Source organism: Aulonocara stuartgranti (assembly GCF_965226115.1).
Source record: "Aulonocara stuartgranti genome assembly, chromosome: 23".
NCBI lineage: Eukaryota > Metazoa > Chordata > Actinopteri > Cichliformes > Cichlidae > Aulonocara > Aulonocara stuartgranti.
In genome coordinates, this window is record NC_138958.1 from 39,950,323 (window position 1) to 40,022,411 (window position 72,089).

At 45.6% G+C, this 72,089-nt stretch overlaps 1 protein-coding gene across 2 annotated transcripts; it reads left to right on the forward strand.

Annotated features, from left to right (window-relative positions):
- The first annotated feature begins 828 nt into the window (after positions 1–828).
- Positions 829–60,340, forward strand: nrp2a (neuropilin 2a). 2 transcript variants are annotated; one of them, XM_082525118.1, is made up of 18 exons: positions 830–1,784; positions 10,860–11,037; positions 21,001–21,182; positions 27,664–27,894; positions 29,282–29,437; positions 29,978–30,147; positions 31,109–31,264; positions 37,604–37,748; positions 39,528–39,703; positions 40,053–40,232; positions 40,327–40,471; positions 46,532–46,612; positions 46,842–46,946; positions 50,121–50,386; positions 51,847–51,943; positions 53,557–53,589; positions 58,540–58,590; positions 59,248–60,340. In XM_082525118.1, the coding sequence occupies exons 1-18, from the start codon at positions 1,709–1,711 to the stop codon at positions 59,550–59,552; spliced, it is 2,733 nt and encodes a 910-aa protein (XP_082381244.1). In that variant the 5' UTR covers positions 830–1,708; the 3' UTR covers positions 59,553–60,340. The 2 variants fall into 2 exon arrangements, with proteins under 2 accessions (XP_082381245.1, XP_082381244.1); XM_082525119.1 differs by lacking the exons at positions 58,540–58,590; positions 59,248–60,340 and adding an exon at positions 55,524–56,387 and having other exon boundaries at positions 829–1,784.
- Positions 60,341–72,089: the final 11,749 nt, after the last annotated feature.

Genomic DNA, 72,089 nt, shown 5'->3' on the forward strand with positions numbered 1-72,089 from the left:
TATTCTCCACACAACTTTCAGGTTGTGTGGAGAATAAAGAAAGAAGACGATGCTTAACGTTATAAAAGTGCACACTCAGAGGTAAAAGCTCCTACAGAGAAGCAGTACAGTATCTTACATTGCCTCAGAGAGTTTGCTGTGACCTTTAGGAATGCACATTTCCAAAGAAAGATGCCAGCAAGGCTACATACTGTACCTCATTACACAGCCAGGCCTCAACCAGTCCATTACATTACACGGTAATACAAGCCATAGGCAGGGCACATGGGCTGGACGCTGGAGAGGCCTTTCTCAGCAGATTATTTTGGGCTCGGTACTGTGTCATTACACGGCCTCCCGCTCTGTATTTAGCCCTGTTGATTGCAGGGCTGAAATTGGGCAGGGCTGAGGTGGGTTCTCCCTCCACTCAGTCGAGGGCTTTGACATATATTATCGGTCGTTCTTGTGCGTGTGTGTATTTTGTGGCAAAAGTCGGCTGTGCAGCCACCCGCCTCACTAATCAGACACTCCCTTCTTTCTCACTCTCTGTGATATATTTTTGATCTTCATCTGCACCCCCGCCTATTTTTTAAACAGCCCCAGGAGAAGCTGTGATCCCCTGGTTTACCATGAGAATGTTTTGTTTTGTTTTGTTTTTTAATCTCGGTCTCATCTGTGGAAGAGTTAATATCTGTGGTGTCTTTTGAAATAGGATGCATCTGTTTATGTGTGTGTGAGTGAGCGAGTGAGGGAGAGCGTGCCCCCCCCCCCCCCACACACACACACACACACACACATCCTATAACCGGCGATCGACGGGAGGGGGCGGAGCCGAGGCGCCGTGACTGTAACGCGATAGCTGCTCAGCTCAAAAGCGCGATCACTCACACACACAGTGCACACACCTCACAGGCTGGACCCACGCTGCTGTCGGGGCAGAGCGCAGGCTTCACGGAGCCGTTACCAGAGAGAGGAGCGAAGACAGCAGAGAGGAGAGGTGCTGCAGGAGGAGGCACGGCATGTTCGTTGTTTCTGAGGATCCAGAGCGCGCTGCTTTTCATTTATTTCATTACTTTTGTGCCTCGCTGGGAAGCAGCTTCGGACTGGGGTTTACGTGGCTTTGAGAGCTGTTACCGTTGGACTTTTTTTTTCTTCGGGTTTCTTATAACGCTCCTACCGGAGAACCAGCCAAACCCTCGTGTGCGTAAAATCCGCGAGCGGGAGGACGCAGAGTTATAGGGAGATACCGGGACAGGGAGAGTCCCCCTCATCGGTCAGACGTTGGCGCACCCCGGAGCCTGCTGTCCTGTCCGGACTCTGCGAGGCGCAGATATCCCCTGAAGCCTCCCAGCTGCGGAGCGCACGCAGCACTGATCAAGGAGTTTGTTGATTCACTGTGGGTTTTTTCTTCTTCTTCTTCTTTTGGATGCGGTTTGGTGGCATCGCTCCGCTAAATGGACAGAGTCAAAAGGACAGCGCTTACAAAATATTCAGATTTTTCTCAGTGACAAGTAGTTGGCACACACTTTTCTCCACCAATGGTTTAATAAACACCGTGGGCTTTTTACTACAGCGGTTTAGTTTTCACTGCTGGTCCCAAACGGCTGTGGATTTTTCTTTTTTTTTTTTTGGAGGAACGGAAGCATTTCAGTCCTGCGAGGTGGAAACATTAGATACTTGAAACTATCTACAAGTTTTTTTTGGTTTTTGGTTTTGTGTGTGATTCAACATGGATTTTGTGTTCTCGTTGGTTGGATTCTTAATGGCAGTGTGCCATGTGTCGTTAAGAGTCAGAGGACAAAACGGTGAGTTTTTTTGGTTACTTCTTGATTTTGACGCACTCGTGATCTGAGTCAGCCAAAACAGCCTAATTGACACTAAACGTTGCTCTAAATCACGGGAACGTGTTTTTACTATAAGCACCACATTTAAGTATCATCTTCTCTTGGTCATTGTAATTGCTTTTATCCTTCAAATTCATTTCCAGGTCTCCAAGTCATATGTTTCAAATTATTTCAACACACAAACGCTCCCATGATAAAGCTGTTGATGTTTTATTCCTGCTAAATATGGCAAATACAGCAGCCTGCGGAGGAAAGGCTCTTTATTTGTTTTGTTTTTAAATGTTTAGATCTTATGCACTTGTTTCATCAAAATCATACTAAACATTAAAAACTGAAAGACATGGATGCGTTCATTAAATATTTAGAAAAACGGAAAGTGGAAATTGTTACGCTTAGAATAGTTTGCCGTGAAGCGTGAATGTTAAATTTAAACACGATGTTTATCCAACCCGTTCTCATCAGTTGTTTTCCTTTGATTAATCATCTCTGGGTATAAACTAACCCCACGCCTGATTAAAATGCTTTTGCGCACATCGTGATGAAAACGGCTAAAGCTGGGTGAAGAGCCTGCGTCTCACAGAGCCCGTGCGTAAAAGCGTACGAGCTTCAGTTGTGTTGACTAATAGGATCACTATCTTCATCAGCCACCACGAGTCTCTCCTTCAGTATCTCCTCGTGCTCCTCCGGGTTGTCTGGGCAGGGTGAAGCCAAGGCTGAGAGCTCCAGGCGGCGTAGTGGCACACCGCCACCTCTGCGCTCTTAGCCGTCTAAAAGAAAAGAAAAAACCGCAACTAGGAAGATAAGGAGCAGCATAATAGGAGCCAGTTGGTATGGATTTAGAGCCTTGTTTTAAGATACTTAAGTAGTTTACTGTTCAAACAGAAACGGCACTGTGGTATAGCTTAACCACATGAGTCCTTTGTATTCTTCAAAAAAAAAAAAAAAAGGGGGGGGGGGGGATAAATTTCAGGTTTCACCATGTGGCATAAAAATCAGGGTGATCGCGATGCGTTCGATCGCCGGCAAATAAATGAGTGGATTACAAATTCACGCGTGCCGTTTCTTTACGCGGACAGAAATTGTGACAGATTTGAAGCTGCTGCCGGTGGTTGTTGTTGGTGGTGAGCAAGGCTTGTCTTACCATACAGAGAAGTGACGCCACTGGTGGGATGACACATGGCCTCACGCTCGGCTCACTCGTTCCTGTCTCGGATTGTTGACGCATTTACGGTGGCACACTTTTTCATATTTATGTGCGCTTTTCTTCGCCGCTGTGGTGATCAGGTGGCATTTCGCAACCCAAAACTGCTTTATGTCTTTCTTTCGCGTGTCTGTGATTCTCAGTGCTGGCTTTTTACTTCTTAATCATCATGCGCTGTAGTAAGATGTACATTTTATGCGATCTGCATAAGTAGTCTACTGGGAGTAGGCGGGCTGGGGAGCTGTCCGTGAGCTCATCATGACTGCTCAGCCTTTACAATACCACCCGCTGGCGTGCCTCAAAACAAAGCCAAGCTCTCTCTTCACTTCATTTGCACCCATCTTCTTCTTTTTTTTTTTTTTTAAAGCTACTTGTTTTAAATAGGACAGCTATCTCAGACATCCCTCTGAATGTGTGTGTGTTTTTCACTGGCTGCGCATGTACCCGTTGATCAGAGACAGATGTGGGCCTCTTGGCAGTCATCAGGCAGGCAAGAAGCTGGATCCCCCCCTATTCTCTCTCTCTCCCCTGCCAAGACACTGCACCACATCTCCCTGCCTCTGTACTCCCCTCAAGAGCCACATTACACACAGATGCCAGAGGAAAGAGAGACTGACAGATAACAGAACAGAGACAGAACAGGGAGAAAGCGAGAGCAGCATAAACAGAGAGACAGGGGGAGTGGGAGAAAGACGGTGACTCCAGAGTTTAAGAAAGCACAGAAGAGTGACCGAGCCATAGCACGAAGGCAACAAGAGGAGGAACGCTCAGAAACCAGATCAGCTGAGTGGATTCTGCATCAAGCGGCATGGTGGAGGAAAAGGACGACATCAAAGTGTGCAGGGGTCAAGAGTCAGATCGCATCCAGGGTTCATGAAGGGACAGCGTCACGTAAAGTGGGATAAAGCCCCAGCCACAGGGGTGAAAATACTATCGCAGAGATCCTCTTGTGAATGTTAAGCACACGGAGTCACGTTAAAGTGTTTCATTTTCTAAAGAGTTGCTGTTTTGTGATGACAGAGTCCATCTGTGCTTCGGCAACTTGATACATTTGCAGCAGCAAAAGGTTTCCCCTAAAATGTAATGTTATGGAACGAGCAGATGCACGCCTGAGGCATCCCAGCCAGGAAACTCTTTTAAGTGTAAAAATCCTACGAGGTGCCAGGGTAAATGATCCACTAAAGATGTTCAGCGCTTGGACAGGTCATGCTGTGGACTTCTGTTTTTTTTTTGTTTTTGTTTTTTGTTTTTGTTTTTTGCTGGTGGCACCTTCACCCTCATTACAAAGCACCATTTTTTGTGTGTGGTTCTTCCTCATGCAGTTTTCTGCTGCAATATTTCTGCACGAAGAAGAGTCACTTCCATTCCACTTGTCCTGTAATCACAATAGTTTGACTCGCTGACATGTGCATTAATTACTCCTTACCACAAGCATTAATATTCAAGCCATTAAGCAGCTCATTTGCATGTTTATTGAGCGGGCGGCTGTGCATCCTCTCCATTCATGGTATTGACTTCTTTAGAAGTTGGATTTCTATTATTTAATAATATCAGCTCCAGGGTGAAAAGAACTTAGTAAATTTTATGTTTATGTTATTCATGTTTTTTTCTTTTCTCCCCCTTCACCCCTTTGCCTCTTGTCTTCTCCTCTCGTCTAGGATCCTTTGCATTTCTCTGTACTTTAATCTGAAAAAAGCAAGGTCACCTCTCTTAGCATTCATAGCCAAAGACAAACCCAGCGGCCCGTTCAATACCAGTCAGGTATGAGAGTCACAGGCTCGCACAAAGCCCTTGAACAGCTCACCACACTCAGGGTGAAATTAAATACAAGACCCCCATAAATAAAACAGAGCTGGGTCTTTTCAGTCTGTCGCATTAGCTGCACATGGGGGGGATCTTAGCGGGCGCTCGGGGACTGGGTTTTTAGGTAGGGAGCCATAGGGGGTCAGCTTTGTCAAGAGGCAGGGTGTTTTAGAATCTACTGCAATTCAAACCGCGGGTTCTGAAAAGAAGGAAGCAGTTCAGGAGTGTAAATTTAAAGAGAAGAAACTGCCTTTTTTGTAAGAAGTGTAATTCACCCAAAAAGAGGTTACTTTTTTTTTTTCTTCCTTTTTTTTTAAGCAGTCAGTTCCACTGCAAGGTAACACTCTGCAAGGTGGGGGGTAGAGGGTGCTAACAAATCACCAAGACTCCTGCAGCAAAGCTCAATTCTTCACAGCTTTCCCTTGCTGATGTAGGCTCGCTCCACCTTAGACGGGGAAAATCTTTTGTGAAAAGTGCTTCGGTGGTGCAGGTTTGACACTGGCGCGCAGAGCCGAGGGGGTGCACCGGTGGGGGGAGAAGGAGACGTGATACAGTAGCCAGGTAGCGTTTAGGATTAGGCCCACACCATTACCCCCCCCCCCCCCCCCCTCCACCCACCTCCTGCTGAAGGCACCAGTGACCATCTGTTTACTCGATTGATCCATTGATCCATTGATCGGAATGGCCAGCGCTGTGCATTTAGCTGATTAACGTGGGGCACTTATCCTGTTAGGGAGGGAGGAGTAGAGAAGGAGAAAGAAAAGGGAGGCAAAGAGGATTTGGGGATATTATCTGCTTTTGATGTGGCTTTTGTTAGTTCTTAAAAGAAATAATCCCCCTTTAAACACAGTTAACAGTGTTTAACAAAAAAGCCATTGTCAGCAACTGTTGCGTTTCTTGGAGCCGACTGTTATTTGCTTTTGGTCAGGTTTCACAAGCTCAAATCCACCTAAGCATCAATGCATGCTAGTGACCACTGAAATCAGGCTCAGCTTTCAGCGGAACGCCGTCGTTTAGCTACAGCGTATTTGATTTTAGATGTAAATTTGACGCAGCGTTGTGTAAGTGAGGGGAGAGATTTCTATGCTTGTTTTATGTTCACAAGCACAGACACAGCCCCCCCTGACAGGAACAAGAAAATGTTATGGGCGTCCAATCAGAATGCAGGGAATGAATAAAGGCGTTAAACTGTAATCCTCAGGTTTATTTCTACAGACTCCTCAATCTGAAAGGAAACGACGACAAGAACAGAGCATAAAAAAAGTGAAATGAGTCTCAAATGTCTTTCTGAAATAAAGTTATTGGTTAATTAAACTAATATGAACGTGGAATAAGAAATAAAGAACCAGCTGGATGATAGAAGTGCAACAGTTCTTGTCTCATTATTTTTATATTTCTGGTCTATTAACAATCTTGCTGTTTCCTTGCATGCATACACCTGTACACTTTACCTGCATCACATCCATGGCCAATTTGGACTCACCGATTAGCCTAACATGTGTCTTTTGACTGAGGGGGGAAGTCGGAGTACCTGGCGAGAGAAAGCATGAGTCTCTCTCTCTTAACGCTTTTATTTTGAATACGGCAACAAGAAACATTTGAAACCAGCATATTGACTAAACTCAACCATCTATGACTGGGTGGGCCACGCTCCCTGCTGCTGAGGCGCACACTGGTTTGACCTAAAAGGTCTTAAAGCAGGTCCCCACCTCTTCATCTCCCTCCCTCCTTTGGCCCAGCCTAGTGTCGAATGGGTGAGATTAAAAGCAGTCAGAGAGACAACCCCATGCTCTTCTCTGAATGTCTGAATGCATGAGTGCTGCCCACTCACTCCCCTCGTATTCCCTCACTCTGGGTGATAGCACTTTTTAATTAAGGTGGGGAAGCGGGGAGGGAGCAGGCGCAAGGGACGGGACGAGAGACACTAGGAATGATGGAGGGATTTATCAGCGCCTCTCCTCGCACTCGCGGCTTATCCCAGAGCGTGACGCCGTGCCTCCCCGATAAGGCAGCTAATAGAAATAAGAGCGGCGGGACGTGCAGCCGAACTCACACATGCTGCAGAAACCTGAGCTAAGACATGCAGACGTATGCACATTTTCTCAGATAATGAAGATAAAGGCAATCGCATTGGGTGCGAAGACGTCTCAGGAGCGACTAAAAAAGAAATGCGCGCTCACACTCACACAAAAGTCATTAATTTCATTGATACAGTCTGCGCTGTGCTTTATGTCTTTTGGATTTCAGTTCCATCCACTCAAAACGCAGCTCTGCAAACATACTCTTAAGACTCACACATGCATAAAAGTGGCATTGTTCATTGTAATAGGGCCTTGGTCCATGCATGGTAGGGACATATGCAGCACTTTGTGTGTGAGTGTTTGTGTGCAGACAGATGGGCTGCTCTAGTAGAAGAGACAGTGTAATTCGTGGAGCTCGCTGGCAGCTCCTGAGTGCTTCCCCTCTGTTACTCATCCAGCACCACAAGTTCTGTTCACACCCAAACATTCTGCTTTAAAGTGAAACACACACACATTTGTACCATATAAGCATCCTCATAATGGCGAGCTATTCAAAAAATTAGAAGAGAATACACACACATCTGTCACTTTCCTTCTTCTATTTAATTTTTTTCTCATCAGCAGCAAACAAACACCCACCAAACTGCACACACGCATGTTTGCCAGTGCATGTGTGTGTGTGTGTGTGAGAGGTGACTGACAGAGGTTTCCCCCTGGGGGTCGGGATCTGCAGGACAGCACCGGATAGCAGGCATGTCTTAATGAGGCTCGTCAGGCTCTTTTGCGCTGCACACACGCACCCGCTCCTTTCTCCATCTTTTCTCTCTCCTCCTCGGCTGCCTGTATTTTTTTCCCCTTCCTCATCACCTTTTGTCGCCTCCTCCCTCTCCCCGCGCCTGTCACTCCTCTCCCTCGCTCTTCCCACCTATGTGCTCACCACCGCCCATCATGAATCAACCCAGCCTGCCGCCTTCACCCCCCCTCCGATCAATCTTTCCCCTTCTTTCTCAATCCGTGTTTTATCCATCACCTCGCCATCAATCCTTCACCCTTCCTCACAACCCTCTGCTCTTCTTCATCCTCTTTCTTCACCCTCATCCTCTCTGTCACATCTCCCATTTTCCTTTCCTACTGTAATCCTTTCATCCCCCCTTCTCTTCCCACTCATTCTGTCATTTCTCCTGCATCCCTCCTCTTCATCCTCCTTTGGAGGCCACTGAATGGGCAGCTCAGAGGAAAAAAAGTGTTGAGGCTGCAGGATTCTCCCCAAACGACTTAATCTGCCGAGGCTCTGCGCGCTGATAGCCTCTTGCACACCGTCCCCTCCATAGGCTTCCCAACAATGACTGTCTGTCTGCACAGCCGCGGCAGATAAAGAGATGTCTGTGCATGTGTGTGTCTATGTGTGTGTGTGTGTGTGTGTGTCTCGGTCTTTCTGTCTGTCTTTGTCATTCTTTCCTATCCCTGCTATCTTTTTGAAAAATTTCAGTTAGTGATTTTTTTCCTCCCTCCTGTGATTGACAGGCCCTCTGCGTGTTTTTGGAAGTGAGTTTGTGTGTGTGTGTGGGTGGTCCTTTGAACATTGTGCAGTGGCTCTCTGTGTTTCCGTGTATTTATACGTGCACCTAAACGCGTGGGCGTGCGTTAAAGCATGTATTCATGTGTGCACTTATGGCTAAAATTGCGTGTGTGTATATTTGTGCAGTAGTTTGTATCTGTGCGTACGCAATGTGGGCGGCTGGAGTCATGCGCTCCCATGAAATCACCGGCAGCTCTGTGTGTGTGCGTGTGCCTGATGTGAGCGTGGGCGTTGCTCCTCTCCAGTAACAAAGTAAGGAAGCCATCGCAGCTCTATCAAATGTCAGAGAATCTAAGTGTGCCTTTTAAGCACAATAGGCGGTGGAAATGTCAACACTTGAAGGGTCTATTACACTTCAAGCCTTTGGTGCTGTTTTTTTCCCCCCTTATCTTTCCTTCTGTTTCCTTTATTGGTGCTTTCACAGAAATTTGAAAGAAACAGGCAAAAATATCAACCCATTTATGTCAATAATGGATTCATTCCAGTAGCTGAGTGGTTAAGGCCAACGTTTAGTGACACATTGTTAATGCCATATGATTCATGTTCCTGTCTCAGCTCCTTTCCTTCCTCATATGTATTCCTATGAACGTCCGCTACTGTAGTGAAACAGGATTTGTCTGTTGTTGCGTTCAAAATCATGTTGGTTATTAAAGATCTCACTGGAGGATCAGCAAACATAAGCTAAACAAGGGATTGCCAAACAGGGATACAGTTAGCCCAGAGTGTACTTCAGGTCCTTCTAGAAGAATTATCTAAATTAACTTTCACCAGGACAAAAAGAACTGAATGGAAAGAATCAGTCAAATCTTAAAGAAACGCTTAACAAGTCATGACTTTTCCCTAAAATACATTTTTAAAGAGTCTATCCTAGTCTATTTTTTTTCTATCCCTTGGAAGATATACTTCTGCGGTTCTTCCATAGATTTCAATTTAGGATTCTTTGTCTCTTTTCACTATCTGAACGTCTCTCTTTGATTATGTCTTTGGTGCTTCTCTCCATAACCAGCAGGCACATGAAAAGATTAGCTCAACTAATAAGAAAATCCAAAAAGAGTAAGAATTGAACCGACCCGAGCAGTAACTTCTTAAAGTAATGGGTAACCGGTAAAAATCAACACAGAAAATAGATAAGTAAATATGAAAGATTATCGTTAGAAGTAAAAGCAAACATGAAGTTAAATAAAAGTAAAATGTATGTACAAAGTGTTACAATAGGAAGTTAAAACAATGGATAAAAACGTTAGCTAAAAGTATGGTGAAAAGCTAAAGTTGTTAGCTAGCACTATGCTATCCAAACAGAATTTTAAAAGATTTAACAGGTAAAATTGATCAGTAATCATAAAATAAAACATTAGAACCATTGTGGATGAAAGCAGTTTGGATTAATCTTAGAGCTGTGGTGGTACATCAAATGAAAAAGGTTGGGACCATCTGAGCTAAGCTAGCTCCTGCTGTTGTCGTGGTGCCCCTGTTTTTTTTTTTCTCTAAAATTGATAATATCTCAAATCTGTTGCAGAGTAAGATTAATAAAGAACCAATATGCACAAGGCTGCCGGGCTTTGTGCGTGGATGTGTGCAGAATACTCATATATGTTTCTTTTGTATGTGCATGTGAGTTTATGTGTTTAGCATGTTTGTGGGAGATAACGGAGAGAGCGAGAGCCGCCGTGGCTCACGGGGCGAAATCAGAGAATGGGGTCTTTTGTTAGCGCGTTAGCTTTTCATTACAGAGTAGGGGTGAACCCCAGAACCTAGCTAGACAGGCCGTCTGCGTGTCACTTCCTGTCTAAGCCTGCAGAGCTACGCTATTGGCAAGCTATTGTTCCTGGGAGAGCGTGATAGGATCAGGGAATGTGTCCTAATGTTTGCAGATTGGCTTGCAGGAGCAACAATTACACTTGGAGAACGCTCCCTATGGGGGAGTAGGGAGATAAGAGCCTGGGTGTGGAAGAGGGTGAAAAAGGCTCGGTGTGTTTCTCTGTGTGTGTGTGTGCGCGCTTTCACCAAATGCAACAGTAATGATCTTTTATTGTTTTAATAGCTTACCCATGTGGCGCTGCTTGCATTGAGAATCCACAATGGAGAAGTTTTTCCAATTTCCTCCTAACTGACAGCCTAAATTGCTTTCTTTTGTTTTACTGTTCATTTGTTGCTCATCACATCTTCATATAGAGAAGCAAGGTAAATGAAGGGGCGCCCACTGAGATGCTGCACTAGGGGAGCGCATCATTTCCTCAATCTTTTTTATTATTTATTTATTATTTTTCAGTGCTTTAAATGAGTCTGCCCCTGCAAATGACGCTGTGTAGAAATGCATCAAATTATGTTTAAAATAAAAACATGCATAAAACATTTTTAACCGCTCCTCTTCGCCTGCTTTATAGTCAGTACCTCCCAGCACCTTCTAACTCACCTTTCTGTCTCTTACACAGCGCCGGAGTGCGGAGGTTTGCTAGATGCCAGCGAGGCCGGTTATATCACCTCCCCTGGCTATCCTCTGGAGTACCCCCCACACCAGAACTGCCACTGGATCATCACGGCGCCAGAGCCCTCGCAGCGCATCGTCCTCAACTTCAACCCCCACTTTGAGATCGAGAGGCTCGACTGCAAGTAAGACGGGAAGGCCGGGGAGGGGGGAAGGAGCTGGATTCGGGTCATAATGGTGCAGTCCATAAAACCCACTCTTTTCTGTCAGGGGAAAATTGGCTTCACCAGTAAGATGGTGTGCTATTATTGTGGCTGAATGATGATTCATGTTGACACGTTCATTAGTATGCTGCGAAAGCATCCGTATCTCAAACAAGTAATTTCCAGTTGAGGCGCACAGATTTTTACATACTGTTATAATTCAGTGCCGGGTGGTTTGGCCCAATTCCAGGCTGCTGAAACGTAATCCACATTTTGACCACAACAGGTCAATCGCAAAGGAAATTTTAATTGCAGATTGCAGGCTTCCTGTGAATAGCAGACCATTAGGTAGACTGTGGTTTTCTTTTTATATTTTCTGACATAATTATTTATTCAGAAAATGGAAAGCACATAAGCTCCATGTAGAAGCACATAACCATTAAACTCATTTTGTCCTGGATGCTAGTCGCCTTCTCCCAGGCAGTTATGGGGGTTAAATTCCTTGCTCAAGGGCACATCAGCTGCAATATCAACCCTCTGTGTTTTAGAGGACAGGAAATGCTGCTCATTTCCACATCCCAAGGTTTTCTGCTTCTTTCACACACTCTTGAATACAGACGAGGAAAAACAGGTCGCAATAAAACAATAAAACCCAAATGGAAAGAATGATTCAGATAGTTTAATAATAAGTTCCTGTGTTATTTCCGCTGGTTAAGCTTTAAAAAACAAGCGTTGTCAGCCAGGATGTATTTGTGTTTTATCCTGCTAAGAACCATATAAGGTGAGGTTTTTAACCTTCTGAAGAACAGCAGACAACTCGGGAAGATTTTTGACAGATGTAAAAATTTGAAATTTACTTTTGAAGGCATCAGCCAGCATTACCCAGACTATAAAGCTCTAATCCCCCCTCCATCTGATAATCAAATGCCAAGCAATATTTGGAAGTCGGCGTCTGCTTTTGGGCAGTAAAGACAGAATGATAAGATAGGATGTAAGAAAATGAATCATGATGTATTTTGAAGTCAGAGATTGGAGGGTGGGCCGAGAGAGAATAAACAGGGGAGGCTTTAAGAAGTAATAGAAGGGAATGAGACCCAGCTGTTTATCTCGATATGAGCGAGTTGGTCAGTTTCCTTTCTCAGAGACATAAATAATCCAAATCATATGGTCTTCTATTGTCTATGACCTCAGAGGAAGACAGTAGCGGGAGGGTGGAAAAAGCTCCCAGTCTCTACTGTTTAATTCAGTTTTATATACAACCAATTTTGGTCAAACGATGAGTCCATTTGGTCAGTTTATCAGTGCACTTTCTCTCTCTTCTCCACTCGGTAAATTGAAGAATTAATAATGGGTTTTTTTTGCATTTATTTTATTTATTTTTTGCATTGTTCGTCTACAAAGTGCTTTGTCTGGCTGGGAGAAGGGAAGAAAAACCAAACCAAAATAAAAAAAACGTTGCTTTCATGAGCGCATGAATGGCCGCTTTGGTTGGAAAATGTTTTGTAATATTTGACGGGTTCTTTTCGCACGGTAGCGCCGCAACGGCATTGAACTTGAAATGTTATTTTGATGTCGCCGCCTTTGAAACTCCAGGTTTCCGTCGTGTTTTGCACTAAAGCGCCTCTCCGCTTTGACACCAGCATCGCTGTGTCGGCAATGCGGCGTGCCCGCACTTCCTGCTGGACTGGTAGAGAGGGAGGGAGGGATGCCTCAGCTGTTGATAAGCAGTGTGTCAGGCAGTTTCTCACAGCCCAAGGCATGCAGGGCAGGAGGAGGCTGAGGGAGGAGGAAGAGAAACTGAAATACCCCCTTCTTCTACTTCTTCTTTTTTTTCCCTTCGGTACAGACAATCTTATTAGGATGGGGTTTTTTTTAACTTTTTTTTTTTAACACACGCCTGAAGGGGACAAGGCCTCGGCGTGCCCTCTAACACACACTCCCACTCAGTCTCCCTTCATCCTGTATGTATGAGTGTGTGAGTGTGAGTGGGCGTTTATGAGTGAGTAACTGTGCAAGCACGTTTTGCAAGTTTGCACGGTTAGCATCCCTCTCTATCCATCACACCTCTGGTGACCCCCACCCCCCAGTTTGGAAAGAAATAGGGAATATTGCCAACATGTTTTTATGCATCACCTTGAACACCAGTGTGCCCTTCTGTGTTTTGTAGAGAACCCTTTAAGGCACAGAAAACAGCAAAATAGGGCTTGATAATCCTCCTCTCTCCATCCCGTGTTATGCTTTTCTTTTTTTTTTCTTTTTTACACGGATTGATCCAGGCCCTGTAGCGCTGTTACGGGTTGCTTCCTTTTCTTGCCTGTATGATTAGGCATGGCGGTGTGAGAGAGTGAGCAGAGAGGAGATTTTTGCATGTTTTCACGGTCCTCTCTGCGAGGTTAGGGCAAGGGGAGCCAGAGGGCTTTCCAGGAGGAGGGAAGGGCTCGGTATCTCGGCCGGGGCTGAAAATCTGCGTGACAGGTGGGATTACAGAGATGGCAGAGCAGAAAACCGAAGCGGTGTTACCTGAAAGACGCAGGGCTGTGGTGTCTGGACTGCTGATCATGGAAGCACGCAGGAAACGGGGGGAAAATGGTCACATGAAAGGCTGAACATATGTTTTTGGATATGCTTATAAAGCACGCATGCACGTGCGCTATTAAGCATGCAACCTGTCGGTGTAAAAGTGCTCATCAGTCATCACCTCACCACCGCCACCCCCACCCCATACCAAGGCACTTTAGGCCTTTATAAAACTGAGAAAAGTGCTTGGTCAGCTCAGGCAAGGCTTCTGAACGCTAATATCCCCTGCCAGCTGGTGATTTTCCCTCGGCGGGTTCAAACAGTCAGTACTCGTGCGATGTAACGAAGCCAAACACCGGCTCGACTGCAGCAATCAAATCGTGAGCCTTATGCAGGCGCTCCATGTCTGAGGTGGCACTTTAATTCAGGATTTCATTTCAGGGGGAGTCCGGCCATGTGCCAAATAGCTCTTACCTCCAGGCTGCCAGCCGATTGATGCGAACTAAATGTAATAAAGGCTAGATGAAATATCAGGCCCATATCTCTAATGCAATCTGCCATCACCAAGCCCCAGGATGCTACCTAGTGATATACCAGGAGTCGAGGAAGGGGAGAGAGAGAGTTTCTCTCCAGCTCTCTTTCTCGACGTCTCCCTCCTCCGATTTTTTCCTTCCCTCCATCTCTCCCTTTGTTCTTCCTCTCTCCCTCTCGCTCCCGCCCAAGGAGGTGTTTTATTTTTATGCACTTGAATTAAACATTGAAACGGGTGGGTGCACGCGCACACACAGACACACACACAGACACAAAAACAGTCATTCAAGAAGATCCATTTCTTGCACTTTTTCCCGGTTTTTATTTTCTCACTTTTATTTGGTTATTTGTTATTGAATGCAGTCTGCCTGAGGTGGAAAGATTTTATTATATAACTTTATAACTCTTCAGACACACAGCTAGACACCCCCCACACCCATCCCCACCCCCCGGGGCTTGTGACATGTCTGGCCACAGCGAGAAGTGCCACCAACACACGTACCAGCTCTGTGTTTCTATGCATGATATCGCCTTTTTGCTAGAGCTCGAGGGAGGGGTGGGATCAATGTCTGTATTCCGCTTGTAATGGGAAATCTATAAATGATCAGCAATAGCCAGAGAGGAAGGAAAGTAAAGAAGGCGCAAAAAGGGAAAGGGAAGGATGATGGCTGAGGATGAAAGGAAGGACAGACGAGCTCCCAGAGGTCATGGCTAAAGGAGGGAGTTGTTCCAGGATCACATCTGTCAACATCTGGCATTTGGCCTACAGTTAGGACACAATCATGGTCATCAGCGTCCAGCAGTCAACACAGCTGCCGGGATTTAATGATGATATAATGGCTAACTGGTACAATTAACCGTAAAAACCCAGCATGTGATTAGGATAGCGCGGTGCAGCTGCAGCACTGTTGTCTCTGTATTCATCTGTCACAAATGTAATCAGAGTTGATGAACTACGCCGCGGCGCGAGGAAAGCACAACGTTCAACATGCTTCGATAGAGGTGAAACGCGTCCAGCGAGAGTCAGCAGGGTCACGGCTTCAGTGCAGACAGCGTTTATAGTTTGATGCTTCCGATCGATGCTGCACTAGAAGGTCTGGGGCTGAGCCTAGACGGTCTGTGGTCAGTGGTTTGGCCCGAGTCATCTGTAAGCATGAACTCGTGATGGACAGCAAGGGGGAGGGCGGCGAGGCATGAGGAGATGAGAAGGAGAATTGCTGTTTGTTTTTTGGAGGGGGCTAGATTGAAGATGGCAGGCCCCCGCGGATCTGCTGGGATTTCGCTCGCAGCATCTAGTTAATATTTCAGAGGCACTTATGGCTTATTAGAGTCCCCTTTGCGGGTGGGAGGGAGTGTGTGTTCAGATATGTGAATATCTGGGTGTGTGTGCCTTTGCTTAATTTCTGCCTCTGCTTGTGTAAATCGCGGCGAGGTGGACGAAAGAAAGCCAAAGACAGCGCCTCATTGTTTACTGGATGGGGGTCTTGAGGTTTCTGTGAGCTCTGAGAAGGAGAAAAAACGGGTGGAGAAACACAGGCAACAGGAAGGGGGGAAATCATTTCAGCCGACGGCCCCGAGTGTCTGAGGGTACGGCCAAGTTTGATTTCCTGATGCTCGAGAACAGCTGTTCCCCTTTTACCAGCATAAACAAAATAAATCAAGGAGACAGTGACGCACCCGTGGCAAATTACGTGTTGATCTCTTACATAGTGCTGAAGTTCCCAGAGAATGCTTTGTGTAGGCACTGAGAATAAACTAAATGAAACACATACACAAAGCTAGCTCTTTTACAGAAGGGTGGTTAGATGAGAACTCATGTGCTGATTTCACAAAAGATGCAGGAGGACGGTACCAGCAAGGACTGTAAATGTATATAGCAGATCCCTAAAGGGGAATGACAGGACTGACTGCACATTATTGCATAGTGACCACTAGCAGGGTTAGTAAGGCCACAGAGGCATAAAAGGCCTATAAATATATAAGCAAGCAGTGCTCTGCAAAAAGACTTAACACCTAACAAAGGCTTGCAACCTCATATCTCTCCACAAGCTCCTGCTTAGAAGATCTGCCTAAATGAACACATCAAGATTAATGTTGGCTTTGAGAAGTTCCCAGATTTCACAGTAACACCTGCTAAATGATGGGCGATGATAGCGAATACGGCGGACCGTCGACTCTTCGCGAGGTAGGTTGTTAAATCTGCCCCTTCACATAAATAGTGCTCATTCTACTACTCTCCTCTAGTAAGGCCAAAAGGTGCCATACAAGCACAGCTCGCATTGTTTAATGGGACTGATTATTGTCAAATATGTGACAATAAATAAATCTTTGCTACGTAAACCTCATAAAGGATGTAATTTAGATAAAGTGTCATCATGTATAGTAATCTTCCAGAGCAGCTTCATTGTTTACGATACCGTCAGCACCCAATTTGGCATCTCTTAAAAGAAACCAGTACTGCTCGTACCAGTTTCGTCTTTAGTGGTTTCTCGATTTTTTTGTAGCCTATTTTTACAGTTTCTGCTGTGTGTGGTGTGTATGTATACTCGCTTTGGGCCTGCGTTTGGTTGTACTGAGGCACTGCTGCCTGCAGGAAATGTCCCCGGTCCCCAGCAAACAGCAAAATGTGTGAAAGGCACAGGGGTGTCGTGATATATGAGATCAGAGGAAGAGAAGACGTGTCTGGGCTGGTGCAGAATTACTGGCCTTTAAGGGTTTTTAGTTTCTTTAACCTTCTCCCTCTGTTCCAGCTATATTCTATAGGGGAAATGAGGGAGGTCGAAACTGCTGCCCCCCATAATGGTTCCCTAACACAGGGCTGGTCGTGCAGACCTAGACAGACCACCAGACAGACGGAAAGTTGAGGATGGATGGTGTCAGACAGAAAGGCGGAGTTTGAATCAAAACAATTCCTAGAGGAATCTGGATCTGGATGGGGGCTTTCTGCTTCCGTGTGTGTGTGAGAGAGCGGGATGCGGCGCTAATGCGTACCTTCATGGGCGCAGATGTGCGAGTGCGCATGTGCAAATGATTTATGTGTGTGTCTGCGCAGTGTCCTGGAATGCAATCAAGTGTGTGCTTGGGAGAGACAGACAGTGGGCTCTCACACGTCAGGTCCTCATGCAAGTATTCATCAGAGCCTGGGGAGAGGCTGAGCGAACAGGTCAATAATCACATCTGAGGAACACTCACTCACTGACGCTAATCCACGACAGGAGAGAGGGAGAGGGGAGGGAAGGATAGAGACCCACTCCAAAATCAATTAAAACCTAATTAGGCTCTCAGCTCCTTCGCGGGCCTTTTATCCTCGGCGTTGGTGATGCAGCATCGACTGTGTACACGCACGCATGTGCTTGTCTATGCGGCATGTGTCTGTGTACGCGTCTGTCTTTGTGTGTTTGTTGGCACATGTTTTGAGTGTGTGTTTTCCCTAAAGCATGTGTCAGTAACAGCCCTAAGCAGGCGTACTTAAGGGTTGGCCGCGGCTCTCACAGACTCACAGTTGGAGCCTGCCACTAAAGCCTCTACGATCGCCTCTGTAATGCAGGATTACAACCAAGACACGTATAAGAGTATTGGACAACAGCTTCTTTACTTACTAGGAGGAGAGCTCTTCAGGCCTTCTTTTGTGCAGATTGGCTTGAGCCCCAGTCGTCATCACAAGCTTAGACTGGAGGAGCGTGCAGGAAGACTGAAACATGTCGCAGTGCACCTTTGAAACTTTAAGATTTATGAATTTTTAAAAAAATAACAATAAAAATTGGTAAGAGAGAGGCAGAGAGAGTGAAACTGTTGAAACCGGTTCAGGAGGTGTAGCAATATCAGGCTATCATGCTATTTAGCCTAAGGCTGCTTTCACACCAGCCGTGTTTGGTTGGTTTAAATTAGACTCTGGTTCACCTGTGCAGAAGTGGACACAGTAATTCCACTCAAGTTCAGACCAAAACCGAGACCCTTTGGAGGAGGTGGTCTTGGTGGGGTTCTAAATTAACTCCAGAGCAGTTTGTTCGTGGCATGAATGTGATCGCACCTCAATCCAACCAAGCTAACAGGTGTGTCAGTACAGTTTTAGCTAAACACCTTCCTGTAGGTAACATAGCTGTGTGAAAAGTTCTGCGGAAGCCAACAACTAGCCTTGAAATGAACATAATGAAAAAGCTGCAAGTCCACAAACCCATCAACTGGCTGCGACCAGAGTAAACGGATCAGGCTTCAGAAACTGTGTCTTGCAGTTCCCCCCTAATCCAACTCTGGCACTGTTTTCGTTAAACCCTCCTTTGCCTCATATATAAACCTTCTTACCTTCATCTCGGCTTTAAAATATTCTCTGAAACCATGACCTGAAAATCTTCCCAAGGCCAAATCAAACCTGAGATTCCTTTATTTCCCAAAGTGCATGTCCTTTGTACTCTTTTTTTTTTTTTTGGTTTAATTAACTCGCCTCGTCCTGTACGTTCTTTTTGTTGGTCAGATGCTTTCATGTGGCGATATTGCAGGCTCATTGCAGCATTTTCACACTTCGAGCCTCACCTGTGCATGTACCACTCTGACCTAGATTAATATGGTTGGGATTATCCCTCCATCAGCAGTCTTAGCTTGAATGCTCTGTATAGGAATCAATACACTGCAGGAATGCGATAGCCAAAAAAGAGGCTTAGTGACTCTACTTAATCCAGGTTTTATTCCAAGCAGGCAGCACAAAAGCAGTCTTAGTGCTGAGATTCCACAAAGAAACACAGCCTTGAGCTGATTGGTTTGTCTCATCTCTTCTGAACGCTTTTCATTGTAGAGAAGTCGCGGGGGGTAAAGCGCTTACCTGTTCGGGACATTGGCGAGATGCTGGGTTTGAAGGCGGCTCCAAAACCCGGAGTCATCTGCGACGATTTTTTAACATCAAACAACCCGTCACGCTAATTAGCGAGACAACAGCAGCCCTGTTGTTTTGTGACAGCTTTGTTACACAAACTAATTGAAGCAAGTGCGTTTTGCATGCCTGTATGTTTGAAGGGTGTAGCTGCAGGACGCCTGCAGCAATGCAGTCAGCTACATTGGGAAACCCAGTGTTTTGTGTTTAGTGTGTGTGTGTGGTAAAGACACTTGTAGAGAGAAACACGATTGAGTATCATGATAGATTATAAAATTACAAGGAAATTATTCACAGTTGCAACAACTTGCAATGCAATAACAACACAAATCTTGTACTCATACAGCAGCAAAACAAGCTCATGCTTAAGAGAATATAAGAGATAGAAAAGTGCAGATTCCTCTCAGACACTATTTGGATGAAAATGATTGAAACTTGCTTTAAAACAGTAATCCAGCACTGAGTTAGAAACAAGCAAAAATCACGGAGATTTCCACACCTTCCAGTATTCACACAACCCAAAATTACTATCCTGAAACCTGGTGATTCACTTTCAGCTCCAAAACATGAACTAGCTCCATCTTTATCATATCAGCAGAGCTATGATATAATTTAATGATGGCTGTCCAAGGCAGGGCTGTGTTTTCATACACTGCGTAGTATTCGCTAGCCGTTAAGGGAGCTAAGGAGACCAAATTAGTCTACCATTCATAGACTTTTTTTGCCTACATGAATATCAATGAAAAATCTTTACATCCATATTTTATGTGTGTTATCTCTTACAGGCTACATAGCTGCATTAAACTTTGTGTCCTTGTGGAAAACAAGTGCAAAAGTGGAAATTTGGAAAACTTTGATGCTGTAAAATCCATCCATGTAGTATTTTCCTTAAAGGGAAACAGATACTAAATATCAGCCTGCAGCTGTGGTGCATCTGCAAGCCACTTTGCAACCCACCTCCAAGCCGGCTTCTTCTTTCATCCTATACCCCACATGATCATCGCGGTGGGTCTTGTTGCTCCCAGGACAGACGGATGGAAATAACAATCTTCTTTTGACTGAACTCTGTGACTCTGTGTCGCCGCTTATGTCTAATAATGGCACAGGAGTGACACTCGGGGTTAATTTTGGATCAATCGGTTGGGCTGCCTCTTTGTGTGTGTTTTTCACACACACACACACACACACACACACACACACACACACACACACACACACACACACACACACACACACACACGCGCGCGTAGTAGCCTGCCAGTTGAGAATTTGCTTTTATCATTCAGGGTCAGTTAGCTAGTCAAAGGTCAAAATGAGCCAAGAGCTCAAGCATGTGTAAGCTAATAAGCAAGGTGCCTGTGCATTTCTTTGGACCAATTTTACTCTCTGCTCCTTCACCTTAATGTCATCATCCCCCCCAGCCTTCACTGTTTTACTATTTCATGAGCTCCTGCCTATTTTTGCGCCTCTTATTAACAAATCCATCCATTTGCCCCAGTCTTCACCCTCAGATTGCAGCCACTTGTTCAATTACGTTCTGCTCAAACGCAGCCCTCTCTTCATTTTCTTTCCTGTTATCCAAGATTTGGTAAAATGGCGGGAGCTAACCTCGAGCTGATGTCAGAGGGATCTGAGCTTGTTGTCTCAAGCAGAACTGGGTCATAAGAGCTAAATTTATTGAATACAGCTGAGGGGAAGCAGCACATATGAGGTGTGGCAGAGATGTTTATTTGTGTCTTGAAGTTGTGTTGTGCTATTTCGCTCTGTGTATTCTGTCCTGAGGCTGAACTCTGACGGTAAATAGATCCACACCTGTCTGTTTTTTATTAGCTGTGCCGATTGCATAACCCCATAACTATCTACATTTATCTCCCCTCTACATTTCTCCTTTTATCTCTTTACCTTTCTTAATCCCTTCCTGATGCATTAAACTCTGAGTATGCTGCATCCTAGGATTTTTTTAAGGAATGCTTTTAAGAGAACATTTTAACATAACAGGAAAGAATCTAATTCATTTCTCTTATTCTTTTCAGATACGACTTCATAGAGATCCGCGATGGAACTTCAGAGACGGCCGATGTTTTGGGGCGGCACTGCAGCAACATCGCCCCAGGGCCAATTATCTCATCTGGGCCATCCCTCCAAATCAGATTTGTCTCTGACTACGCCCATCAGGGAGCCGGCTTCTCTTTGCGCTACGAGATATTCAAAACAGGTAAGGAAGCATTAACGGGTTGTGTTCTTAAAGCTGGGTCTGTTTAGTGCCACATTAAGTCAACAACGCCACACAGTTCATCGTGTTTTTTCTTAATTTTCTTGTTTTTCTGCAGATATTTTTGGGCAATTCAAGCAATATTTTATATTACATGAAAAGCAAAACAAACAACAACAAAAAACAAAACAAAACAGTGTGCATCATTTTGTTACAGTTTATGTGTGGGACATGTTTCATCAAACGTAAGGCTCCCCTTCTCAAAAACACTCAAGTTAATGGTTTTTTGTCATCATGCGCCTCCTTTGCCTTCATGTTAGCGGCCCAAAACCCGCAATCACTCATCCCATCACTTTCCCAGTAATTTACTTCAGCAGAGGGGACCGGGAATGCAGGCAAAACTTACAGAGCGAGGAAAAAACAACAACTTTTAAGTTGCCTCAAAGCACGTGAGGAATGCGTTCTTATATGAAGCAAGAATACACTTCCTCCGGGGCCGTTAGGAAGACTGGGGTGTGGGAAGGGTTATTGTGGGATGATGGAAAATGGAAAGAGCTCCGAGGCTACTTGGGAGTTTGACTTAAGGTCAAAGGTTTATGAGCGGAGGCAGAGGCGAGGAGAGTGATGGGGACGAGCGTGTGGCGAAATGGAATTTTCTCAAAAGTCGTCAAAGTGCACGAGGTGAGGTGCGCTTTGCGGGCAAGGTTGAAGTATTGTTTTAGTGGCACTTGTGTGTTTGTGTGTGTGAGTTATAGTGGGAGGAGGTGAGGTGAATTGGTCAGGTGGCCTCGGGGGGAACAAGATTTATGTACGAGTTGCCAGCGTATTGTCTCTGCAGCAGTTAAAGGTAACTCCTGATTTGGGTCTGGAAATGCTTTTCAATTTAACACCGCGAAAACAGAAAGAATTCGTTAATTCACCTCCCACCTTTGAAGAAATGTCCCTGGCTTTGTGTCAAATGAGTGTGACCCAAATTTGATGTTACCGAGGACACCGAGCTCAGACCCTGGCGGTATAACTGACTGCATCTGTCTCACGCATAGATGGATCGAAGGCTGGTGGATTGTGGTGGAGGGGGGATGCGGTTGCCGTGCATTTAACAAGATCCTGGTATAAATACAGGGGTGTAAGAGCTGGTGTCACTGTGCGAGCACATGTAGGTGTCTGCTGGCTGCATGTGTGGGTGGTTCCACTCAGCTTGTTGTGCGAGATTCTGTCTGGCTCTATGTATGTTTGTATGTGGAGGCGGGAAGAGAGACCCGTATGTTTGTGTGTGTGTGAGACAGAGAGGTAGAGAGAGAGGGACAAACTGAGAGGGAAAATGATTGGGGTTAAGGGAGACAAACTGACAAAGAAGGAGTGAGTCAGAGAGTGGAAATGAATTCAGGATGCGTGATTGAGGCCATGTGTTAATTACGGCGTTCCCAGCGCCTGCACGCTCTCTCATCATGGCTGTTTGTCTTACCGTGGCAGGCCCGGGCCCTCTAAACAGCTTACAACTTCTGACGGGTACACAGAGATCCGAGGCTGAGATGTGTTTACTTACTAGATGAGAAGTGGCAATTGTGCAAGCGTTATTTTTAATATTCTTAACGGATTTAGGCGTTGTGCATTTTTGCGCGCTTTTATTTTTGGGAGGTGATGGAGAAATGAATTTTAGTCCAGTCTGTTTTAATGTAGCTGCACAAAACTCAGTTTGTGTGTACAGTGTCGAGGTTGGGAGGTTGTGTTTATGGGTCTGTGTGTGTTTTTAAAGGGTGTGTCCTGACAGATAGAAATCTGTGCAAACAGCTGGGAGACGTGTGTGTTTGTGTGCGTGTCTTCAGCTTCCTCCCCATCTTAAACAGACAGCTGAGGCTGACCCCACCACACTGTGGTCTGGAAGTCAGACAATGCAGGTCTGGTTTTGACTCTGTCCGTGTGTGTGTGTGTGTGTGTGTGTGTGTGTGTGTGTGTGTGTGTGTGTGTGTGTGTGTGTGTGTGTGTGTGTGTGTGTGTGTTGAGATATCCTGCCCTGCTTTCTCTGCATTGGACTAATGATACTGTGGCTTGTTTTTGTTTTGTTCATTCAACCTTATTACATAAGCAGTGACTGTAGCTACTCCAGGGGTTTTTTGAATTGGACAAGCAATCTGTTTGTGCCACTGTGTGTGTTTGTGTGTGGTTTATGTGTGTGTAAGTGGCGTGGTACAGCACAGTTAGAGCTAATCACTTTCAGCGTTGAGGATCACAAGTCGACCTTTGGCTCTACATCCATCCCAAATAACCCTTCACCCTTCGGTTCACGTCCTAAGAAGAGCCAGGGTCTTCCATCTATCCCTCAGTCCACTATACTCATGCACACGCACACATACAGTGCACAAACGCCTTAATCCTACTGTACAGTGAAAGTGCACAGCCCCCCTCCCTTCCCCCTTATTGTTGTGGCCTACTTTGGTCCTACTCATGCGTGCTTAACCCTTTATACAGCCCTGACTACCACCCCACACAAAGTCACGTGCTGCTGATGCTGTTACCACGGCTACAAGGGGAAGACTTATGATGGAAGCCCCCATTTCACCCTTCCCCAAAGCCCACCAGTAGCTCAGTGGGGGCAGAAAAACAGTGGCAGCCAATCCAGTGTTAAGATGGGAGCATAGAGAACCTTGGGGCATTGGGTCTCCTCCATGACCGCTGCTGACCGCTTCTGTGGCATCTGGGGGTTCGGGTGGTGGTGGAAGAGGGCGCAGCCTACGGCAGGGACCCCCGCCCAAGTACCAGACATAACACACTGGCCTTGCGTGTCTCTCTGATGCTATCATGCTGATTGGACGCGTCAGTGATGGCTGTTACGGCTGATTGCAACTTGTTTATTCCTGAAAAACCCATGAGCCCCATCCCACTGCCGAAATCACGCTCACGTAATTAACCGGCAAAAGGTGAATTAAAGTCATGAATAAATAAATCGAGCACAAAAAAAAAACAAGAGCGCTTAAGACTGATCAGCGATGAGGAAAAACGCGTACCCGGAATGAAATAACGAGACATTATCAGCAACCGCGTGAACGGCTTTGATCACAAACAGCAGGAGGGCTTTTTTTGGCATCTGCATTTTTTTGTATGTGTGTGTGTGCTGAAGATGAAAAACAATTGATAATGGTAATTCATTTAACAACAACAACACAACAGAGGCATCAGTCTAAGAAGAAACATTCCTCTCGAATTGTCTCTCCGGATATATAAAAGTGTCAAACCACAGCATGCCAAGAATGCTGTTTCTCCTTTTCTTGGGTCTTCCAGTTGTTCACAGTGTTGTTGTTGTTGTTGTTGTTGTTGTTTTTGTTGTTGTGGGTTTTCAACACTTCCCCCCACACCCTTGTGTAGCGTGCCCCTTCCGCTACACATCTACACAGGCATGCACGTACACCGCCCTTCCCCAGATGCCTCGGGAGAGATTTTCTTCAATGGAAACCGTGAGCCGAACTCAAGCGTGGGGAGGTTACACGAGAGATCTGCTCGCGACTGTATACGAGGAGTGAGCTGTATGTCAGGCGGAGACAGGCAGGTGAGAGAGAGGAGGGTGAGGCAGGTTTTGATGTGCGGCAGACGCAGAGGTGAGCCCTCAGCTAGAGTTGTATGTCGACGCCAGGCGAGACAGAGGGTTGAAAGAGTGAATGAACACAGGCCCGGCGCGTCGCTGGGTGGAGGAGGAGAGGAAAGGGGTTGCCCTGACACAACGTGTGGAGCTGCCGCTACTACATCAGGCACTCATGTGCAAGAATCGAGTGGTTTCTACCCAGCAACTCGCCCTCTTACCCCCACCCCACCTCCAATCACACTGACACACACTCTCACTCACTCACACTATGACCTCCCGCTCCTTGCCAGAAGACAGCTCTCGCCAAATGGCAGCTCATGGTGTGATGCAAGCACCAGACAGGCACGTGTGTGTGCGCAGGCATGTGTGTGTGTTTTTAAGACATGAGGGGGTGACAGAGGGAGGTAGAAAGGGGCGAGGGGGACTTGTTTTTGGCGTGTTCATACACTGTGAGCTAATGAGCAGTGACGCAAAGAGAAGGTGCATATGCGCACACTCGGCAGAGCATCGGCACGTGACGTCGCGCGAGGGCGACAGCTCCTCGAGTAACAGACACGGCGTGTTTGGATGGGCGGTGGAGTCAAGCTGCGCTCAGATTGAAGATTTCACCAGCAGGACTCCGCAGACTTGCTTTGCACTGTGACCCAGTGAGAAACAAGGCCAGTGTGTTACTGGGTCTCACACATGCAGACACACACCTTCAAGCACGCACACACTGAGGGAAAACAGGCAGCAAGAAACGGGCCGTGTGAGCAAAAACGTACATGCAAAGAGGAGCATTCGCAGGAGATGTGACTCATGCGTACTGCGCAGTTCATTTGCTGTCGTTATGATCGCATTACAGATACATGGAGATTGATGCTGCTTACTCCTACATTATAACTGTACACTTAACACACAGAGCTGAGGTCAGTGGTTGAAGGGATGGGGAGATCTTGGCTGTAAATTACCCTCACATTTCAGCATCCCTACTTCTGTGTGTGTGTTTGTGTGTGCGTACAGGCAGCCAGGCAACTGATCCACGGGTGTTTTGATGTAACGGTGTGTGTGGGAGTCGACACAAGGGGTTGAATGCCTGCTTTTAACGCGTGGGGGGGGAAGATTCATACATTTTTTTTTTGTCAACATCTCAACTGTCAACTGTGACATGAATGTATTGGTGCCAGGTAAATCAATAGGAAGATATATGCATCATTGCACTCAGCTATATATGTAAGCACTTTTTTTTTTAAATGTGAGGCTTTGGCAGGAAATGAGAGAAAACGGGGTATAAAGAATCTCTCACAAAATGGGGAATACAAATAGAGATATGGTATACGTCTCCTGGGTTTTCCTCCCTCTGTCTCTATGCTGATTAGGGTCAGCTCTCTGCCATTACCAAGTGTAGACACCGGGAGGGGGGGGTCAGAGCAGCACAGTCGACCCCTCAGCTTTTCATAGGGCCGCCTGATAATAAGAACCGGTGCCTCCGAGGAATGCTGCCGAAGGAATGTTCCACTAACGCGTCTGTGCTCCTAAACGCCGCCTCTACGAATATGAATCTGGTTATCAAACGCAGCCCTGGCAGCTCCCTGAGACAGTGCAGTGCTTGCCTGGATGCGGCGCCGCTTTCCCAGGTTTGAAATCCACCAGATGCCTCCTCCCGTGAGCCTCTTCAACCTGACCTCCCAGCTTTCCAGTGGAGTCAACGATGGGAAAAATGCTTCTAGCTTAGGCTTGTTTTTCCTTGCTGGTAGTGACCGACCAGGCGCATTTGTCTGGGAAAGGAAACTGAAGTTAAATGCGTCTTTAAATGAATTTACCTTCAACGAGTCATTTCAGCAGGAGAGAAGTAGCAAAAAGAAAAAAAACACACAATGTCCAGTTTAAGTGCGCTTTAGTTCTAGAGGAAGAGCTGCGATTTGTCCCACGTATCTTTGCAGCGTTGCCACATGAGGATGTGTGTGTGTCCGGTGAGCATGAAAATAGAAATGCATAAAGATGTACGACTGAACGGAGCCTGCATTGTAAAGATAGAACTATTTAAAGGGTGAGCGAACTCAGGCTCGGAAAATAAACACAGCTTATGAATGAGGCAGCGCGTGTGACATTTGTGTGAAGACCTGTCTATTTGCCGTGTGTGTGTGTGCGTGTGTGTGTGCTGGATTGTCAGCTCTCTCCCGCCTCATTGATGTGCCGGTCCATAAACACTCGGCCGTGACTCAGGCTGCCCAGTGGACCGCGGAGCAGTGGCTGATGGGTAGATGATCTGAGCCACACAGCTGCTGCCGCTCAAGGTGAGCCGCCCAGGGCGCATAAATCTGCATAGCTAATGAGGAGCCGCCGCAAAGGGCCCACTTAGAACCATTACACAACTTTTGTGGTATGCATGAGCGAGGTGTGCGAGAGAAAGTGAAAGACACGCGCACACACAGAGTGCAAATGAGACCCAAAAAAGGGTAAAATTTTAAATATATGCTCTAAAGCAGGGTTCCGTCTTTAATGGTGGAATTTTTTAAGGGCTCAGGTAAAGGCTGGGTTTTGCAGTGCACTGTCATTGTTTGAGAGCACAGAGGTGGTATGAATTTAAGGGGAGCGTGCACAAAAAAAGAGCTCTAAGCCTGCTTGCGTTGCATGATGCAAAATTAGAAATGCCCAGTTGAGCATTTGCTCGCTCTGTTGGGTTTTTTCCCTCCTCCATCTACAGCCACGAGTCGTGCACGTTCGTGTCCTTTCACCACCGCAGCTACTGTAAAATCCCAGCGGGGCTGTCAGTGACGAATGAGTTTCTGAAACACCTTCTGCAAGTCAGATGAGATACCGCCACGTGATCGATTGCTCCTGCTCGTAACGCGACCATTATGGGTTTTTGTTTTTGTTTTTCACTCCCGACTCTAAATATCCTCTTATCCTTGTGTGTCTGCTTAGGCTCGGAATTCTGCTTCCGCAATTTCACCAGCCCTACCGGCATGATCGAATCCCCGGGGTTCCCGGATAAATACCCTCACAATCTGGAATGCTCCTACATGATCATTGCCCCGCCCCACATGGACATCACGCTCACCTTCCTGACCTTCGATCTCGAGAACGACCCCCTGCTGGTCGGAGAGGGTGACTGCAAGTACGACTGGCTGGACGTGTGGGACGGTCTGCCACAAGGTGAGCGCACAGACACACACAGACACACACAAACAGATGTCGGAATATCTCAGCGTGAGTGTAGACACACTGGAAAGACACCCTGTCCTCACCTTTTAACGTGCGTGGACAGCCACATTTCCACATGCACATTCCTACACTGAAATCTGCATAGCAGCCTTCAATTTCCTGTGCAGGCATCCCTCTCTTTGATGTAAGCTCTTACCGTACAGTCCATCCCATTACATGGGAGGGGGGGGACTGGACACCCCTGAGGACCAATCTGTTCCCATGGTTCTCTTCCCTCTCCATAATAACAACCCGTTCCTAACCCCCCTCGTACTTTCCTCCCTGTCCTCCATCCTTATCACCTAGCACTTCCTTCCTCCCCAGGGTGAGCGAGAGTGACGGCCACGATGAGTATCTGCTTGTATGCAAAGAGCCGAGATCAGAAAGTGGGAATGGGAGGGGTTTGGGGGAGAAAAACATTTGAGGATGTTATCAAGGGGCTTTGATAGTGACCGCCATAGGGTAATGCTAGTTGCTCTGTAGCTGATGAAAGCCACATTAGTAGTGGTGAGTGGTTCATTTCTCACCTCTCGCTTTGCCGAGTTCCTTTTCTTCTCTCTTTTTTTCCTTTTCTTTTTGAAAATATGAAGCAGGGTGGGGGGGGGGGGAACCAAGGATTTGCTCTAATTATTCCATTTTCAGTCGCTAAGAAGGGATCCAAGTGGATTTAAAATTCCAATTATAGCCTTGAATTTAGGAGCTTTGATAGCTGAAAACAATTTATACCATTCAAAGTTGAGAATTAGGAGCAAATTAAAGTGTAACCCAGTTCCAGTGAGCCTGAGTTTCCTTGGGCGTGAAAGAGGGACGGGAGACGAGGCGGAAGGGTGAAGAATTTTTGTGTCTGGAGACCGTTGTAATCCTTAATGTTTGTGAGTGCGTGCGCGCATGTGTGTGTCTATGCGTGTGTGAGTGCTTGTCTGCAGCTGATCCCAGTGCAGCTTGCATTAAAGCAAGGGATTCCATTCCCTCTCCTGCTGGGTTCTGGCTGAGACACACACATGGCAGATGGAGGGATGGACAGGAGAGTTAAGGGAGAGAGGAATGAATGGAGGAAGGGGAGATGGAGGAGAGGCATGCTGTGAGTCATTAGACAACACTTACCGAAGCAGCATGACCACTGGAAACCTGTCTTTGCAGTGCTGGATTTCCTTTTTTTTAATCTTATAGGAATTATCACATGTGCGTGCTTTTTCTGATTTTTCTTCCTTCCTTGAATGTAGCATCATACAGAAAAAGCAGTAAATGTTGAGTTTTTCAAAATAACAGCACGAATGTTTCTTTTAAAATCATTTCTTTGCAATATGACTGTATAAACATGAATTTCGTGTGTGTGCAGTGGCTCCTCTGATTGGCCGGTACTGCGGGACAAAGATCCCCCCAGAGATCCAATCGTCCTCCGGCCTGCTGTCCCTCTCCTTCCACACCGACATGGCTGTCGCCAAAGACGGCTTCTCCGCCCGCTACAACATGACACAAAAAGAAGTCTCCGACTGTGAGTGCACCATCACTTTAAGAGCGCACGTGTGCGTGCATTTGTGTGTACAGAGTGTAGGTTTGCTTACCTGCTTTTATTCCCAACTCGATTTTCTCTCTTTCACCGCTTTCGTCTCTGTCATCTCTGCTGACACTCGTCTTTCTCTCTTCATCTTTTTTCTTTTTCCTCCTCTCCTCTTACCCTCTCGATCTCTTCAGCCGTGCCTGCTTTAATGCTATTTCAATCTCGGAGCGCTCCCTCGCCCCTCTCAGCCTATTTTGCGCTCTCCTAAGAGAGCATGATTTCTCAGAAGCGGGCTCATACTATTTTCTTTTAGAATATAAATTAACTCAACCTCAATTTAACTTCACTCACCTGTTGGGCTGCTTTCTGCCTCTCATTGTCTTTTCTCTTTGTGTCTGCCTGAGTTTAACTTCACGCCTCTTGTTTTTTCGAGCTCTGTGCCCCTCATGCCTTTTCTTTCATGTCTGCTAAACCGTTATATTCAGTTATATTCAATGCAAACATAGCTGACGTTGCTCCCTCTTCTCCCGTCAGCATTTCACTGCAGCATGGCGCTGGGCATGGAGTCGGGGAAGATCAGCGACGACCAAATCACGGCCTCGACGTCCTTTTACGACAATCGCTGGCTGCCGCGCCAGGCTCGCCTCAACAACGACGACAACGCTTGGACGCCGGCAGAGGACAGCAACAAGGAATACATACAGGTATCACTCCGCAAGGTTCAAGCAGGCCTACGCTGTCGAGATCAGTCGATGTCAGCGGCAGCTCGCAGCAGCTGACGGATCAGCTGGTACCCTTTCATGCATTCAGTCGGCAAATGTCAACTATTTAAGTCGCTTTAGCCCACCTGCAGTTGTTTCGTACCCCAGAAAGAAGTCGTGCTGCTTCTTTCTTTGCCTTAAGCTTTCCATGAATGTACGTGGAAGGGGCAGAGAGGTTCCAGAACAGAGCCGTGCCACCAAATATAAATAACCGCGCATTTGAGCTGTCTCGAGGGCCCGGGTGTTTAAGAAACTTTTAAATGCAGTTGGTTTGCTCTGGTAGAAATCTGAAGGCGAATATTTGATTTAAGGCACAAAGTCTAGAGCGGGTCGACACTGATATCTGAATCAGCGACGCGTTAACTCGCTGGTGACAGTAAATTTGTCTCGGTGATACTTGCGGAAGAAGGCTCGGCGAAGAAGGCTCTCACGTACAGTGGGGGACACACAGAGGTGCTCACACATAAAGGGAATGGAGGAACTGTGAACCGATGATAAGGAAGTGCTTCCACACTCTCAATCTTTCCTGTCTCAAACGCGTGCATAGGCAGAGCGCGGAGGAGAGCGGCAAGAAGGCCGTGATTGATGAAGGTGCTCTTCAGGAATGCATCCGAACACTGCGCCATTGATCTTTGCCTCCAACCATTCCTCCCCTTACACACATCACAATGTACAGACACACACACACACACACACACACACTCATAGATACCACCTAGGCTTCTTCAGTAGAAGGCCACAATCTGCTGCTGCTGCTGTGTGAGCAATAGACTTGCAGCTGCTCGGCTATCTGCATCAGCCCGGAGCACATCCATCCTGCAGTCTACGGAGCTTTCTCTGCCGCTATTCTATTTTATTTCAGTTCATGAAAACAAGTTTTATACATTTTCCCCCTTTTTTCCAGGTGGATCTTCATTTCCTCAAGGTTTTGACCGGTATTGCCACACAGGGCGCCATATCCAAGGAAACGCAGAAGTCCTACTACGTCACAACCTTCAAGCTGGAGGTCAGCACCAACGGAGAGGACTGGATGGTGTACCGCCATGGCAAGAACCACAAGGTAGAGCATTAAACGTGTTTATAAGTAAAAACGAAGCCTGAAATGGTCCAACGGGCAAGCTCGCTTTAAAGTGAAGCCGAGCATCCACGCTGAACGCCGCATTTACACCTCCGAGATGTTCTCAAACAACTAAGGTTGTTGTGTTCGCTCGAGAGCCATATCAATGGCATCAGCGGACGCTAAATTCCTGAAGGAGTCTTTCCCCTTCTAAGACTGTTTATGAACCCGAGTCATGACCTCAGTCATGAGTTGGAGAGAAAGGGAACGGGAGGGAGGAAGAGATAGAGAGAGGAGGGGAACCTGACAAACAAGAACAATGGAGTCCTCTGTGTGCCCTTATCTGGAACCGCTATTTATCATCTTTCTCAGCCTAACTCACACACACACACACCTGGGGGTTGTGAAACCCTCTGGAGGCCGGCCAGGTGTGGACTGAGCAAATTTGCGCCTTGAGAGATTCGCAGCATTACTCTCCAAAATCGCTCCCATTTAGTGCTTCGATCGAGCCTCGTTAAATCTGCATTTGATTGCCTGCTCGTTGTTACTTATATACACACAATGGCAGGTTGTTGCCATGCCGTGACCTGCAGACAGCCTGTTTCCAGGGCATTTAAACCTTGTCCCTCACATCTGGTTTAAGGTCACTGTGGATTTCAAACAAAAAAATAGAGAGTGGCAAGAGTGGGCGTGTGTGTAAAGAGGGGTTAATCCACACTACCCGCACAGACTGGGATTCCCCACCCCCCCTCATCCTTCTGTGTGTGCCAGTGATTGGTTTTGGTGGGGCCAGTGGGGGGTATTTGATGTAGAGATTATTAAACAAAATGTGGATTTGACACAAAAGTCAACATCTGTGCAATTTATTAGAACCCCCGGAAAAACACACACACACAATTGAGAGGACCCCCTCCCTTTCTTTAAATAACCTCTGGCTGATCTCCCTGTCTGGAGATCTGTGCGTGTGAGCGCATACGTATATGATGTGTGCCTGTCTGTGGCGTGTAATCTGAGTCCGGTAATCCGTCTGAGCAAAAACTGCTCGGACACTTTGAGACACGGAATCAGACAGATGCTTAGGCATGCATTTTGCATTCGGGAGAGAGATATTAGTGGCGCTACGCTGCTTTGAAAACAGCGTTTTGTTAGCTTTTAGAAAACCGTAAAGGCGGTAGGAGGATTGAAGATCTGTGAAAGATAGAACAAAATCTGAAAAATGTACGTTTTCTAAAGAAAATGGTGAAAACCCGACAAACAAAAGTCTGAGGAAGCAAAGTCAGGGAATAATGCCTGCTGCTTTTTCTAATTGGACACTACTTAATCTACATAAAATGCAGAATTGATTAAGCATACCATCTGCTTCTGATGATAAAGAAATACGACAGCTACAGCATTTACTGCATGCATGATAGGGCTCTAAATTCAAACTCTACAAGGATTTATTGCACACTCTCCCTCCTCTTATGTATAATAAAGAGGCATCTCAGATTGCGTTACATAAAACCTGCTCTTTGTGTATTTGCCGACCACAGAGAGAGCCGTCTAGGAGAGTTTGCAGCCACGGTTTTTACCTCGGACTTCGTGATGGTGAAGCCAAAGAATTCGCTTTACTCTTCGTGACCCTCGTCAGACAGGTTCCCTTCTGTTCTCCAAAGGCTGCAGTTGAATCTTTCCGTGACTGCTAATCCACCACTGGTGTTTTACAAACTCCCGGTTAGCCTGTCCTAAGCCCCCCAAAGAGCCTTTAAGTGGTTGAAGCTCAGTTCTCGTCAGGGGTCCTGTAATGACTGGGATTTGGTTCTTCTAATTGTCATTTAGCAGTGAGCTTGAAGCTCGTGCAGCTTTGGACAGGAGCGTGTAGACGTGTCATTAGTGTGTGTGTGTGTGTGTGTGTGTGTGTGTGTGTGTGTGCGTGTGCGTGTGCGTAAGGTTGAGGCACGAGTGTGCCTGTGCATCACGTATGAATCACCCGTGAAAGAAAGGGCCAGCTTGGTGGTTCTTACCTCCCCGTGTTTGCTAATGGAAGACAGCTCTCTGACACGATGCGTCGCTTTTTTGATGTGTTAACAAAGGATGAAGGGCTGAATGCTCCTAAGAAGAAAAGGGAAAGTAATGTGGGAAATTAGAGTGATGCAGAAAGGTGTAAAACACACCAGCGCTGCACATTAATCACCTCAATCACACCACCAGGTGTGGGCGTTTCTGTCAATTTTATAAATTTTTTTCCCAAATATTCTGCATGCCATCGCATTTTCAATTCGACACCCATGTGACTTGTTAATTCTAAGTCACATTTCTCACATATGCGCCTCATTACTTGATGAGATGCGAAGACACTCAGGAATTGCATATTTCGCACACTTACACGTAGACGCGAGCTTCGCAACGACTTTTTTCTTCTGTTTTGTTTTGTTTAAATAGACGCGCACGCTCCCGCGCCCAAACTAATTAACATTTAAAACACACGCTGGCACCTGTCTGTGAAGAAAATCCCAGGCGTCCCAGTGCTAAGCAAGCTTTGTGCTGCTGAAAGGCACTGTATGTGCTAAATCAGTCTAACACTGACACACACATAGTAACATGGAGGAGAGGGGGTGAAAAGTCAGCCTTCAGCTTTTCTTCCTGCACCTCCATCACACTGTAGAGTAGAAGAGAATAGAATAGCCTTTTATTACCTTTGTAGCTCTCAGGCTAGCGGTGGACATATCAATCGATCAGGTGGTATCGCTAATACTGGCCCTGTATTCACTTGGTATGCGATCAATGCCCACATTTGTAGTATCCCACAGCACTAGCTCGGGCACAAACACACAGGCTTTGTTTTCCGCTTATTCTACATGCTGATGCGTATTAAAAACAGCGTGTGCGTGCGCCGACACACAGCGAGACACAATCGGTTACATCGGCACCAAGCAGGAGGCTTTGACCAGAGGTGGTGTTAGGGTCACGACGTCAACCTTTGCACGCGCGCACACACTCGCCTCAGCCTCTCTTAGAGCTAGTTGTAGAGAGCGGCCAGCTGGAACCAGTTTCTACTGTCAACATCTTCATAGTGAGAAACAGGGGAAGAGAGCCAGGGGGGATGAAAAGTGTAATGGACGGAGAAAGAGGCTTGGATCAGGAGAACAACATGGGAGTGAAGAAAGAAAAAAAATGGCTGGAAAACAAATAATGGCTTGTGCAGAGAGCTTGCCACATCTCCCCCTGGTGCCATCATGTTGCAGAAAAACACTGACAGAGGAAGGAGATGTGTGCCAAAACAGCGCAGAATGGATGGTAAATGAATCAAGCTATGATGTGTACATCCATCCGCACCTCACTTTCCAGGAACAAGCGCTCTAACAAGATCCAGCAAACCTCTGCCTGCTTTAAGATTGCACATTACATTTCCGTGCTCTGTTTGCTTAGAAATGTCAGGAGGATGTTTACTATAATACAAACACGCCCATCGCGGTGACCTGGTTCTCTGCAAAAGTCATCAATAGTTAAACACCCGTGGTGCCTGGGTTCTGCCGATGTCCGCGAAAAAGAGGCCTGACCGTCACATGTTGCTATGCGAGCGCGTAATGGGGTCTTCGTTATATTTTAATGACTCTCGGCTCACTTGGAGACACAACATGACAGCATCAATTATTCAGCCCACCTCGAAAGCACGCTCACGTGAGGGGAGGGACCCGTATAGACACACACATTAAAAAATAAAACCCCAAAATTCCAGTTGTTAGGCAGATTGGAGGTGGCCCAGACACCAACCACACTGATCGCCCTTCCTGTTGCTACAACTTCCTTTATTTCAAGTTGGCGAAAAAGTAACCAGGTTACCAACGAGTTAGTCAATGAACAACCATCTGCTTCCCATGGCCGTTGACCTTTAACCTTAGAAGTAATGGGTGAGGAGTGGGAGACCACTCAGGTATCCTGACAATAGAGTGGAGGAAGTCGTGTGAACCGAGGACACTAAAGACCAAACCGGCAACTCTTCACTGCCCTTGTCTTTCTGTGCTGTCTTTCTTCTAAGTTTGCTCTCTCTCCACTCACATCCATAATAATTTGCTTTTTAAAAGGAAAATAAAAAGAGCCTCTGGAGATGATTCGTACTGAGAAAATTATTCTTTTTGTGTCAGTAATGTTGGCCACATTCCCAGGTTTTATCCAAAGATGAGTAGGAAAGAAAAGCAGCTGGCAGTGTTGCAGTGCATTGACTGATGGCCTTTTAGCAACGTTGGGCATTTTGAAACATTTCTGGGAAGCTGAAGCCCACAGATATTTTACAGTCATTCCTCAGTCTACCCACTTCTATTGACCGAAACGCACTGCTGTTTTATTTACGTGGCATTTATTAAAGTAAACTTTGTGCCAAAGTTGGAACTTTACACAAAAAATAGTGTTCGTTAGGTTTTTTTGTGGGTTTTTTTTTTGCTTGTTTTTGCATTTCCAGCTTCTTCCCAAATGAGGAAATTCCACTGAATTTTCTCATTTTGGCTTATTATGTGATAAATGCTTGGATGGAGTATTTCCTGTTACAGTCGATCTGCTCGTTGTTCTTTTCCTCCCTGCTCGTCACCACTCCCTTCATATTCCTAAGTTATGTCCTCTGCCCTCCATTCAACCTTTTTCTGTCTGCCGCTCCCTTCTCCCGCACACCCTCGCTTTTTCTGTCATTAACCATCCTTCTGAGGACGCGCTTCCTTTCCCCCGCAGTCATTTTCGTTTTTACTGCCTCACGTGCTGCTCTTTGTCTCACATACCCGGCATCTGGGAGTGGGAATGATGGGGCGGTTGTATTGCAAGGCCTGCCCTCCATCGTGGACGCGCACTGGTGTTTACATAACCCCCATAACCACATCCCCTGTTTTGCCTCTTAGGTAAACATAACAGCTGTCTATCCTCGATCCAGCAGCAGATAGAGCAGCGATAGGCCCGCTTATCTGTTCAAACACTCACAGCGCTTTGTATTATCAGTGTGAGCTCCACTTGATTTAATCAGGCCATGCCCAAAATCAAATAAAACCCCCCGAGAAGGATTTTAGAAATGATATCACTCGTATTCCCATCGGTTATGGAATTTCTGGAATATCATTTTTTAGAGTTAGGGGAATTTTGTAAATGGGTCAAACAGAAAGCAGACTTTAATGATTTAAAAAAAATATATTAAAAAAATCAAATTTTTAAGGCTGTGGTAGAGTGCTGAGGTTTGATCTCAATTAAAGTAAAAGAAAACTCGTGTAGGGACCTTTTTTTTAGGCATGATGCCTTTTAATCTTTAATTCAGCCGCTTGTAGCAGTTGTCTTCCCATCTCTCCATTGTGTGCGGCAGCTGTGATGCGGCGTTCCTATCAGCTGGCACGGTCAACCGCAAACAGAGAGTGAGTGACACTTAACAGTCACTCAGTTAAAAGACGCTCACCCTGCTTATCTGGGTGCGTGGGATGTGACCGTGTTTGTGTGGGCTCCTGTGGTTTCCTGCGTCTGGGTGTGCGGTTACAGTGAGTAGCCGCCAGCAAGAGGAAGAAAGGCATGCGGGAGGTGTGAGGAGACATCAACAGCGCGGTCTGGACGAGGAGATTTATGTAGAAAATGGAGGTTTTTGAGATGAAGGGATTCAGAGCGATGTGGGCTCGAGAGTGGAGGGAAGAGGATGCGGGGAAGGAAAGAGGAGGAAGTCACAATTGAGTGTTCCCATCCGATTCTCTCGAGCATCACAGGCGATTGCACACTTTTCTGCCCACAACAGGAAGTAACTTGACCACCGCGGTTACATTTGCCCTCTGACCCCTCCACCCTCGCTGCCCCACCCCGCTGCCTTACGGGAGGAAAGGAGCGGTTCAGGGAGAAGTGAATGTTGATGCTGTGGAAGCGTCAGGAAGTGAATTTCACTCGCATCCTGCCCACCTGGACAGACTTCCTGCCTCCGGCGGCTAATCATGTTCTGTCGTGTCAGGTCAACTCTCCCACAGCTTCCTATGACCACCAGTGCAGAGGTGTGTGGAAGTCGATAGATGTCGATAGGGTGTGTGTGTGTGTTTGAGGAAATCTCATCCTTCGATGGGCTTTCCCAGCCTCCCGGTGCTGAACCTTCGACCCTAAAACACATCGACAGCTGGGCTGGTGACACTGGATCCGTGTTTGGGTTGTCTCTGCTTTGTCCGGCCTGCCACTGTGTGTGTGTGTGTGTGTGTGAAGCCAAGCGAAACTGTGCACTGTGGGTGGGTGTTCAAACAAGAGTGTGTGTGTGTCTAACTGAGAAAGAGAAATAAGACAGCACAGCTAAGTTACAGCACATCTCCTCCTGATGGTAACCAACCCTTTTTTGCTTGTCCTCTGTTTGCCTTTGCTGTCCAGATTTTCCACGCTAACACAGATCCGGCCGAAGTGGTTCTCAACCGCGTCCCGCAGCCGGTCTTGGCCCGGTTCGTTCGGATCCGACCACAGACCTGGAAGAACGGCATCGCCCTTCGTTTCGAGCTCTACGGATGCCAGATTACAGGTGCGTTCGTGGGCGTGTGTGCGTGTCATGAAGCAGTCAAGTTGCCAGAATCATCCCGCTTTGCATTCATGGCTTGAACAGAACTTTTCGTGGGTTTAAATCAGTAATCATGCACCAGCTCTATCCTCTCGGTTCAACCAACACAAAGCACTGTTTTAAAATCTAACTTGTTCTAAAAAAAAGAAAAGAAAGAAAAACCCATCAGCTTTAACGACATTTAACTTCCTAAACCTTAAAGGGCCGGATCAAACACACACACGCATTCAGACATAAATGTGTATTTATACTCTCTCCCACAATCCCTCTTGCTGTGGTTTAAACATGGCAACCCTCGGGCTAATTAAAGAAAGCTTCTGCTTCTGTTCTTTCTTCCAGAGGCACCACCAGTGTCATTTTCCTCTTTCAGTGCTCTCCCACTTCTTTTTCCCCTCTGCTCGCTTTTCTGTCTCTGACTCCCTCAACGCTGCCACCCCCCACCACCACCACATCCCATTTTTCCTCTCATGGTTTTGGAGACTTTTTTTTTTTTTGATGTTCCGTCTTTGCTCCGTGAGCTCCTCTAGATTGAGAAACGAGTACCGATCAATCATTCATGGCTCCCCGTTCACTCTTACATCAGAAACTGTGATTCGCCTCAGCCTCAACAGCTGCTATTGGAATAACTATTAGCTCTTACAGTACAGGTGCTTCAGCACACAGGCGCTTTCTAAATATAGCGCGTGACCTCAAAAAAAAGCAGGCACACCTCTTGGAATATACACAGACCCTTCCCACACGTACGCACAGTCACACGTTTTCCGTCTCCTGCGCTTTTTATTCATTATTTACATCTCCTGCATTTGCGGTGACATAACAGCATGAAACTTTGATCTGTGTTCTCTTAAACCGTCAGCACTACTAACATCTCCCCACATCTCTTCCCCTCCGTCTCTCTCGACGCCCTCCGCGCTCATCCAGCGCCGCTCGTCTCTCACTCCGCCTACCTCCGTCCTTCCCCCTCTCCCACTGTTTGTCTCTGCAGGCGACTCATCTCTGCGTTTCTCTCTCCTTTTCCCAGCCTCCCCAAGCCGTCATCTCCCGCTCCAAGTCTCCTTCTCTGCTTTTATTTTCACCCCCGTCACCACTCTTTCTTTCCACTCTCTACTTCTCTGTCTCCCCGCTCCTTGTATCATACCTTATTTTTATCCCCTTAATCCTCATTTCTCTCTCACACATACTCCCTCAGCAAGTTATTTTCACTTCTACTCACCCATCCGTATCTGAATGAGTTTCATTTCCGAGCGCTTTGACGTGTACATAAAACTTTCTCTCAGTCGGCGAATGTACATAAAATGTGTGCCGCATAATGAGCAGACGAGCTATTGTACAGAATATAAAGAAACAATGCTCCGAACAGCATTATATGGCGCTCAGGGTATTTTTTTGTTAGATGTGAGATGTGAGAAGCGTGCATGCAAAGCAGACAAGTGTGCCCATTCAGCAGCAGACTTAACATATGCTTTTATCTCACTAATGGCAGCCTAATTGCATATTGAACATGAAGCGGTAGCGCTTTGTTACACATCTTTTTTTTCTCTTCCCTCCATTCTCTTGTCTCTCACCTCATCTTTTCCTGTTTGTTCCAGTCTAAACTCTTAATGCTCAGTGGCCAGCAGTGTGATCCTGCGGCAAAGCCTAACAGCTCCCCGGTGGGAAAATGTGTACCAGCACAGCGTTAGGTGGTCTCTTCTTCCAAGGAAACTAAAGAAGTCTCTAACCCTCTCTGCCTTTCCCCTCCAGATGCTCCGTGTTCAGACCTGCAGGGGCTGATGTCCGGCCTGCTCCCCGATGCCCAGATCTCAACCTCATCCAGCAGGGACGTGGTGTGGAATCCCGGGAGCACCCGTCTCGTGGCCAGCCGCTCCGGCTGGTTCCCTGCTCCTGCGCAGCCACTGGCTGGAGAGGAGTGGCTGCAGGTAGACTTTGCATTTATTGTGCATTACTTTAAAGCAATGATGTTAGCATACACCTTTACCTTCTAGTTAAGTTAAAACGCAGTCACAGAGCACAGCTGCCATAAAAACATAACTATTGTTCTTATGCATGAGTTCCCCCCCCCCCCCAAAAAAAAAAAAAAAGGCTGCCCGGAGTTTTTCCTTTCCATTGTTGCCAAGTGCTTTCTCATAGTGTGATTGTTGGGTTTTCTTTCTATAACTGTCTTTATCGCACAATATAAAACACATTGAGGTGTCTGTTGTTGTGATTTGGTACTATATGAATAAAACTGAATTGAATTGAATTAAATTATAAATCTAAACTCCACAGGTGGACCTGGGTTTAGCCAAGACAGTGCGCGGAGTCATCACCCAGGGAGCGAGGGGAGGAGACGCAGGAAGTGGAGCGGCCACAGATAACCGGGCATTTGTCAGGAAGTACAAAGTGGCACACAGCCTGAATGGGAAAGATTGGAATTTCATCATGGACAGCAAGACTAGCTTACCAAAGGTGGGTCAGGGGAGGCGGGCAGATGAAGAGCGATGCTCTTGTGTGTTTTTTTTACCAGTTCAGTAACCACTGCAGTGTTGGTTTTTTTGTGCAGATCTTTGAGGGGAACACACACTATGACACCCCAGAGCTCCGGCATTTCGAGGAGACAGTGGCCCAGTATATCCGACTCTATCCAGAGCGGTGGTCTCCGGCAGGCATTGGGATGAGAGTGGAGATTCTGGGCTGTGACCTTCCAGGTAGGACGCTCGGCCGTGATCTGTTTGACACAGGATCATTTTATATACATATATGATAATTTGCTGCCTACAGTATTCCAGGCTGAATTATTTGCCCTGCGCTGTAATGAACTCTAACCAGAAGTGAATGGACCTTGAGGAAGGTGGCTCACTAGAAAAGCGAGCCTCACATTAGATATGCATGAGAGTCATTAGAGGATGCCAGAGGTGAAAAGAGACACCCCGTGTGAGCTGAGAAAGGGAAACTGATAGCACCCTTGAAAAGTAATTATTTCTGATTTATTTCTGATATTATTACACCGGGCTTTGTGTTAGGTTGTCTTTAAGTATCCACAAGCACCGTGAGCGGCAGGCAGTGGACAGAGCTTGGTTTAAATGAATGCATCCCCAGAGAGAGAGAGTATTTATCAGTTCACTCTCCAGCGTGGTCTGTTATCCAGATGTGAAAGTGCTGTCGGATCATACGCGCTATCATCAGCACTCACGCACATATGGACCTTCACTGTTTACCACTCCCTCTGTGCCTCAAAAGGACGACTGGGCAGTATAGCTCAACATTTACAACAGCGCTTAAACATGAGTACATATGCATGTTTTGACACACGTTTACCCCACGCGCCACAGGAAACGAGCAAAGTGTTCATGCATGTTCTCTAGACACGTACTTTATTACACAAGCATGTCAAGCTACGCTTTCATTAGGACGATTTATGTGCTTTTGTGCGCTCCCACAAGACCTGATGAAGAGCACAGTTGAAGAGCGATTGTCATTATCACCTCTACTGCACATCCAGCTAACAAAGTAACCACAGAGTCTACAATATAAATGTAAATGTGCACAGGTCTGTTTGCATGTGCCTCGTTGTGCAAAGATGCAGCACCCATATTTTCAATCCATCATTATGTACAGTTTTAAAAAAAAATGAACAGAGGGAAGTTCCATGCAGTTTATGATTGCTGCTTAAAGCTTGCTGCTCTAAACACCTGGTCCCTGGTCATTTTATCCTCCCCTGGAGCTCCTCCAGAGCACAGGAAACAATGTGTTTTACATTAGCTGCTGCCTGATGATTGACATGTGGAAAGCAGAGCACAGAAACCAATGAACACTAAACACCAACTTAAAAAATGGGAACAAAATGAAAAAGTATTTTAGGCTTTACCGCTTGACAGAGTTGACTTTCTGAAGATGGAGTGGAGAGTTCGGGGGAAACGTGACACACAGTACTATTGTTAAGGGTCACACATTGTTCACAGACCACCAGAACTCAGCAGGGATGACAGACTACCGCTGACATCCCGTAAATCATTCGCTTCTCCGTCCCCTCTGATTTTTCAGTCGTTCTCTCCAGTCTTCAGCGATGTTCTCGGTTTACTTTTCACCTTATTGTGATTTAAAGTAAGAGGATGAAATTTATCCCCAAATCAACCCCAGCGCACTAAAGCACAATAAGAGCTCTCTCTCCTTATTCCTCCACATGGTTGCAGTTGTTTCGTTCCCACCCCGAGGCCCAGTGCGTGGGTCTAAAAATGTTTTTGTTCTTTTTTTTCTTTCTTCGTTTCCATGCCTCCTCTCTTTTCGTCTCCTCCCCTCTGTTACTCATCACTCGCACCTCTTTTCCACGCTCGCTGCTGTTGGTCCTGACTCCTTCAGTTTCCTGCTCCCCCCCCCACTGTTGCCACACAACTGACTTGCACACAGATCCTCTACGGTGACATTTTTTTTTTTTAGTGTACGTACTCCCAGAATGAAAAATTTATGAGCTCAGGGATGAAATTTTAGAGGGGAAAAAAATCCAGGTAGGCTCATTTCAGTCTTGGGAGCACTGAAAAGTAGAGCTCGCACATGCTCACGCACACACACCTCAAGCTGTCTGTCCTCCCTCCATAATTCGAGTAAACACAGTAGAGCTAGCTTTCAAATGATGATCGCTCTGAACCATTTTTCTCAGTTCGGTCCTATATCATTCCGCCTTTGGAGTAAGCGCATTATCCCAGTGTTTTCACAGCATCCCAGCCTCTGGAATTTTGGCTTCTTTGTTGTTTGTGCTCTTGCATTATTCATGTCATAAGGGAACCCGCCTCCCGTTTGGGGGAGAAAAAAGCAATAACCCTTAACTTAAATGATTAAGTTTTTAAGGTGAAGGCTTGATTTAGCATTAGAGTCCCGCAAGTAGCGATTAGGGCAACTCTCCAGGAAATTAATGCAATCTTTGAAGTGATGGTGCGTCTGTGTGTGTGAGGATGATCCCTGATCTGAGCACTTAACCCCACCCGGAAAAATATCAAATAATGGCTACTTGTCTACCCCATTGTGTTCTTTTGGGGTGTATGTATATCTGCGTGCATGCATCCATCACTCTGTGTGTGTTTGAGTGTATGTGTGTGTGTGCGCGCGTGTGTGTGCACTCAGTACTGCCAGGGAAAGATTTACAGAAAAGCTTTCTACATAATTGAAGATTTTTTTCCTCTTCTCTGACATATTGCTGAGTCAGACTCTTTGGAAGTGAGCAATGTCTTTTTTTACAGGGTGGGTTGGCCCTCACGACCGTGTGTGTGTGTGTGTTTGGCGACTGCGTGTGCACTGAAAAGCAAGCCCGCAGAAGAATTTGTCTGTGAGCATGTGCATTCGCATATGTGAGCGTGCATCTCGATTATCTATGTCAGCACTGCCCCACCCCCTTCCAGCCGCCTAGGGCCCCCGGTTCTAAGTGTTGGTATCTCATCCCGTGCATGATGATGACTTGCATCATCACCTGCAGCAGCAGACACATTATGTAAGACAACACTCTGCTGCAGAGGGACTGTTCCTGCATTTCAAGGCTCCCTCTCTGCTGTGCAACAAACCCAGCTCTCGCGACACCGTCCTCGCACGCATCAAGGACAGGACTCGGGGCATGGTAGGCAGGTCACATACGTTAACACACATTACCTCCCCCTCGCCTCGCACAAACATACACACCCTGCAAACAGCGCGCAAGTCAGTGCCATTCCCATCGCCCCCCAAAACACTCCTGTCACACCCTGGAAAGGTCAGCACATTTACACTGTGACAAGGCCTGACCTTTGAAAGCATAGAGTACTCAGGAGCTGGGCAGAATCTTAATGGACTCGACTGCGCGCTCTCTGCTTGTGTGTGTTTAGCTGCGGCGCGCGCTCAGGTAATGTGTAGATGGTTTATTTTAACGCCCGCTCCTGAGACTTAACTAGAGGACCCAAAAGGTCAGAATGGAATAAAAAGGCAAACACACACACACAAAAAGCAAAAGACGGCGAGAAGAGCGAACACAAGAGGAGGAATAAAGAGGAGACGCTGAACAAGACGTGGTGGCCCATTTGAAAGTCGGATGGGTGGAAGAGAGGTAGAAGGGTAGAGTTGCTTTCCATGCTTTTGCTTCCCAGTGGACCGGCAGCGATAAGAGTCTCATTAGGTAGTTAATAGCTGGCATAAAGGACGTGACATTAACGCTGGGTTAATGTCAGAAGCAGTCGCCAGCTGTGGCCAGCCTTTTCATCTCTGCCATTTCTCCAGCTGTGGCGCCGCTGCGCTCGTTTCCGCGGGAAGTTCTTTTAAGCAGATCAATTGCGTATCACAGTGTGTTTGTTGCCCTCATTGCTTTTTTCGCAGCCTTTAAATGATAATGGTAGCCTCACAGAAGGAGGAACCTTAACAGCAGGAGGCCTCTAGTACTGCCACTAACAGGCGTTAGACATGCTTAATCCATGTCACGCTTTTTCCTTCTTAGATACTCGTGTGTGTCTGTTCAACCTCCCGTCTCACACACGATCATCAAGCATCCAAGTCTTGGAGTTGTTTAGATGGACTAAATAAGAAAAAGGCAGAGGAAAATGAAATATAATGGGTTTGAGAGTGCACTTTTTTAGGAGTCACCGTCGTCAAATGTCTGAATCTATTTGAAGAAAAGAGACAAACAGAAAGAAAAACAAGTTGGCTGACTAAATGTAAATGTGGGAAAACACCTGCATTTTTATTTTTTTATTATACATCTGGATCTTTGGCTGACCCAAACTCCTGCGTAAATTCCCACAGCTCACCAGGGTCAGCCCATCTGCTCTTAATAACTACGCTTTTATTTTTTCTTCCTACCACTTCACATTCTAGCTGCAGCCTGCTCAACATGTGTGTGTGTGTTTGTGCATTTGACATCTTTTAATGAGCAAACTGCTGGATTATTTATGCCTCTGTGTGTTGTTTGTCTTTCTTTTTGATATATGCGAGATTTAGTTGACGTTAATGGAGGACCGAAAATCATACATTTCACTTTGTGTTTGTTCTCCCTCCTTCCAAGCGCGCTTGAGTTATGGAGTGAAGAAGGCCCTCGAATGCACACAGACAAACACGCACAACAGTTCACACAGACAGCAGAGTGGGTGATGGAGTGTGTGTGTTTGTGTGTGCGCGCTTTTAGACCCTTCTTGACAGCGAGAGAGTGGTCCCAGAGTGCGATCATCCCGTCCGAGGTCGAGGGGAGTTTGTTAGACAGAGCCATCCATCAGCCTTAGCGCCAGCCTGTTTTGTGTGTGTGTATTAACATGTGGACATGTGTGCCTGTTCATTTGTGCGTCTGCATATCCGAGCCAGTATGTATCTACCATACATACTGACGCCTGAGCTCCCAGACACAACATGACAAGGGCTCTCTTGGGTTTTCTGTGCCTTCCTCTGACAGGAGACATGAATTAGTACAGTGAGGCGGTTTCAGTACCACGTACGATTTGTAGGCACGTTCTTTGTGCTGAGTTATGATAAAATAACGATAAGGTCATTAACTCAAGCAGCAGCGTTACTGCATTGTCCTGCATAAAGGTGCATGCTAACGGAGACATTAGCTGTTTTAGCGTAACAAAAATCAACATTCATAAAACAAGAAGTCAAATTTTCCTGCTTCATCTGAGCGACTCTTTTTTGTTTGCTTGGATCAAACAAACTTGTTATTTTGTGTTTCTAATGAGCCAAGTTCACTGTTTCTGTTCTTTGTGCTAATAACTGTCGCTAGCTTACTTTGCTTTCGCCCATTTTTGAAGCCTTTGAGCAATTTTTTCATCACCCTAGCTACGAAACACACTAAATTAAAAAGAAAAAAACCTTACTTACTTTCTTAGTTACTGCGACGACCCAAACTACGTCTTCTTATCCCGCATTCTTGTTGTCTGCTCTTCTGTGCTGTTTTCTAGACTTTTTATAGCAGCTTATATCAAGAACTCGCTCGGCTGCACCGGTAAAAAGCATAATGAACATCCACAAACTAAATAAACATAATATAGGCACAAGTAATGTCAACAAACATGCGCACATTGATTGCAGATTGAACTTTGAATTGTGACATTTGAATAAAGTATTTGTATAAACCACATAGGTGCCGGCACTCTCAGTGGCATGTCAAAGTTTTATCAAGATTTTTCCGTTCGTCTAGGAGGAAATAGGAATCATACATACATATGCTACTATCATTATATATGATGATGTAAGGGGTGGTTCTGATAGCTACCCCATAAAAGATGCTCTTCTTTATTGTGTATTTTACTCTTAAATAAGACCATGATTTGCAAAATGAGCATCATGTTCTAATGAAGAAGATATAAAAGTAGTGAATGAGGGCAAAAACTCCTCTCTGCTGTATTAAATCAAGTGAGAAGAGGGGTCATTTTCCCATAGCCGTCTATATAATCTCACTCCTTCTGACCCCCTGCTGATTGTCAAGAAGACTCCATGACCTGAATGGCTTTCACTTTTTACACCCGGAGACTACCTTTATCTTTTGCATAGTCTATGATCTATGGAGGCACAATGGAGAGTTATTATTAAAGACTTCATTTCCGTCTTGTTGTTTTTTTTGCCTTTGTGAGTTTATCATTTCCTCTTTCCCGTTTGTATTTCCTGGCCCTCCCTAATGTGCAGCTCCCAAAGGACATATCGCCACATAAATAATGTCTTTAACAAACAGCAGTTCATTTTGCTGCCCTCTTTACAGTAATACATTGTCTGAAGTTGGCTTTAAGGGGCCACCTTTGACCCAAGTTTCATTATGTTTGTTCCTGCAGAAACCTCAACCCCAGCAGGCACCACCACACCCACGCTGCCAGCTGACGTCGAAACCACCACGGTCCCTGTCACGACTACAGGTGAGACAGGTGTTTAATATGAAAGAGCCAAAGAAATGCTGGATTAATAGCGTCATTAGGAAGCTGTAATAAGAAAGATGAAAGGCCTGAGAAAGCGCTGCATGACATTATGTAGATCAGCTGCAAATGCTCCTGTATCTGAAATGACTTTGATTTCTCACGCCTATCTGCCCTTTGGCTCTCGCTCTTACGCTGCCTTTTTCTCCCTGGCTGCTCTCCACCTCTACAGCGGCCACCTCTCCCCCATCAGACGCCGTGTGTGAGTTCGACCACGGCCTGTGTGGGTGGACACACGACCCCAACGCCCCGCTGCTCTGGTCCCTGCACAGCAACGGTGAGTCTCCTTAACAGAAATGTGAATATTTGGTCCGACTCCCTCAGTGTTTTTCCTCTGCACAGCATGCATTTAATAGATCTGAAGTTATGTCCGGATGGATTTACAGAACAGTGCAGTTAGCAGCTCAGGTTCACTACGGGAACCCCATTTTCTTTTCTTTTTTCCTTTTTTTTTTATTGTGGGGTATCAGCTTTTATGTATGCAGCTGCAAGCAGACTTCTACTTGGGTGCAGAAATTGCACAAGCATGCCGTTTATTCCATCAACTTCCTCGGGTCTAGACAAGACTGCATTTTCTATAATTAAATGGAGTCATTCTCCTTCTGAATCTTCATTGAGTCCCCCCTTTTTCAATTTGATTAAAATAATTCCTTAAATTGAAACCAGTCTAATTTGTCAGCGACGCCGTGCGCCAGCCACGCCGCTCTTTCCGAGTGAATGAGAATGAAAATGAACTGAGGGAATCAGAGGGAGAACAGCCTCCACGGAAAGCGCACACAGCCTCGCATGTGACACGCAGAGGCTCACCTCTGCGTGTCAGAATGAAGTGTCGGCAGGAAGGGGTTAAGACCGAGCGGCTCCAATTAAGTTCAGAGCAGGAGATTCCAAAGACGAGTGGTTATCCCCAGTCGTCCTTTACTGCCCCGCAATTACCTCAGGCACGTCCCACATGATGCTGTGTAGACTTCCATTTACTTAGGCATTCCTTGAAGAAATAATTATTCATTTTCCTCTTACGCATACCCACAGATCAAAAGTCCAGCATTTGGCAGGTTGTTAAAAGGTACAGAAGAGGTTTCCTGCTGGGTTTCTTTTTTTTGTACTATTTATAATTTTTCAGGGTAAGGGATCGTTATCCCAAGATTGTTTTAAAATTCATTGGTCTCGAGCAAGTCTCCATGAAAGATTTAGCATTTCTGCAGCTGGAGAAAATTAAACAAGAGGTCCAGTCTCCCTCCCCCTACACACACACACACACACACACACACCCAACCTGCTTCAGTGATGTCACCTCGGTCATGTTCAGGAGGACAGCAGATCTCGTGGCAAAAAGGAGGAAATGTTCTTGAAGCGTGACCTCTTCAGGTCATAAAAAATCTATGACGGGGGGGGCTTCAAAGCGGCTTCTTTCATTAGACAGGCCGTGGTGGCTTTCATGCCTGAAGTATCATTTCCAGCCATTTTGACACGCCGCCTGAGCCTTTGATTTTCCCACGGGTGTCAAAGGTCACGATATCCCAGCCAGCCTGCAGGATCTTTATTTCGCCCCTATCAAATCACTGTTGTAATCCTCTACAGAATTCCCTCACCTCTCCCAGAAACCACAAACTCATCACCTCTTGACCTCACACCTGACACCAGTCATAGTAACAGTAATAACACACAATCCTAGAAATAGCCACCATCTACTCTAATACTAAATCAGACTTCCTAGTTTATCATGCTAGTACCAGTGTGATAAACTGGGCTTTGTAGACTGAATCATTGTTTTCCTCATGCCAGCAGCAGACCTCTGTGAAATAGATTAATAATGCTCTCTTTTTGCTGTGTCCGGCGTGGCAGCCTCGATTATGAGGCGTCTGCTGAACAAGAGGCACAACAATGGACGGGGGGGGGGGGCAACAGACTCCACTTCAATGCGAGGCGATGAGAATGGAGGAAGCTTTGGTGCGCACATTGAAATAAGTCATAAAACGCCTCATGGAGACCTGATTTCACATCCTCTCCAGTTGTATGCATATATATATATATATATATATATATATATATATATATATATATATATATATATATATATATATATTTCCTACAGTGACACATACACATTCATTCAAAGCTGCAGAGGGCCAAGGGACACACTGTCACACGCTGTCTTAGGTGTCACACACAGGCGACTGCGACACATGGCGGGCAGAGGGGAGCTGTCAACTAGGAAGAAGATTTATCCCCCCCAGATACTTCCAGTGTGATCTGCTGGACACACGGAGCAAAAAAAGGCTCACTCACTTAGTCACTCAGCGAACCTGAGTGCGGTGGCAGTGGATGCTACTGCACGCCGATTGAAACTTCTTACTCTTGTGGTAGTTTTTCTCTCGCCTATAAAACAGAAAGGCGCTTAATTGCTGGAACACATATACACACAGGCACCAACACACACAGACACACACACAGTTGTTCTTGATAAAGCAGGTGATTTAATCTGCAGATTGTTGATATTGGACTCTTTCCCACCGGGCCCACTTAAGAAATTCCTCAGCAGACACCTCACCGAGCCGCTCTCTCACACGTACGCGGGCATGCACAATGCAATCTGTGCTTCTCGTTCACACAGGCAGTCACTCATACATGCGGTCTCTCACAATGGAATTCGTGTCGCTTTCCAATTTGCAAACTAAACATCCTCTGGTGTAAACAAGTGGAGGGGGATGCATTTCTGTTGGACTTTTCCGTTGGTTAAGTCATTTACCTGAAAGGGAATGAAGAAAAAAACGCCTCAAGGGTCTTGGCTGGAGTTCTGCTAGCACTCGGTGTATGAACGACGCTCTCAGTGGACCTATTCTTCTCTGTGTTTATATTTGTCACATCCCTATTGTTTGGTATGACTATTGTGCTGTGGTGATCCCATTCCTGTTAGCAACTGGTGATTAGTGTCTCGGGTTTTTTTTTTTTTTGAACAGTCATGTTGGAAATGTCTAACCGTGTGAAAAGCCATTATGTACATGTGTGCATGTCTATATATGTGTCTAAGTCATGATTAACGACGATAATTCTCTCACTGTACGCACACACGATTCCCTTGTGTATGTGCTCCGTGTTTGCCGCACAGACTAACTGCAGCAGCATCCATTTACAGTGAATATCAAAAGTCTACACAACCATTCATTTTCTATTTTTATTGCCTCGAGGCCTGAATGAAAATCCATTAAATCAGACTTCTGTTTATTTATTTTTTTCATTTTCATTTGACTGCAGTAACCAGCGAACTCAAGGTTAAAACAAAACCCTGCTCACTTTCGGTAATGTGGAGAGAATGCAGAAAGGGCTCAGTTTCACATTTTTGCTGTGAAATTGCTGTGAACAGGAATGTGCATGTGGCAACTTTTATATCCCATTTTGGTCCGAGTTAGAAAAATTCATGCTCTATCTTTTCTCATATCTCTTTCCCTTCCAGAGCTCAACAGCTATCTGTACATAGACGCAAGCCTAAAGACTGAGCAGCAGCGAGCTCGGCTCTTGAGCCCCGTGTTGACCGCCGACACTGGGCCCCTGTGTCTAGTCTTCTCTTACCAGATATCGGGGGAGGCCCAGGGCCACCTTAGGGTCCTGGTACAGGACGCCCACTTTGAAGAGACGGTCCTGTGGACACTAACAGACGATCAGGGCCCCGTCTGGAAGGAGGGTCGGACCATACTACCTCGATCTCCTAAAAGCGTCCAGGTAGTGGTTAAACTCTGTGTGCTCATAAAATAAATACTTAAAAAGAAGGCAAATGGGAGATGAAAGAATCAAGCTTCTTACCAGTATTATTGAGTTATATACGAATCAGGCTTTGTAATCTTGAGTTAGACATTTTAATTACATGCTACCCAGGAAGGGAAAACATTTCTGTTGTAGTTTTATTAGAGTAGGCTGTTAATATTTTCAATCTTAAACACCCCCAAAGCTACATTATATGCGCTCACCACCACCTACATGTCAAAATCTGTTAACTTGAACTTATTTTAAACTTTCAGGCAGGCTCTTAGCCATTTCATTCAGCCATGTTAAGACTTCAGCTTCAGCTGTTTACCCAAGATTTTTAGCTTAAGTGTTCAAACATTTATCCACAACTTTTATCTGCTACTCTAGTTACAGTTCCCCATCATACTTAATCATCATGTTTAGCTAACAGTAACTTTGCTAGCTATTTCAGCTCTATTGCAGGTGTTTTAGCTAACAAGTTTTAGCTAAGGTTTTCACAAACCGTTTCAACAGAATAGCCATAACCTAGACAACAATTTCTACTGTACTTAATATTTTTAGCTAGCATACAATTTAAAAAAATTTTTTCGACCGTTAGCGATCGCACCCATTTCTTTTGGTGGTAGGTTTTTTTGTACTGCTTAGCTGCTAATTGTTGTTTTACTGTTAAGAGTTTTTCCTAAATCTAAATAAAGTTTACTTACTTGGGTACTGACTTAGCTTACCAGGTTTAGCATGTGACCCATGTGCTCTAAAGCTATTCCAGAGTTTTAAGTCTGTCTTGAGGACGGTTCAGTTCCCAGTATACCCGGCCTGTTGGCCACATCATGCATTGCTATTATTTTTTATCACACAGCTGCTTCCATTCATGCTCGCCATGGTAGCCGCTGCAGTATTGTTCTCAGCTACAGGTGTACACGCCAGTAGCACAACACTCCAAGTATAAAAGGGCCATGACTATGTGTCTTCCCCTTGCTTCTTGTAGTTCAGCTGCCCATGTGACGCTTCTTCTAAAGCTAAAGTACGCACTTGTACTTGTAGCAGAGCATATGACAGTATCAGTTTTAAGCTCTGTGTCACTTTAGGCCACATTTGAAATAAAGTACGCTGTAGTGTCCCTCTGGCTGTGGGACTGTTTGGAAGTTGGCTGTGCATTTGTCAGAGACATCACAAGCAGTTAATGTTCTCATAAAAAAGTAAGTGGGAGATGGTTGCAGAGCAGGGAGGATGATTGCAAGTGTTGAGTGCAACTTTGAAATCGCAGGCACCGTATTAAGTTTTTATCCTATTTCTCCTCCTCCTGCTGCTGTCCCCATTTTCAATGTGCCTCCACCCCCCATCCTGTCATCCGTCTTCCTCTTCCTCTCACTTCTTTTTCCTTCAACTTTTCCCTCCTCCTCTTCCTCTTCATCCTTCCTTTTTTTCGGCTGTGGTAGGTTGTGATGGAGGGTTACTTTGTGCACGGCACCAGAGGGCACATCTGGATAGACAACATCCACATCAGCTCGAGCACCCCACTGACGGAGTGTACACGTAAGTCGCACATATGCTTTGTTTCTTTATTTTTGCTTCTTCTTGCCAAAAATCTTTACAGATAAACACACACACACTCATGACACATTATCTCACCCTCCTATCAGTCTACTGCTCCCTACTACCACCTCGACTTTCAGTCGTAAGGTCCTTGAGCAGTGACACACATGAAGTGAGAAACACCAGCACCACCACACACCAATCCTTCACTCGCCCTCCCATCCCAGTTTCAGAGACAGCCTCTCCTCCAAAGAGCCCACCGAACACAGAGATGAAAGCAGGAAGAAGAGGGAGGGACAGCGTTTACTCCTCCACGAAAAAAGAAAGAAAGAAAAGAAACGAAGAATAGGAAAACTAGGCCATAAACGCCCCGTGGGCCCCGGCGATGCTAATCTATGTTTCATTAGATTTCTCTTCTCTTTCTCCCTCTATCTCTCCTGCGCTCCCTCCTCTGTCGTATTTGTAAACAGAGATTTTCCCGAGCCATCAAAGGGAATTACTAGACAGGCTGTTTCCCAAGCAAGTTTCTGGGTGCCTCGCACGAGCCGAGCTCCAGTGTAGCCTCCCTAATCTAGCCTGAGCAGGGGCTTCGGAGAGGGTGTTAAACAGATCAGAGACCAAGCCGGCGGTTCGGAGCCAAAAACCTGCCGTCATCACTTCTGACTGACGTCCAGTGTGCTTTGGAGCCGGACCACAGTGGGAACATGGCGGCGGGGGTGGGGTGGCAGAGTGTAACAGAGGGAAAGTGTGTGTGTCTATGTGTATGGCCAGTGTTTTTCTGTGTGTTTGTGTTGAGTCATTTTTATATGTCTGTGTGTGTCATGCGAGTCCTGAGAGAGTCTAAGCAGCACAGCAGCTTGGAAGGCAAAGATGATAGCCCAGCCCCCCTCCTGCTTCCCTGCTGCTGTGTTTCCTCCTTCCTCCCTTCCCTCTCCTCCTTTGCCACTCCCAGAGCATGCTGGGATGTTGCTTATCACCAAACACAGTTGAGTTTTTCACAGTACGTCGGCGTTCCCGCCAAAAGGCGCCAGTTCCCAAGTCGGACCCCCTGCTCCTTTACTCCCATTCTCTCTTTCTCAACCCCCACCCCCAGTCACACACACACACACACACACACACACACACACACACACACACACACACACACACACATCATGTACCACACACTGAGACACACACACACACACATCATTTCTCTGTGTTTGCATTCCAGGCAATCAAAGTGAAGGTTCTGCTCTGTGCATTCACAGCCCGCTCCAGTTTTACTGGACGCTGCAGATAAACAACTTGAAATGTGTGAACTTTGCAAATGCAGACACACACATACGCCCATAGCCTATACACTATACACTCCCGTCTCAAATTCCTGGCAACCACAATATACTCTGTTTGAAACAGCGTTCTAGCAGAGAATCACTGTAAATGCCATAATTCATGTGCGTTATCTGAGGAATTAACTTAAAATTTCCTCAGGAGGAGTTTGATAGTCTTGTGACATTTGGGTGACATTTGGCTGACTTTTTCTCTTATATTTAAAGTTATCTAACAGCTGTCTCGCTCTCTCCCCCCTCTCTCTCTGCTCCTGTCTCCCGCCCGCCTCTCTATCCTCACAGAACCCTTCGCGGCTTTTCCTCCCGAAAATCCAGGTGAGTCTGACTTTGGTGTGAAGTCACTTCTCCTGTGGTCTTGCTTCCTGCCCGTCGGTATGCACTAGCCTGGGTTTCTTTTTTTGCTTGGTCTGAACCACTAAAAGAAAAACCAATTAGTCTAAATCACTCTTTTACACTGACAGCACAGAAGCCGAGTCTGCCACAGCTTTGTGATTCCAGACTTTTTAAAGCTGATTCGCCACGTCACCGGCAGCATGTAGACGTCTCAAAATGAGTACTAATGGCAAATATTCACCAAACACCAAATTAATTTTGATCAAATTTTAGTGAAGTTACAGGATAGATTGCTTCAGTAGCTCATTGTTTTACCTTGTCAGTTTTAGCAGAAACAAAGGATTGGTCTCAAAAGGAAAGACTGTACGTGCGAAGGAAGCCGAATCCGGCACGGCATAAGGAGTCATATTTGAAAAGGGCTACATATTCTCTGTTCTAGGCTTCCTGACACAGCCTGAAGGGTTTTAAATAACTGTCTGCCTCATGAAAAATATTTAGAGCATCCTAGGAGACCCTATGAGATTGATGTTAGTGTTTTGGCATCTCATAATGTCTTCCAATAAGATAAGAGCTAGGAGGCTTCAGTGCGAATGTGATGTGTGTGCATTTCTTCGGCTTTTCTACTCCTCTGACTTCACACACGCGCACACATATAGCACACGGTGTCTAACCCTTGACAAACACACACATTAATATCATCACACACACACCAGCGTCCCCAGTGGAAAGCAATCAGATAGAGTGACTGAGCAGCATCGAGCATGGGTGTCTCTGTCTCCTCTCCCTAAGTCAGCTCTGCCTAATGAGTGTGTGCAGTGTGAAGTAGCAGGAGCACGCACCATTTCCCCCTGTAATTATGTGACACGGTCCAAAAATCAGGATGTATTCAGCCCCGCTTCATTTTCCCTTTAGTTCAGTGTGACATCCTACATACAGCTTCTCCACATCAGCTTTGGAAAGAGCATGTGGGCTTCTTCTTCTTTTTTTTTTTTAGTTTTTCCACTCTGTCTACAAGGGTTTGTTTTAGTAGACTTGGATAGAGGAGTAGAGGCCTCTTGGAAGCCGGTTAGCTGGTTCTTACCAAAAATTTGAGAATTGGGTGGGGGAGGGGGAACTCAATCCAGGAGCAGCAGAAGAGTAGAGGATCTGTGGAGATGGTCTCCGAGGAGACAGCTCTTTGGCTTGAGAAGGAGAGGACTGGCCAGGATGCTGATGCATGACAGACAAAAAACACACAAAAAAGGAAAATGAAAAACCAAGAACAGAGAACAGGATAAATTATGTACTCAAAACAAAATCTGACAACTCGAGCCAGCTAAATAACAAATCCCGGTCCAATATGAGCTCAGAGAGTGAGAGAGAGAGTGCGAGCTCTGGAACGCTGGATACCCGTGTGATGTTCCCGCTGATCCTTGCATGGTTCTGAGATGATATCAAGGAGCTGTTTGTGACTTCCTGTGCCAGTGTGAAACAGGAAGAGGAAGCTCCTTAAGTCAATGTGTGTGCGTGCTTTTATGACTAATTATTTTGGCTTTCGTTTCACACCAAGAAATCTCACTGGAGCTTTGTTTAAAAAAAATAAATAAAGAAATAAAAGAAATAAATCGCTTGCATTGCACTTGATTGGATCCAACTATTGGAGCGATTTCAAACCAAATCTCTTGACGATCTTGGTGTGAAAACTTGTCCTCCAATTGCAACCCAAGCTACGTGACAGAGATGGATGCATTTCTTTCTTTCTTTTCTGGCCTTGGAGATGTCTTTCTTTCTTTCTTTTTGCAACTGGCATGCTTGTGCATGCTCACACGAGGTGCACGAACAGGGATAGAATCAGACGAATTCAGTGTTAAAAAGTGAAAAACAAGTGCCACTCCTCTCTTTTCCCGCTGGCCAATTATTCTGTATCTCTCCACCAGGGGGAGGCGTTCCTGTGCCTCCCTTGCCCATCCACTGGTATTACATTATGGCTGCCGGGGGTGCCCTCCTTCTCCTGGCAGCGGCCATCTTGGTCAGAGCACTCTGTTGCTGTCGACAACACCTGGCCACCAAGAAGAGCCAACTGTCTGTGGCCTATCACAGCTCTTCGCAGTGCTTCCAGTACTCTAACTGGTCCTCCAGTATGGCCACCCCCGGGGTGGAGCCGGTCCTGACGGTGAGGTTGGACAGCCGGGACCGACACCGTACCCTCTGCTAAAAGCGAAGCGCTTATAAGCTGCACTGTATTCGTCAGAGGACGACGCCGACCGGCGATGGCAGTGAGAGTCGTGGCGCAGCAAGATCGACGAACCCTCACTTGCTTTAGTTTACAGCCCCCAGCGGTGATGATGACGACAAAGACATTGTCCTAAATTGCTGAGTGATATTTTTTTTTTTTTTTTTTGGCAAAGGAAACACTGTGGCCTCTCTCTCTCGCACATGCACGCTCTCTAATGGATGTAGCTTCGGTTGCTGTTTTTCCTTCCCTGTTCCATTAAGGAGTTTTGCTGTTGACATTTCACACTATGCTGCTCCTGATGAGAGAACTGAAGACTGAGTAAGTTATTTGTCTGAACAGCTTGATTCGGACCATTGAGTACCGTCTGGCTCCTCATAACCCCAACGGTCCTTCTGGAATGACCCCAACGTGGACACACACACAGGCATGCGAGGGGGAAGAGGACGGGGAGGGGATTTTGAGCTGGTTCCGCTGCAAGGAGCCAGCCAGAGCTGCCAAACCACGAGGCTAAAACAAGACCCCAGAGACACGAGGAACCCTGCAGTGCTGAGAGAGGGAGAGACGGGGGGAGGGAGGGGGGGAGAAAACTGTGCTAGCTGTGGAAATGATCTGGCAAGGCCCAGAAAATGAAGCTCTTGGTATCTCTGTAATAACACAACCACAGGATAGTTGCAATATGAGTTGTGCCAATAGCGAGGGTGTTTGTAAAAGAACAGAAATGGGATGTGTGGAGGGGGGGGGGGGGGGGGGTCCATTGTCCTTTTCAACAAAGCATGTGCACATTTACAAAAAAAAACCTCACAAAAATACAAAACAAAGGAATGCAAATCCATCATACTTAAAAAGTCCTGCATCGCAAACGGAGTTAACCAGCTCCGTTTGATTGAACGTCTCATCTTTCTCTCGATAAAGGCATCAGTCAGTGATGGATGCGGCTGTCTTCAGTGTTTCAGTGTTTCATCTTGAATCTCTTGTGTAATAAAGCACGTTGTACCACTCCCATTCATGCTTCATACCACCCACTCCAGTTGTTCTCCGTGTCTTTGAGCCGCCCAGATGAAAGCCGTGCCTGAGCCGAGCCTTGTCGTGTTTTCCAGTGTGAATATGTGCTTGTTGTTTTTAGGGTTGTAAATAGACACATCTGTCTGCCATCGCCGCTTCGATCCTTGATTTACGCTCCTACAAATCCCACAATGCCGCCGGACCAGCTGGAAGCCATAAGCGAAGTGTTTTTGCCTTATGTGTTCATCCTTGAGAGGAATCCGAGATATTACAAAAACCAGAGCAGAGAGTTTCAGCCATTCAGGGTTGGGGTTTTTTTTTCCCTTTTTAGTGCCATTATTGGCCGGTGACATAAAATAAGACACAGCTAATGCACTTCTCGCTAATATTTAACACATATGGGCTCTAAAAACCCATTTTTATCGTGTAATTGTCACCGAGATAGACACACTAGCGGCAATTTCTCTCTCATCAGTTGGTACAGAGGTGATGAGATCTGACACGAGCTCAATTTAACACCCTGGATTGAATGAAATTGAGGTCTTCACTCTGTAGCTTAACGGGGCGTGCTTTCCCTGGTTTGTCACTGCTGCAAAAATCCATCACCTACAAGCCCGCAGCTCAGCAGAAATGCACCTCAATTTGTTGTCACAATTTAGAAGCTGCACTTTTTTCTGGCACACTTTGCCCATGTGCTTTTAAATCAACTTGGGGGGAGGAGGGACCGGACACCCTACTCGAGCCATCTCAACACCATTATGCTTCCAAGCCTCTAATAGTCGTAATTAGTTAATGGACAGATAGCATTTATTAGGTCTGCGGTAAGCACTTTTCCCTCCCATCAACCGCACCTCGATCGCCCAATCCCCTGCCAACTACCAGTTGCCCTGGAAACAGTATTAATAATGCCGGTGGCCATCAGAGACCAGCAGATCTAGACGTGTGCCTTGCCAAGCAGCTACTCCCACTCCTGACTGCTCGCCAAGAGCAAGCGAGCCCAAACACACACTCACATGTGCGGACACAAATGTGCACAAAGTTAAAAGAAAACCCACCTAAAGTAGAAGTACTCTCAGGCTATTGGGCTCGAATAAAGTGCTGGGAGGGAGGGCTTGCCACAATTCAGACACTCACATCCACGTCAATTTTCAGTTCACACCACCTGGCAGACCTGTTACTTTCACACAAAGCACTGTCACGAGCAACTGCTGACATTTTGTCTCCATTATTTTTCTCTTCTTTGATGATCTAATGCACCGGTCGAACAGTAATGATGATTTCAGCAGCGATAATGACGGGAATTGTTAATGATTTGATGACATGTTTGCATTGTTATTCACACTGAATGAGCAGTCTTACACCATCGATATACCATGTGATGACTGTGTGTTTGACAGGAATGTATCTTAATGATCTTTATTATTAATAAAGTCGTATTTTTCTATTTATAAGTGTGTGTATGAGTATAAATGTGTAATATCAAAATTAGCAGCAAATATAAAGCAGTTAACGGTATGCAAAGGGTTGCTGTTATTTCTGGTGATTGTGTAAAAAGACACTGAACTCGAGTTAGGCACTTGGCGAGCATTTAAAGGAAACCTTGCAGAGGCAAATGCAGAGGCATGTTTTTGTTTATTTGTTGTAATTACAGCTAGAATTATGCGTAAATCGGATTGGTGTTTAAAGTCGGTGTGTCCTGTGCTTCTGTCTGATAGTTAAGGGACCAGGTGGCGATGGACGAATTTACGGTGGCCCGCTAGGTGGAGGTAAGACACGGAGCTCACACCAGTACCTTTTTGTCATTTCTATAAAGTACTTTTATAAATTATAAAGAACATTTCTGTAAGTTATCTCCCTTGTGGCAGATGGCTATACCTGGTTCTGATGGAGGTTTCTTCCTGTTAAAAGGGAGTTTTTCCTTCCCACTGTTGCCAATTGCTTGCTCATAGGGGGTCGTCCAATTCTAGAGGTTTTCTCTGAATTTTTGTAGGGTCCATACCTTACAATATAACGTGCCTTGAGGCAACTGTTGTTTTGATATTAAATGGCACTACATAAATGAAAATTGAATTGAATTACCTCTGTTCGGACTTTAGTTTCTGTTTGTAAACGAGTCTTCTACTCACAACAATTCATGACTTTAGTGATGTTTGATACAATCTTTTCTCTTTAGTAAGTCAAAAACATCGCAAAAGATCAGGTAGGGTCAGGAAGTCAAGTTTACCTGCACTCCTGACAGATCACTTGATCTCATTAACAGCAGTTTACCTGTAATTGTAAAATCTCGTATTTACGTTGATTTTTCCAAGCCACTTTGCAACCCACCTCCCCATGTCATGTATATCATCATTAACTGTAGCAATAACAGGTTTATACAACCACTCCTTGCCTGTCATCATACTAACCTCCCGTTTTTGTCACAGGTTTACAGTTCCCAGAGAGGAACACGCCATCACCGTCATCCGAGCCTCCAGTCACGCGTGTCTCAGAAAAGGACAACTCGTGGCTGTACACCCTTGACCCCATACTGGTCACAATCATCGTCATGAGCTCTCTGGGCGTCCTGCTCGGAGCGGTGTGCGCCGGCCTCCTGCTGTACTGCACCTGCTCCTACAGCGGCCTGTCGTCCCGCTCCTCCACCACCCTGGAGAACTACAACTTCGAACTCTACGACGGCCTCAAGCACAAGGTCAAACTCAACCAACAGCGCTGCTGCACCGAGGCGTGAGAAAGAAAAGGCGATTCGAAAAGGAAAAGGAAGATGGAAAGAAAGAGAGGGATGACAGTCACCCTGTGAAAACCTCCCGCTATCTTCTTCATTTTGCTTCAGTTCACTTTATTCCTCAGCAGCGCAGATCCCAGGATGCACAGGCAACAAGAAAGCCACTTTCGAGCTCAAACGAGAACTTGTTTTCCTGTTTCGGAAAGCATTGCACAGTCCAGTATTGGTAGTTCTATGGCAAAATGAACCACTGAGTAAAAAACTGATGGACTGTTCCGTTCTGGGCCTAAAAAGTAAATATCTACACATATCAAGTACAGATTCTTGGTCCACCAACAGAGAAATGTTTATAGATGCATCATAGATTTGTATGAGGTCTAGTTTTGAAAGTGGATACTGTAAACTACACAAACAGCGAGGCAGACACATCGTGTTGGAAAGGTGGTAGGTTAGGAACGTGCTTAGAAAGCGTCTTTTTTTCTTTTGTTTTTTGGATCACGTGTGAACACAGTGGCCTAGAAGTTAGCTCCTTGGTGTGGACCGTTGGCTCCTTTGTTCTCTACGTATCAGCCTCAGTTATCCTCTTAGTTCCTGACAGTCTGTGGTCTATTTAGTCACCGACGCCCCTCGAGTTTGTCTCACTGCTCAATCACTTTCTGTTTTAATGTTTTAGTTCTGGCCTGTTACCCAGTCTGGCAGATATGTTTTGTTTTTTGTTTTTTTAATGAAGCAAAGGAAGTGTGTGTGTGTGTGTGTGTGTGTGTGTGTGTGTGTGTGTGTGTGTGTGTGTGTGTGTGTGTGTGTGTGTGTGGGGAGGGGGGAGGGGGGCTTTTTAACACATTATTTTACTGGCAGAGATGTTCTTGTTAGATTTAGTTGTCGGAGACTGTTGTTGCCGGTTCCTGTCAAAGAGAAGGTCACGTTTACATTGCGGTTAATGGTAAAAGGTCAAGGAGCTTTGGTTGGTGCAACCTATGGATTGCTGGTAAGAGTGTGAAGCACTGTAGAAAGAGAAGGAAAGAGAGACTATAAGAGACTATGACTGACAGCGCACTAAAAAAAAAATCCCCTGCCTCTCCCTCGTAGGGGCGATGTTCTCTCTTTCACGAGTACAAGACAAAAAAAAGCAAATGGGATCAAAAACAAATGCAGTCAGACACAGCTCTTCTCAATCGACTGACTGACTGTGTGCCCGGACACACAACAACGCCTTAAAAGCAAACTGTTGGTGGAAATGTTGAAAAAAGGAACGTTGAGGAGACATCGAGACCAGAGAGGAGGATCTCTCTCGCTCTCTTTTACACGTGGACCTCAAAAGCCATGATTTAAAGGACCTATCCCCTCTTTTTTCCCGCCACCCACCTCCCCCACCGACACACACCAACACCGGAACCCCCGTCCCACCTCAACTTACTGGCTAGTCGTGGCCTATTTTGTGATTAATTTTTTTGTGCGTGTGTTAATTTTTACTGTTGCAGCATTTTTTTTTTAAACAGTTTAAAAAGGTCTTGTCGCACATGCTTGGATTGGACTTGTAAGCCATGAGAAGAAGGGAGTGAAGGCCTTTAAAATTCCCCGTCCACGGACACAAACATCCACGCACTTCCCTTGTATATACGGATGTATATACAGAACACAAATACACGTCTTTCCTCTCTGAAAAACTCGAGAAACTTTGGACATGCGCGCACACCGAGAGTATGGCAGAATCTAGAAATTAAAGGGAACGATGGCTTCTCACACTTTCGCACTCAGCATCACATCCCATCCACCCTTACTCGCTGTCTCTTTCTCTCTCTCCTCTGAGGCCCACATCTCTGGACCCCCACTGACTCTTTTCAAAGTGCCTTGGAGCCTCGGGGATCCAGCTTGCCTTTGGAGCCAGTATCGGATACAGTAAGTTGAGACTGCCAGCGACAGTCACAGCGCCCCCTTCAGCCCGGGGGGACCAAATGAAACACACAGAAAGACAGGACCCCCCCCCCGACAAACACACACACAAACACATACACCCCTAACCCTTCGCACTGCTAGGACTGCTGTTGTTGTTGTTTTAAAGGGGTCTTTGTACAGAAATGCTCTTTTTATGATTGTTATTATAATTATTGTTATGATTATTTAATAAAGGATTTATACCATAACGAATAAACTGATGATTTCTTTAACTCTGACGCGTTTTTACATTTTTTTGTCGAAATCTTGGCATGAGCACCGGAATGCTCGTGGCCACAACTTGATGCTTCCTGTCCAATTACTTCCTGCAAACTCCCTCTCAGACTTGGAGCCAAAACTTTCACTTTTAATTGCAAAAGGAGTACACGCAAGGAGCAACACACACAAACTCGTGTTCTTGCTCTCTATTTCTGCCACACACAAACACACACACATAATACTAATACTGTGTTGTCAGCCTGCTACACTTGGCCTCTAATCTCCCCATGATGTCCCATTAGTCTGGACCTCTGGTGGCCCTCATTTAGGAGCTCCAACATCAAAGCTTTGAAGTGCCCGGTGTCTCAGCCACACACGCGCGCGCGCGCACACACACACAGACTCATACAGTACACATGCAATTACTTTGTTTCTCTTTTATACAGCTTGCTGAGGCTCCCACACACGGTTCCATTTATCTACATAAGCTTTCTTCACCTAAATGCAAGCCCTGTTAGCAAACGCAGTTTCCGATCCAGAAGGAGATATGTTTGACTTATCTAGGCCTCGTGGGTGCGTGTGGTAAGGGAGCCAAAGTGGTCCAAATTTTATACAGGGGGCGGGGCAAACTTGGATAAATGAAAATGCTGCTCCTGAAATGTGTTTTTCCCTCGTCCAAGCTCATTGCAGTCGCACCTTATTAATTACAGCCGTGCTTAATACAAGCTAGAGTTTTAAAAGAAATGCAGCCTGCAGCATGGGTAGGACATTATGAGCTGTGCTAAGCATAACGAAAGGTGTTGTTGCTGCATGGTGGCAATGGCAGCGGCTGTTAGGATGCTCCGGTCCGTGACATAGCGGGCCAATTACCATCTCTGAAAGAAAAAAAACTACGAAAAAACAACCTCACAGACAATCCCCAGTCCGCTGGAGGAGTGCAATGCCATCTGCTCGCAGGTTTGATTGATCCCGGCAGAACAGTCACGACCACATCACACGAATGAATGCCGACAGGAAATTACCAAAGGAGCCAGATTGTCATTGTTCCATGCTGCCTCTTGTTTTCACTACCAAATTATTCTTAATTTTTTCCCCCCCTCTGAGTGTGTGTGTGTGTGTTACCCAAATGTTGTTCTTTTTTTCTTTCTAAGTTTTTATCAGCCTGTAACGGCACGCTGCAGGAGCCCTTTCCTTTAGCCGCCAGATCAGAGAGTTTTGTTGCCTCTGAAGCCCGAGCGGTCTTCAAAGGGAAAACGCTCTGGCGCCCTATAAGTGGATAGGCCAGATTGAGAGAAGGGAGCCTATTTGAGGGTCGCGCTACAGGAAGTGACTCGAACACACAGCTAATTAATCTGGGGGATTATGCAAGAAGGGTGGAAAAGAGAAGTCAGAGTATTAGTCATCACAGTCGGGGAGGAAACTTTCCTTGGTCTTCTAACTTAATTATTGTTCTCTTTACGTTGCCTGATAAAAGATTCTCATGATGGCTCAACTTTACGAGGCCTGTTTAAATCAGCTTTTTGGGGTTTTAAATGCAGTTATCCTATTAAACAGCTTTCGATTTACTCATCCAGGATATTAAGAGAACAGAATGTACCTCACCAAAAGTAATTCACACATCAAAAAAACACACAACTCCTTCAGTGAGTGTCTGAAAAAGAACACCTGGAGACTAGACAGCATATCTCCTTCAACTGCATCCAAAGAGCTGTCACAAACTGCAGCAGCGATGCACAGACACAAACGCACAAACGTACACGAGTCAAAATTGACAACCTGCTTACATGTTTAGCTGCACTCGAACCACCACCACATGCTTAAATCCCAGTGGTCTTTCTGGGAGGGGGGCCCAGATAAATCTTCTTGAGCCTGCCAAGCAATTCAAAGCACCTATATGGGTCATTGCGGGGAGGGTGGATGAAGGCTAGGCCGAGTGGGGGTGGGGGAGTGGGGGGGTTCGGTGGCAGTGTGCCTGCCAGTGATGCCAGACCCAGTGACAACAAATGCCAAAGTCTTGTACAAACAGCAGGCAAACCATCATTTTCCTTCCTCTGTGACATCATCATCTGCCCGCCTCCAGAGGATGCTGCTTCCGAAAACAAATACATGGAGGAAATGATTGGGGTGGAAAAGGCTCCTTTCAGAGGTCCAAACTAGGCCAGCAGTCCTATCATTGTGAGGCAGAAAGGAGGAAATTAACTTGATAAAAAAAAAGATATCGAGTGTCATTTGAGGCAATTTTGAGGCCTCTTGACAAGGGAACGCATCACTGATGGTCTGGTTTTAGGTTTTGTTTTCGCTTGTATGTTCCTCCCACTAGACTAAAGCTAATGCCTCGAGCTGCCTTTGCTCAGCAGCAACATTTTGGTTCAGATTTGATTTCCCAGAAGTATCACAGCTCTGCTATAGCCCCCATCATCAGATCTGAGCCACTGGCACTGTATCGCACTATTAAGACACTCAGGCATTTCCACATAACTGAACTTTTGTTGTGGACTCGCAACATGACCAGCGGTCCTGTGTGGCAGGCCACCTGTCCTCTCCACTTGAGGCTGGTGTGTTTACACTCACAGTTGCCCTATATAGCCAGGGAAACTTGTTATCGGGCATGGTGGGAGGCCTCTCGCAGTCAGCCCTAACCATCTGTCTGGAGTGTTGTTGGTTGAGCTTGATTGAAGGTGTTGCACTTCAAGTGCTTGACATCAGATGCCAGTGGGATTATTCCTTGAGGAGAAATGTTATTTGCTGTTTTAACCACTGTTTTGTTTGATCAAATGCTTAAAACAAGCAGAAAGTTCCAGGGCTGAAAAATAAGACTCGCAAATGGCCACGTGAGGGTGACTCCAAAGGCAAGTTGATGCCCTATGGACTCTAATGTTACCATAACCAGCTTCACAGATGAAATACACGTTTACTGACTGGTACATGAAATACTTTGATCTCTATTCCTGATGTTCCTCTTCATAACAGCTGTAGAGAGGGTATTAACCCTTAGAGTTTTACATTATTAGCTCTTTGAGTGAGGTAGGCTACTTTGGTCACTTAGACCAAAAACCGTAACCTAGGTTTCACCTATGAACTGTAAATAAAAGATGGACCCCACACATTGATTGTGTGGATTTTGTATTAAGAAGCCTCAAAGTTGGTGTTAGCTAGCTACTTGATAACTTGCATCCTTCTTCTAATAACCAGATGGTCACAGCAGATAGCTGCCCCTCCCTGCCCCTGGTTCTGCTGGAGGTTTCTTCCTGTTAAAAGGGAGTTTTTCCTTCCCACTGTCACCAAGTGGGTGCTCACAGGAGATCGTGTGATTGTGGCCTTGAGGTGACTGTTCCTGTGATTTGGTGCTATATAAATAAATTTTAATTAAATTGGACTGAATTTAAATGTGGTCACTTCTGTGTCCAAAATAACAAGTTGGCGCCAGCTGTAAAAGTGGAGGCTACAAAATGAAGAGTTCAGAAATACCTCCATCTCTTATATACAGTGTATGGAAGATGCTTGGCCCAATTTATTAAATGAAATCAGTGGAACTTTGAGTCTGTAGACCTATTGTCTGGCTCAAATAGATTTAAATGAGTAAGTTCACTTTGCCCAAGGAGATCTTTGATATGATTGATATTATGTTGAATTAGATAAAAGTTCTATTTTTGTATTGGGGTCAGCCTTACTATCAATTCAGACCCCAGAGGTCTGGCAAATTTTCTATCAATTATAGCAACCAATAACTTACTTTAGTTGGTTGGTCCAACCAAAATGACTTTTGAATAGAAGAGTGATCACCATTGATACTCGAAAACTGCAGGATGATGATGATGGTTTAAGTTTTAACTTAGCTCTTAAAACAGTTCAAGTAAGTTCTGTGAAACCTTAATCGCTGTGAACTCTTGAACCCGAGAGGGGAAAAAAACAGCTAAAACGTATCTGTCAGTCACAAAAAGGAAAGCAGTTAGTTGAGCAATCATCCCTGACAGGCTGTCAGGATTTGAGTGGGGTTTTTTTTCTTCCTTTGGATAATCTTAAAAGCATCTGTAATAATCTGTTCAATGCTGGCACCGTAGACTGTTTCTTCACTCTGTATCTGTCAAATGATTTCAACAAAGCTGAGCAGTTAAGACTGTAATTATTTGAACAAGCGTGTCAATAATAGAATTGAAAAAAACAAAGTTGTATTTCATGAGAAGTGGTAATCAATTAACAGTGACAAAGGCATGACGCTTTAAAGAATGCAGCTGGAGCGGATTTCAGGGGGAAAAGGCAAATAAACAGCTGTGCTCATCACGATTCGCGCTCACTGTCATTAAAAGGGAAAAAAAGAAGAAAGAAAATAAAGAAATAAAGAAAACGTCAGAGTGTCTGAGCCTGTTGAGTGTGTTTGGTGCGGGGTGCTGGTATCCCAGTTTAGGCTTTCTAGAGTAATTGAAATAGCCTTCTCATAACTTTCCTTTCAAATCAGGGCTTTTCCATTACATTTTCCATTGAGCCAATTATCAAGTTCAATTGCACTTTGAGACCAATCTGTTCCAAAATAATTGACGATTTTACCCGTCGAAAAAACAACCGCCCAAGTCTCCCCGGCTCTGCACTTAAATCTCCTCACCTGAATCAAATTAGTAAGTAACGTGTGTTTACCAAGCAGCTGTGTCGGGAACACCCACCACACTTTTCCTTTGATGACGATGGTGTGATGTGGGCAGATATGCAGTAAATAAAAAGGTAAACTGTAAAAGCATCAAAGTTTTGTTCTGTAAATGCTCCCGTTTGGTATTTGCGATAAAATATTTGAAATATTTAAAACTTCCACATTTACTATAAATCTCCCAGGGGCCACATCCTACTAACATAGCCATATATAGATAATATGATCACCTCTCAGCCCCTCATATTTTGCTGCGTTGTTCAAAATAATCATTAGCAAATGTAATCATAACCGTAACAACGTGTCATTATTGTTATCACTGTTTATAGTATCACGGTGTGCTGCATGTGGTTTGTCCAAATGGTGCTCCCATACACCAGCAGAAGCTCATGCTTGACTGCTGGGGGCGGGTCTAATATTTGTCAAATGCCTTACTGCGTGTTTCATATGTTTAACAAAAAGAAGCATACAGCCACTTTATTAGGTGCGCCTTGCTGGTCATGGTTGGAGCTTTTTTTCCCATCAGAACCAAAATTATGTGTTGCATAGATTCAACAAGGAGGAAACTTTCCTCAGATTGATCCATATTTACATGACAGCATCACACAGTTGCTGCAGATTTCTCGGCTGAATATCCATCATGTGAATTTCCCGTTCCACCACATCCATAAGGAGTTCTGTTAGTTTGAGAACTGGTCACTGTGGACATATGAAGTTAAGGAAACCAGTTCGAGGGGATTTTAGGTTTTTGAAATGGGGTGTTGTTCTGTTGAAGCAGCCATCAGAAGGTGGGTGCCCTGTGGTCATAAAGGGATGAACATGGTCAGCAACAATGTGGTAAGCTGCCACATTTAAACAATGCTCAGTTGGTACTAAGGGGGCCAATGCATGCCAAGAATGTATCCTCCACCCCGTTACATCACCAGCAGCAGTCTGAACCATTGATACAAAGCAGGATGCATGCATTCATGTTGTTTACAGCAAATTCAGGTCCTACTATCAGATTGTTGCACAGAACTCAAGACCTGAGCCAGTGTGAACTCAAGCACCAGTTTCCTGTTCTTAGCTGACAGGAGCGGCACCCGCTGTGGTCTTCTGTTGCTGTTGCCCATCTGCTTTAAGATTTGATGCACTGCGCATTTTCTGCATACCTTGGTTGTAACAGGTGGTTATTTGAGCTACTGTTACCTTTCAATCAGTTTGAAGCAGCCTGACCATTGATGTCAACTCTGCCCTCTGACATCAACACAGCAGTTTCTCCCAGAGAACTGCCGCTCACTGGCTATTTTCTCGTTTTCAGATGGTAAACTCTGGAGATGGTTGTGTGTGAAAATCCTCGCAGATCAGTTTATTTTTCCTAAATTTAGGCTCATTCAAGATTCCATATTAGTGGAAAATCTTAACTTCAGTCAAACCAGTCACAAAAAGCACAGAAAAAACAAAAAAAATTCCCAAATCTATCAGAAGCCATGATTGTTAAGTTATGTAAACCTAATTATGCTCACATGTACCCAGTAGTGCTCACATTCAACTAACTTTAATATCTTCATTATGTTTTATTTGTCAGATGTTTGCATTAATGCCTTTCCACATTCAGTCCCCCTTCAGTGATAACTCCATGGCCACAGTCATGCTGTAAATAATACACTTGGACATATAATAGATACATTTCTCTCAACAGGGAGAAAAAAGCAACAAAAACACTGACCTTACAACAACTATTCCCATCCTTCATCTTATCTATCCAATACACTGATTTCCATTATGGCATGAAATTGCAGCTGTCACTCAGCGACTGTTGTTTTCCTTCTTTACGATTTCATCATAGACAGTGTAAGCTGTGAGGAAAAGCGATGTGGCAGAGAAAGATTATGTGCCAGCGAGGCCGGTGTCGATGTGAAGCCTCGAGAGGGAGAGCTCTCACTGTTTGGTTAATGTGGGATGGAGCTCTGTGCTCTGTGTATGCCCTCAATCCTCTGAGTGGGCTGCTGTTGATGGTATGGGTTATATTTTATGCCTTGTAGGAGGTGAGGAAAAAAGTGTGCGTGTGTTTGTGTGTGTGTGTGTGTGTGTGTGTGTGTGTGTGTGTGTGTGTGTGTGTGTGTGTGTGTGTGTGTGTGTGTAGGACTGTAATGTGGTGACATCCGTCTCTCTGTGATAGCTCTGTACCATAGCGCTCTAGAAAAACTGCACCCAGGAGGAGAGCAGATTTACAGCCTCATTCAACTCTGCTGAGCTCCAGTTAAACATCATTCACACCACCAAGCTTAGCTATCCCCCTCTCTCTTTCTCTTTCTCCTATCTCCCCTCACAAACACCCTCCCTCATACCAGCACGCGCGTCGCACGGGCTCTCCCCGAATGATGCCACGGCGGCAGATCCACGGGAGAGATTTAGCTCGCTGCATTCCTCTCTGCATTGTTTTTCACCTGAATTATTACATCACGGAGCGAATCTCACATTTGCACCGGCTTCAAACCGCCACGCTCCCACACAAGCTTTCGTGCTCGCAAATATTCGTGCGGTGACTTCGAGAGGGAAGAGAAAAAGCAGAAAAAAACAGTTTACACAAATGGAACAATTGTTCTGCATGTAACCAAATAAAAGAGGGAGGAAAGAGGCCGGCTCGATTTGCTTATCACTCCCCCTCAAAGTGCAGTTTGGAGCCCTTTGAGACATAACAACCATCAGGCCACTGGGAGTATCAAGTCAAGTAAACACATTGTAGTAGAATAAGCAAGCTGCACAAAAAAAGGCCTTCCTCCCATGACCAAGGCCACACACAATGAACCAGCGCTGCAGTGTTCATATATACAGAGGAAAGAACAACAAATAGCAGGCAAATCCAAACGCTGCAGAAATCAAATCAATATCCCCACTTTATTTTTGATACAGTTTGGACTTGGCGTCATCATGGGATTATTTGTAACAGTAATAACACCTTAGAGGATGGGGACTGGGGAGCATGCGCCACCTGCCTCCAATTCTAACCCACCTGGGGAAGGGATAACAACAAGAGTAGCTGGATGAGTGGGTGGGCGTGCACAACTCCACCTGCACGCGTTGCGTTTAGTTTATGTTCTTTCATTTTTTTGCATGTACAGACCTGCTTGTTGGAGCTGTGGACGCGCACACGCACAGGTTTTAGTCCCCCAGGTGTCCTCCCACCCAGGCCGAGGCCTTTCTCCCGCACCTTCGGTTGTTATGGAAACAAGAGGGGGCGTGGGGCTGTGCGGGAACAGAATTTGCATGGGTGTTGTATGTTAGCCCCAGAGAGCATGGTATGCTAAGCAGCACAAGTTCAGCAGGTCAAACTACAGTATCTCTCTCTCTCGCAGCACCTTGCCAAGAAGGAGAAGCGCCTCTGCACTTGTGTGCTTCTGTATTGAGTGGATCACCTCCAACAGAAGCGAAAATACAAAAGGTTCTGCAAATTATGCGCATATAAATTTAGCTCTGAGCTGCTTTCACAGCCATTTATGTCCAAAATATATATATTTTTTAACTTGGTATTTTCAAGTGGGAGACAAAGTGTTGCACCGTCTTGTCTACTGCTGAGTCTTGAATCTGTTGAGAAACCCCAGCTACTCATGAATATTAAATTATATGTTCTGTGTGTAAATGTATGGTATAAGCATGTGTGCAGGTCTCTTTCTGCGTTATTATAGCTATGTGTGGTGCAAGACAAAGCAGCCTCTGACACCAAATATGTTCCACCACGTTGCAATGTAACTGAAAGCAACAGTTCTTCATCAGCGGGAAGATGCTTCAAGTATTCCCACAACCCCCAGCTGAATAAATAACCTGCCCCCACTCAACACCAGTGAGAGTCCTTGTCTCCAGATGCTCTGGATCCGCATCTATCCACCAGGCCCAGCACTCCCCTCCCTCATCCACTCCTATAACCACACTACAACAGCCTAGAGGAGTGCAGCACTACCTGCATGCAGTCAGCACATGCAGATACTGTGCACACACACACACACACACATACACACAAAGCTGTGATGGATGGCCTTCGCCTCACGGTAATGCACCAAAGCTTTATCCGCCACCCTCCAGCCCAGAGGAACGAGACGCTCTTTTAAAATTGACATTCTCCTCCCTGGCAGCGTCCCCAGCAAACCATGTGGAAGTCAACCTGACCGCGGAGCTACTCATGCAGCAAGGTGGTTCCCCTCTCTTCCTAATCTGTCTTGGGCGTGTGAGGGCTCAGAGAAGCACTTCCAGTTCATTAAATGCCTCTCACTTCATACTCCATTATTCAAAGTTGTTAAGAATACATCACACTAAGTGTGCATTTATGTCTCATAGTGATGCATTGTACATACTAGGAGTACACTGCTGCCGCTTAGTGTAGTCTAGACCGCAGTCAGCTCCTCGACTAGATGGATGAGGTCCCGATGATACCGAGATTTTTAATTTCGATCATTTAGAGACAAAAAAACCTCCATGAGGCTTGCATATTTCTGGTTCATGCTCCAAGTCACGCACATATAAAATTATAATAAATAAGATGTAATGTTAATGGAACACCTTGAAAACCCATCAAATGTCAATGAGAAAGAAATCATGCTGGAACAAGAAGATGTCACAGCGTTAGACAGAAATGAAAATGATCCTCCTACATCCCAAAAATCAAAGTAAAAAAATTACTATTAAATTTTACTTGATAACTAAATCAAAACTAATGCACGAGGACAAAAACGATGGTTGACTGCACTGACACTTTGATTAGCAAATAAAAAAACAAAAACAATCATTTTCACTTAGTTATTGGATGTGTATATGATCTGTTTTAATAAGTTATTTATTTTCATATTGTGAAATAGCCTAAAAAACAGACTAAGCATTCTAACTTTGTGCTATTCAGTCAGTCCCATACATGAACATGGACACACACTTGATCTTGTTTTATCTCATGGTTCTTCTGTTTTTTCTGTTTTTAACGTAGAGATTTGTGATGCTGTTTTCTGACCACAGTCCTGTGATGCTTCAAGTTCCTCTTGCCCGTACCTCAGTTAAACCGTGCTGCTGCTCGCCGCTGTCGTATTTTTGACCCGTCCACTGCTGAGCAGTTTTTAACAGTTTTTAAGCAGAACTGTAAAATCCCGGAGTTTTTGTGCAGCCAGACTGAGGAACTGAGCTCATGGTTTTATTCCACCTACCAGATTGCTTTGGACACTGTGGCTCCGTTAAGAACCAGGCAGCCTAAAACTAAATCTGACCCCTGGCTGAAGGCTGTCAGACGCAAGTGCTGTCGAGCTGAGCGTGAATGGAAACAAGCTACAAGTGTCATTCCAGATGCTAAAGGACTGTTGGCATCAATATCAAAAACCTGTAAAAGATGCCAAAAGACAACACTTATCTGACATTGTTTCGTCAAACTGTCGCAACCTGCATGTTTTATTTAAAACCATTAACTCTGTTCTTAGTGCACCACATACTGACTGCAGCCTGTAAACGTTTTTTTAAACACTTTTTTATTGAGAAGGTCTCCTCCACCAGGGTTCAAATCTCTTGGTAGCCCTACTGAGACCCCCAATGTGTATTTAGATACCTTGGCACAGTACGTTAAACCAGCTGTGACAAACCTGGAGGTCAAAGTGAACTCTGACCTGAAGCTTGTCAGCCAGATTAAGGCAGTGGTAAAATCAAGCTTCTTTCAGCTCAGGCAGCTGATAAAATAAAGACATTTATTTCACAGCAGCACTTTGAGACAGTTATCCACGCCTTTGTTAGCACTCGGCTGG

Coding starts and splice junctions, on each gene's coding strand:
- nrp2a (XM_082525118.1), top strand. CDS start 1,709: ATGGATTTTGTGTTCTCGTTGGTTGGATTCTTAATGGCAGTGTGCCAT. Junction 21,183..27,663: donor CTACGAGATATTCAAAACAG/GTAAGGAAGCAT, acceptor GTGTCTGCTTAG/GCTCGGAATTCTGCTTCCGC. Junction 53,590..58,539: donor TTTTCCTCCCGAAAATCCAG/GTGAGTCTGACT, acceptor TCTGTCTGATAG/TTAAGGGACCAGGTGGCGAT.